The 72,089-nt window shown below is 43.8% G+C and overlaps 1 protein-coding gene across 1 annotated transcript; it reads left to right on the top strand.

Moving 5' to 3' along the window:
* The first annotated feature begins 16,328 nt into the window (after positions 1 to 16,328).
* Positions 16,329 to 68,664, top strand: tgfbr1b (transforming growth factor, beta receptor 1 b). The gene is made up of 9 exons (XM_079259404.1): positions 16,329 to 16,393; positions 39,775 to 40,026; positions 43,634 to 43,894; positions 47,835 to 48,065; positions 50,610 to 50,777; positions 58,230 to 58,386; positions 61,226 to 61,350; positions 61,868 to 61,998; positions 67,895 to 68,664. The coding sequence occupies exons 1-9, from the start codon at positions 16,330 to 16,332 to the stop codon at positions 68,018 to 68,020; spliced, it is 1,515 nt and encodes a 504-aa protein (XP_079115530.1). The 5' UTR covers position 16,329; the 3' UTR covers positions 68,021 to 68,664.
* Positions 68,665 to 72,089: the final 3,425 nt, after the last annotated feature.

Genomic DNA, 72,089 nt, shown 5'->3' with positions numbered 1-72,089 from the left:
CATCCTGGACAGCTCACCAGTCCATCGCAGGGCCACACAGAGACGAACAACCACTCACGCTCACACTCACTCCTATGGGCAATTTAGAGTAACCAATTAACCTAACATGCATGTCTTTGGATGGTGGGAGGAAGCCGGAGTAGAACCCATGCATACACGGTCAGAACATGCAAACTCCACACAGAAAGACCACCGTCCAAGCCCCTCCCCAGCCAAGGATCAAACCAGTAACCTTCTTGCTGTGAGACTACAGTGCTAACCACTGTGCCACCATGCAGCCCAGAACAATCCAGAACACCCAGAATATATCAGGGTCTGCAATATGAAAACTACTGGTCACATGCTGGGTTAAAAAGGCAGAAAGTCCAACAGTCTGTCTACATAATGTCTGAAATGAGCCAACCATGGATATAAGGCATTTCCCTGCATGTCTCTATCACCTTTCTAGTGGGAAAACATCCATTTTTCACTAAATCTGGACTCACACACACCAACAGCTTCATCAGCTCCACCTTTCTATTCCTGTTAACGCAGTGATCTAACCAGCCAATCACATGGCAGCATGTAGTCACGCTCACATGATCAAGACGAGGAGGTCAAACTGAGCATCGGGATGAAGAAGAAAGGAGATCTAGGTGACTTTGAACATGGCATGTTGCTGGTCTGAGTTTACTGGGATGTTTCACATAAAACCATCTCTAGTGTTTCCAGAGAGGTCTGAAGCAGGAGTGTCCACCTCCGGTTCAGGTTTTCCATGTATCCCTGCTCCAACACACCTGACTCAAACTAATCAGTCATTGTGCAGAAATTCATAGGCTGTTGGACTGATTTAATGGCAGCCAGGTGTGTTGGAGCAGGGAAAACCAGCAGGACAGCGGGTCTCCAGGACCGACTTTGGGTACCCCTGGTCAGTCTCTGTGTCCCATTTCAGGGTAGACATACTTCTATGTGCAGATCCATCAGCTACATGCATCGTGCTGGCTTGCCAAGCGCTCCCACATGGCGGCTCTGAATCCACCCTACAAACCCGCACGTCATTGGCATGAAGCAAAGACGGCTAGCAATGGGTCCTGCTTTTCTCCCAGAACTCTTTTTGCACAAGATGGCAGGGAATGAGCAGCATTCATGAGCCATGAGCTAGTTATATGAACCTGCTGCATCCAGAACACGGTATGATGGCAGCATGGCTGTGTTTTCATTACCAGACTTTGGGTCATTTCTTTGAGATCAGGTTTTAGTTCAGTTCCATTCGCCTCCATGGACAGATGAGCTGGGACGGCAGTAGCATCGGCTTGTGGTCGACTTCATGACCATTTATTGCAGCGTCTCACCAGCATTAGTTTTCACTGAGGTTAACGTTACCCGGACAGGGTGTGCTATCAGCCTGGACTGTCAGGACGCCTCATGTTTTTCATTTGAACCCACAAGTAGATTAAAACAGGACGACATGGTGGAGAAGCGGTCAGCACTGCAGGCTCACAGCTAGAAGGTTGTTGATTTCACGTCTTGGGTGGGGGAGGTTTGAACAGCAGCCTGTGTGGAGTTTGCATGTCCTCTCTGGCTTCATGTTGACATGCATGTTTGGTAAGTCATCACTTCTCACACGTAGGCTGCTTTGGATAAAAACATCTGAATGACTGTAGAATAATATTTCCAGCTCCATTTTCTTTCAGTTTTTATACTTTGGTGTGTTTCATGGGAGGAATGGAAACACTTTAAAGAGCTAATTGCATCTACAGTTGCTAGGCAACGGGAGACTAAAGCACTACGGGTAGTTGTCGTACACTAGGTAGGTTGTCATTTCACTAACGGTAGGGAGGGTGCAGACCCTGAAATGTGACACAGATAACCAAGGCTGGATTATCCAATGGGCATTATGAGGAAGGGCCCAGGGGTCTGCACCCACTTGGGGCCCATGTGGGGTCAACGTAGAGCATACACCAGCAGTTTGGACATGAAACAAAACACTCTGAGCCCAGGGGCCTGTGCACTTTTAATCTAGTCCTGCAGATAATGCAGATAAACCAAAATGCCAGAAATCTAAATAATCATATTGATCCGATGTATTCTTCCTTGTTTGCTGTAAATATTAGCCAACAGAAATGTTACCATGTCACAACCTACAACCAGGAATTATAGAACCAAGACTTGCTGGACAAGTGGACCAGTGTATTACAGGTGTACTGGTGAGCTTGTAGATGAGAACGAGCTCCTCTTCCTCCTCACATCTACAACCCTTCTTAACTACCTGACTTTCTTCAAGGTTGAAAGTTAAGCTTTTGTTCATTCAGATGTCTTGGGGAGTATATTTATCAGGACAGTCCAGAGGGGACACAGAGAATTTCTGAAAAAGTTCTTCCTTTTGTTTGTGTTCAAACTGGACTTACATCGGTCAGACCAGACCTCCTGGAGTAATGAGGGATCCTTGAGGACCTGGAAGTTCAGCCCTACAAACAAAGCAATGGCGGTCTTAGTAAAGGAAGGTTTGAACGGGGAGGTTCAGGGAAAGATGGGGTCCAGTCCAGCAGGGTGGGATGGTTGGCTCCTGAAAAGTTTTAAGAATTCTGAATCCAAAGTTGTCGCAGTTAGATAGGCACCTTTGTCATAACAAGGGGCAGAGATCAGCGACTTTTCCAGCTGGAGAAGGCGAGAATCTGGTCGTTTGGACCAGGGGTCCAAGTCCAGGTAAGACCAGATAAATCAAGGAACCAGACAGAAAGGAATCTGGAGATGAGACTGAACACTGGGTACCAACAAAAGAAGCTCTCCTGACCATCTGGGAGGGAAACTGCGACAGGAGGGGGGTTCAGAGTAGGAAGCAGGTGAAGATGAGGAGCAACCAGGGAGCTCAGGTGGGAAAGATGAGCTTGATGAGATAGTGAAACGTCCAGCAGAGAAGCGATTATGACACCTGCATTTTGTCAGACTTAAAACACCTGCCTGCTACTGGTGGGTCACAGATTCTCTGGTCCATGATCAAAGAACAGCTGGAACCAGGACGGTGGAGGATTTCTGGTTCATGCTGCGATCTCCCATCACATGAATAAAGCTCCCCAGTAGCAAGATGAGAGACGACAGGCAGGTGCTCCACTGGTTAGTGTATTATCTGTTATTTAAAAAAACTATCTTAAGATCCAGCTCTGTTTGAATTGAACCTCTATGTATATTTACTGTGTTGTTTTTTTGTTTTGATTGTAAAACGATGAGAAAAACGACATGAATCACGTCGGATAAAAGAACTAATAAAGAAAAGTCATGTGATGAAGGCGGGACGAGGTGGACTGGCTACTGATGTGTTAACGTGCAGGTCAGGTCATGGTTTATACATACACAGGTTGGGTTTGGTCATCGTACCGTGTTCGGGTGGGTAAAACTGGACCGATGCAGGACTCTGGTCTTGATGGAACATCTGTTTTCTGAACACATGTTGTTGCTTCATTTTTCCTCCCAAACAATCTTCATCACTTCCTTTTTCTTCTTCTTCATGCTTTTTTGCGGTTGGCAGACGGATAGTCTGCTGATGAACCAAGACCCCAGGCTTCCAAGTGGACCAGAGACCAGTTCTTTGGTCCATATCAGAATGCTGTGTTCATACTGCACCAAATGAAGCATAGCTACCATCCCTGGAAGCGGACCATGGTCCGGTTCAAGTGGACCAAAGAGTTGCTTTAAATCCCCTTTATAAAAATTGATCATTTGTTTTAGTGGAGAGTTTTGGTTTCATGTTGGTGGAAGATGTTTTCCTGGACTGTGTCTGACCTCCTGTCCTACAACGTGTTCTGATCACCAACGGGGTTGTTACAGGGGACAGTAGTCTGGTGAGTGTGGTTGGTGTACGTCGTCCTGTGACCGTAGCACAGCTACTCTGACGTCCAGGACAAACTTCTGCTCAGAGACAATACAGTCATCGTGAGTGTGAAACTGGAGGAAAACTGCTGGACACAGATCAATACAAAACAAATAGCACATAAATACTTGTGTGTTTGGACGTTTTCTTTGCAGAATCTGTGTTATTTATTGTTAGTAAGGCGATTGTTTGTTGTATTTATGGAGATCTCAGTTAGTGCTGTTGCACTGCTGGATGTCGGTTCATCATCCGTTTTTGCTTTTGTGGTTTTTAATGGACCTGAATGTGAAGTTGTTGAGTCGCACTAATTTTCTTCCTGACAAACGACATTCGGTTTACAGAGACAAGCAACAACTTTTTTTTTTATCGTCATGGTAACGTAATGAGCACACAGCGTTCTCAAAGGAAGGTGAGTTTGTGTTCAAATAAATGGGGAAAAGCAACGTTTCAGAGATTCCAGACAGCAGAATTAGACATCTGTCTGGATCCGGCAGGAGCTCATCTGACATTATGTCTGATTTTATTACACATGAACAAAATGAACAGGTTGTCTGAAACAAAGAATTAAACTGTAAATGTACATTTGACTTTTGACGGGATCCTCCAGGAGTCATGACCTTACCGGATCAGAACCGTGTCATTATTAATGCTTTTGGAGACAATGAAAGAAGCAAACGATCTGGACTGAGACGGAGAGGTTGGAGAAACGACTGTAGGCTGACATATACTTCCAACCACAGCAGAAATGACTCAACAGACTGTTAGGGGCTCAACACACGGGGGCTGGAGGGGATGCTCAACTACGGTCGCTGTCGCGTGGCCCAACAACCAATCAGAGAGGGTTTCATTGACTGATCAAGTAAAACATGAATTTTTATGGATCAGCCTTGAGATCTGATATGAAATGATGCTATCCACCCAGAAGTTAACTTGTCTTTAAAATAGTTTTTTTTTTTCTTGTGTAGACTTGACATCAAGATTTCTGTTGGTTTGTCTCGTCATTCTTCATGATTCGTTTGTCACGTACTGCAGTGAAAATGTCAAAATTCCTTCCAGTATCAGGACCAATCGTATTTCTTGGAGACCAGCAATCTGCTGTTTGTCACATCAAGTGTGTTTGGTTTCACTTGAGTGAGGGTGAATTTCACCTGTTGCTGCCATCTGTCGCCCTCGTGTTGACCCCATAAGAAGGCCAATGCTAGCAATGTTTTCACAGCTGATTAACAACAAGTAGCCTGGAGATGACATGTTTCCAGCTCTGAATCAGACTCTGAGGTGGCTGATACAGCAGACATTCTCATTAACCCCCCCGGCTGCAGCCTGGAGAATGGGGCGGGGCAGGATATTGGGCAGAGTTGGATGCCAAATGGGCGTGGTTATTTAGATGTCAATAAATAGCAAACACCACCATCTTCTGGGCAAATGGAAAAACTACCGTGGATTTGGCATCTAAGTCAAAAAAGAAGTGATCAGTATGGTTAGGGTTAATCCAATCAAAATGTTGAGGGGGTGGGGTTGGACATCCAGTCCTGTCCAATATCCAGCCCCGCCCCATTTCCAGTCTGCAGCCAAGACCTTCTCGACATTCATGCTCCTTTACGTACGTAATGCAGACATCTGCCACTAAGGGGCATTGCTGAGTTCAGACTTCACCACACAGCCACATTTTGACACCAGCTGGTGGAGGTAATGCACCGCTATAAAGTTGTTTCTATCTGTCTAAAAAGAGAAGATCAAAAAGATAGAAAAGTTTTAGCTGCTTTTAAATTCTTCTGCCCTGTAAGGTGTTTTTTTTTATTTGACGGTTTTCTGCCTCATTTCTTCTTGTTCTTTCTCTTCTTTTCTGGTTTCTTCCTTTTGCTGGCTGCATGTCAGCTGTACAGCTCAACACTGCGTCCTTGGTTTCCAGTGGCATTGCTTCATTTTTAGCATCAAGTGACAGAAATGTCAGCACTTTGAAAACTAAACAAATTATGCAGATAATCATTGTGTGAAACCATCCATCTGCATATCTGTCTTTTGTGTCAAACATAAGGCTTGGCCAAGAATGCTCCAATCATCCTTAAAACAAACATCAAGTACAGAATCCAACAAAGATGTGGTGGTTTCTGTTTTGACCACTTTGCATAACAAACGTGTGCAAGTGTAAGTGTAGATCACAGATAAATGTTGAGATACGACCACCAAGTTATGACTTTAAGTGTAACCTTGATGGAACCTGTTGTTTTTGGACAAAACAGACGAGTGAGAAACTTCACCTGCGAGTTAAAGAAGCTATGAGGTTTTAGATTTGAAGACAACAAATGGTGCTGGTTGCATGTCGTACCCTACAGAGCCTCACAGAGCTTCTCATGGATCTGACACCAGTCTGGTGTGGATGTGAACGGACTTACAGATGCAACGGATTTTATGTTGCAGACTGATTCATCCTGATGAAAGCCATCCATCGCCACAATGGATGGACTTTGGTCTAAATGTCGGCATGGTAACTAGATTTTCCATACGCTACATGCACCTGTGTTTAGGTGTAACATGCAAGGGATTAAATGTGTAGCCTGATTCAGGAGTGTGCATGCATACCCAGTGAGTTTGCAAGAAAACCAACGTCTCTGAGAGAGTTGGACCAGTAGAAGCAACCAGATAACCACAGTCCCTGTTGTAGTCTGATCTGATGCCTTGGCGCCATATTTAGGTGGTTGGATAAGTAACAGCATGCTGTTTTATGCAGGTATTTCTATCTTTGTTAGTCCTCAGCTGGGTTCTTCATATAATAATTATGCAAACACACTGATCAGAACCTTTATCCACCATTTTGAGGATGTTTATGGTACAGTACAAATTGTTTATAATGTGTGTCTTTCAGTCCACCTGTCAGCAGACACTCAGCTTTATGGCTGTTTTGACTCAAGCTCCTGTTTTCAATTTGAAAACTTTCTGCATAAGCTGAAGAAGTTTGAGGGGAAGATAGAATTTCTTCTTGCATGGTTAATAATGAGGCAAAGTGAGGAAGCAGGAATGTGTAACTGAGTTTCCACATAGAAATCTAAGACTGCATCGTCATGTTGGACCTGCTAGTCAGCAACAGCAGAGCGAAAACTGGTTAAAGGTTCCACAGGAGAGCCTGTTTTTGTTGACAGACATGCATTTACATGCTGTCTTTCAGTCTGGAGATGACAAATATTTAGAGATGCGAACTTTTTCAGTGAGTCAATGAGCTCTGACTTCCTCCTGTATTATCTCAGATTTCAGGGCCTCAAGGTGGCAAAGCCTCACAAATGATTTCATCTGAACAGTAATGCACAGATTTTCTCCTAAGCAGGAGGCCTTGATCAAGCGATGTTTGCTCTGCGTTCCCTTTATTTTCACTGGAAAGTGTTAAAGTAGACACAGCATTCATTCATTTGCAGATTTATAGATGAATGTTGACCGTCTCTGGTTTGCTGCCAGCTGGAGACAGAGTGGTTTTCTATCGAAAGTTTTTCTATTGAAAGACATTTCAATAAAGTATGAAACTGCTTTATTAATTATAAAACAAAGATTAATAAATAAATGGTGAAAAACAGCCCAAACACTAGGCAGCATTGACAGTAAACTCATGTTTCTGTAAGCTTTGCATTAATAATGCAGAAACAGTTCTGGGAAAATGTCCAGAACACTGTGGAACCTTTAATGCTGCACAAAACTTCCCATCCTCTCTGCTGTATATGCAAGTATTTTGAATTATATTCATCAATTGTTATTATTGTTATTGTCGATGTCCTAAATGAACTAAAGATGGTCAAAAAGATGAAAAACAAAACAGCCCAAAAGCTTAGTATTTACAAATTAATACAAAGTATGTACAAATTGTACACAAGGTGAACAAAGGGCTCTAAACTGCATCAGGATATGACTTCTGGTAGATTTAGTCATGAGGAGGTGGTGGTGTGGACCCAAATGCAGGACGGGTGGAAGGAATGCAGAATGAAGACATATTTAATGTCCAAAAAACTCAAATACAAACACATGAAGCCAACAAAAGAACAATGAACCAGTGACTGAGAAAATAAAACAAGGGGTATGAATACATGGAGGGAGTAACTACAAACAGGTGAAATGAATCAGAAAATGAAACCAGGTGAGCTGATGAACAAGAAACTAAAGATGAGGGACTAAACATGGAAAACTACAAAATGAAACATGAACCCGGAACAAAAAAAAGACACAAGAAATCCAAACTATGACTATGATTTTTACAAAAATGTGAAAAAAATTACCGTGGCGTAGAAGTTGGCACTGTGGCCTCACAGCTTGCTGGTTCGATCCTAAGCTGGGGGAAGTTCAAACGGTGGTCTCTATGTGTAGAGTTTGCATGTTCTTCCTGTGTAGGTATGCGTGGGTTCACCGGTTTCCTCCCATCCTCTAAACACAAGTATGTTAGGCTAACTGGTTACTTTGCATCATGATGAGGTGGAACGGGAGATTCTCATCATGATGAGGTGGAACGGGAGATTCTCATCATGATGAGGTGGAATGGGAGATTCTTATCATGATCTGGTGGAACGGGAGATTCTCATCATGATGAGGTGGAACGGGAGATTTTCATCATGATGTGGTGGAACGGGAGATTCTCATCATGATGTAGTGGAACGGGAGATTCTCATCATGATGAGGTGGAACGGGAGATTCTCATGGTGATAAGGTGGAACGGGGGATTCTCATGGTGATGAGGTGGAACGGGAGATTCTCATGGTGATAAGGTGGAACGGGGGATTCTCATGGTGATGAGGTGGAACGGAAGATTCTCATCATGATGAGGTGGAACGGGAGATTCTCATCATGATGAGGTGGAACGGGAGATTCTCATCATGATGAGGTGGAACGGGAGATTCTCATCGTGATGAGGTGGAACGGGAGATTCTCATGGTGATGAGGTGGAACGGGAGATTCTCATCATGATGAGGTGGAACGGTAGATTCTCATCATGATGAGGTGGAACGGGAGATTCTCATGGTGATGTGGTGGAACGGGAGATTCTCATCATGATGAGGTGGAACGGGAGATTCTCATGGTGATGAGGTGGAACGGGAGATTCTTATCATGATGAGGTGGAACGGGAGCTTCTCATCATGATGAGGTGGAACGGTAGATTCTCATCATGATGAGGTGGAACGGGAGATTCTCATGGTGATGTGGTGGAACGGGAGATTCTCATCATGATGAGGTGGAACGGGAGATTCTCATCATGATGAGGTGGAACGGGAGATTCTTATCATGATGAGGTGGAATGGGAGATTCTCATCATGATGAGGTGGAACAGGAGATTCTCATGGTGATGAGGTGGAACGGGAGATTCTCATGGTGATGTGGTGGAACGGGAGATTCTCATCATGATGAGGTGGAACAGGAGATTCTCATCATGATGAGGTGGAATGGGAGATTCTCATCATGATATGGTGGAACGGGAGATTCTCATCATGATGTGGTGGAACGGGAGATTCTCATCATGATGAGGTGGAATGGGAGATTCTCATCATGATGTGGTGGAACGGGAGATTCTCATCATGATGAGGTGGAATGGGAGATTCTCATCATGATGAGGTGGAACGGGAGATTCTCATCGTGATGAGGTGGAACGGGAGATTCTCATCGTGATGCAGTGGAACGGGAGATTCTCATCGTGATGAGGTGGAACGGGAGATTCTCATCGTGATGAGGTGGAACGGGAGATTCTCATCATGATGAGGTGGAACGGGAGATTCTCATGGTGATGAGATGGAACGGAAGATTCTCATGGTGATGAGGTGGAACGGGAGATTCTCATCATGATGAGGTGGAACGGGAGATTCTCATCATGATGAGGTGGAACAGGAGATTCTCATCATGATGAGGTGGAATGGGAGATTCTCATCATGATATGGTGGAACGGGAGATTCTCATCATGATGTGGTGGAACGGGAGATTCTCATCATGATGAGGTGGAATGGGAGATTCTCATCATGATGTGGTGGAACGGGAGATTCTCATCATGATGAGGTGGAATGGGAGATTCTCATCATGATGAGGTGGAACGGGAGATTCTCATCGTGATGAGGTGGAACGGGAGATTCTCATCGTGATGCAGTGGAACGGGAGATTCTCATCGTGATGAGGTGGAACGGGAGATTCTCATCGTGATGAGGTGGAACGGGAGATTCTCATCATGATGAGGTGGAACGGGAGATTCTCATGGTGATGAGATGGAACGGAAGATTCTCATGGTGATGAGGTGGAACGGGAGATTCTCATCATGATGAGGTGGAACGGGAGATTCTCATCATGATGAGGTGGAACGGGAGATTCTCATCGTGATGAGGTGGAACGGGAGATTCTCATCGTGATGAGGTGGAACGGGAGATTCTCATCATGATGAGGTGGAACGGGAGATTCTCATGGTGATGAGATGGAACGGGAGATTCTCATCATGATGAGGTGGAACGGGAGATTCTCATCATGATGAGGTGGAACGGGAGATTCTCATGGTGATGAGGTGGAACGGGAGATTCTCATCATGATGAGGTGGAACGGGAGATTCTCATCATGATGAGGTGGAACGGGAGATTCTCATCATGATGAGGTGGAACGGGAGATTCTCATGGTGATGTGGTGGAACGGGAGATTCTCATGATGAGGTGGAACGGGAGATTCTCATCATGATGTGGTGGAACGGGAGATTCTCATCGTGATGAGGTGGAACGGGAGATTCTCATCGTGATGAGGTGGAACGGGAGATTCTCATCATGATGAGGTGGAACGGGAGATTCTCATGGTGATGAGATGGAACGGGAGATTCTCATGGTGATGAGGTGGAACGGGAGATTCTCATCATGATGAGGTGGAACGGGAGATTCTCATCATGATGAGGTGGAACGGGAGATTCTCATGGTGATGTGGTGGAACGGGAGATTCTCATGATGAGGTGGAACGGGAGATTCTCATCATGATGTGGTGGAACGGGAGATTCTCATGGTGATTTGCAGCAACTGTGTGATGCTTCATTTCAACACAGAGCAAAATGTTTTCATATTTTTGGTCAGGACATCAAATGACACCAAGAATTTAAGAGGGTTCCGACCCGGTTCTAGAGGACAGCTGATGAACAGTACGTGTGCTTCTCCATTTTTCCTAACGTCAGCAGACGTCATACAGTCAAAGTAATTAAATTTCAACACTGTAAAAAATTCTATCCTGAAAGCTTTTCTTGCTTTTAATTAACTTTCATTTCCCAGCTCCAGTGAATACTGTGGGATATTAGAATTTGCTGATTCCTCCACTGTAAATGGACTCTTCCGAAGTTCAACACCTTGAGTAAAATCACTTCCTTCAGCTTGCCTGTAACCTCCAAAGGGAATCCTTGGTGGGCCATTTAGTAGAGTTTCACTAGCCAGTGGACTTCGGGCGTTTTTACAGCTTCCACCTCCAAGTGAGGCTATGAGTCATGGGAAGAAACATGGAAGGTGATTCCATATACCAGTTACTCTTCAAAGCAAGCAGCAGCTCAGGCAGCACAGGCGGAACATGATCTGATCAGCAGAGCTTTGCCAGGGAATTAATGCCCAGCCATAAAAAGGTGTTAATGCCTCGCCTGAAGTCTACTTTGGTTCAGGAACTCTTTGCTGCCTGATAAAGTTTTACACACCTCCATCCATGTAAATATGTCTAGAGCTACTGGTCTTTTCTGTGTTTATATATCTATTTTTCTGTTTCCATTGTGATAGAGGCAAGACTCGTAAAGAGTGAATAAGCTTCAGGAATGACTTGAAAAGTTTTCATTAAGTTATTATTAAACTGGAGCTTGATCCATGGAGGCTCCAATAGAACATCAATTCATGACCTGATGTCCCGAACAGTCAGAACCGCACAGGACATAGACCAATACCATAGGGTATGGTTACAGGATGTATTTTAATTTGGAATTAAATAATTCCACATCACAATGAGAATCTTCCATTCCACCACATCATGATGAGAATATCCTATTCCACCTCATCACCATGAGAATCTCCCATTCCATCTTATCATGATGAGAATCTCCAGTTCCATCTTATCATGATGAGAATCTCCCGTTCCACCACATCACAATGAGAATCTCCCGTTCCACCACATCATGATGAGAATATCCTATTCCACCTCATCACCACGAGAATCTCCCATTCCACCTTATCATGATGAGAATCTTCCATTCCACCACATCATGATGAGAATATCCTATTCCACCTCATCACCATGAGAATCTCCCATTCCATCTTATCATGATGAGAATCTCCAGTTCCATCTTATCATGATGAGAATCTCCCGTTCCACCACATCACAATGAGAATCTCCCGTTCCACCACATCATGATGAGAATATCCTATTCCACCTCATCACCACGAGAATCTCCCATTCCACCTTATCATGATGAGAATCTCCAGTTCCATCTTATCATGATGAGAATCTCCTGTTCCACCTCATCACCATGAGAATCTCCCGTTCCACCACATCATGATGAGAATCTCCCGTTCCATCTTATGATGTGAATCTCCCGTTCCACCTCATCACCACGAGAATCTCCCGTTCCATCTTATCATGATGAGAATCTCCAGTTCCATCTTATCATGATGAGAATCTCCCGTTCCACCACATCACCATGAGAATCTCCCGTTCCATCTTATGATGATGAGAATTTCCCATTCCACCTCATCGCCATGAGAATCTCCCGTTCCACCACATCACCATGAGAATCTCCCGTTCCATCTTATCATGATGAGAATCTCCCATTCCACCTCATCACCATGAGAATCTCCCGTTCCACCACATGATGATGAGAATCTCCCGTTCCACCACATCATGATGAGAATCTCCCGTTTCACCACATCATGATGAGAATCTCCCGTTCTACCTCATCACCACGAGAATCTCCCGTTCCATCTTATCATGATGAGAATCTCCCGTTCCACCACATCACCATGAGAATCTCCCGTTCCATCTTATCATGATGAGAATCTCCCGTTCCACCTCATCACCATGAGAATCTCCCGTTCCACTACATCATGATGAGAATCTCCCGTTCCATCTTATGATGTGAATTTCCCATTCCACCTCATCACCATGAGAATCTCTCGTTCCACCTCATCACCACGAGAATCTCCCGTTCCATCTTATCATAATGAGAATCTCCAGTTCCATCTTATCATGATGAGAATCTCCCGTTCCACCACATCACCATGAGAATCTCCCGTTCCACCACATCACCATGAGAATCTCCCGTTCCACCACATCATGATGAGAATCTCCCGTTCCACCTCATCATGATGAGAATCTCCCGTTCCACCTCATCATGATGAGAATCTCCCGTTCCACCTCATCATGATGAGAATCTCCAGTTCCACCTCATCACCATGAGAATCTCCCATTCCACCTCATCACCATGAGAATCTCCCGTTGCACCACCTCATCACCATGAGAATCTCCCATTCCACCTCATCACCATGAGAATCTCCCGTTCCACCACATCACCATGAGAATCTCCCGTTCCACCACATCATGATGAGAATCTCCCGTTCCACCTCATCATGATGAGAATCTCCCGTTCCACCTCATCACCATGAGAATCTCCCGTTCCACCTCATCACCATGAGAATCTCCCGTTGCACCACCTCATCACCATGAGAATCTCCCATTCCACCTCATCACCATGAGAATCACCCGTTCCACCTCATCACCATGAGAATCTCCCGTTCCACCACATCATAATGAGAATCTCCCGTTCCACCTCATCACCATGAGAATCTCCCGTTCCACAACATCACAATGAGAATCTCCCGTTCCACCTCATCACCACGAGAATATCCTATTCCACCTCATCACCACGAGAATCTCCCATTCCATCTTATCATGATGAGAATGTCCAGTTCCATCTTATCATGATGAGAATCTCCCATCCCACCACATCACCATGAGAATCTCCCGTTCCACCTCATCATGATGAGAATCTACCGTTCCATCTTATCATGATGAGAATCTCCCGTTCCACCTCATCACCATGAGAATCTCCCGTTCCACCTCATCATCATGAGAATCACTCGTTCCACCTCATCACCATGAGAATCACTCGTTCCACCTCATCACCATGAGAATCTCCTGTTCCACCTCATCACCATGAGAATCTCCTGTTCCACCTCATCATGATGAGAATCTCCCATTCCACCTCATCACCATGAGAATCTCCCGTTCCACCTCATCACCATGAGAATCACTCATTCCACCTCATCACCATGAGAATCACTCATTCCACCTCATCACCATGAGAATCTCCTGTTCCACCTCATCATGATGAGAATCTCCCATTCCACCTCATCACCATGAGAATCTCCCGTTCCACCACATCACCATGAGAATCTCCCATTCCACCTCATCACCATGAGAATCTCCTGTTCCACCTCATCATGATGAGAATCTCCAGTTCCATCTTATCATGATGAGAATCTCCCATTCCACCTCATCACCATGAGAATCTCCTGAAGCTGCTTTGCTGGATGTAGATCTGGTGACTGTGGAGGCCGTTGGAGGACAGTGAACTCATCGTCATGGTGATGTGAGCTTTGTGACATGGTGCATCATCCTGCTGGAAGTTTCCATCAGAAAATGCTACACTGTGCTCAGAAAGAGATGGACATGGTCAGCAGCAGGACTCAGGTAGGCTGTGGAGGTTAAACTATGTCATGTTGGTGCTAAGGGAACCAAAGTTGACGTCTTATGTTCATAACAGTATCACTGCACTGGTTTTTATGTCATCTACTTGCATTTTTGTGATTATAAATCTGTATCAGTGAAGTTTATGTGAATTTTAAAGACACATGATGGGTGTAGGCGCTAAATCTTCAGCAGGATTCGATTACTGCGAAGAGCAGGTGGTGCCTTTGTGTGCATCAGGGAATGGGGGTGTCAGAGGAACCTCTAGATTTAATGACATCTGTTCTAAATAATTTAACATTTCATTTCTTCATCTCCACAGATTTCGGTGTTTTATAAGATGTTCTGTTACATTGACAATCAATGTAATTCTCCGGATCTGTGTGTTTGTGATAAATATGCATTGCTTTGACTAGCCTTCAAGAGTGAAAGCGTATGCAGGGCAGGGCTCAGTGGAACATTAAATAATAGGCTGTCGTCAATCTCTGTCACAGCCTCCAGGGACTGGGCGAGGATAGGGGGAGTAAAATAGAGCTGGCACACTTGAAGGAGAGGAAACCAGATTAAATGCCTGCATGTATGTTTTCCTCCAAGGTGAAAGCAGTTCAAAATAAGGAAAGTTGAATGTCAGCAGTTGTGATTGTACTACCCCAAATCCACTAAGCTAAGACGCTCTGAAATGTTAATAAAATCTGAATAAAATTATTTGTAACTCATATTATCATGTCATACCTCCTTCCCAATAAACATATCTTACCATTTCTATGAAAATATGAGCTCACTGAAATGTTCCTTCTATACCCGGTCATACTGACCTGTTGATAATAAATCTGACTAGTTGTCAAATAGTTTATTTTTCTTTTACTTTTCCAGCATTTTGTTGGTCCTGCTCCAACATTTTACAGATGTGTTGATACATCAGACTCACAATCGGCTCATATTTTCCATCACATGATAACATTTCTCTGTTTCATCATTTAAAACATTTTTTATCTTCTGGGAATATGATATATCCTGATAAGATTAATCAAAACATCCTGTGTTTATTTTCACAGACTCTTGACTTTTTTGTAGTTTCAGATGGTATGTGTGTGTGTTTGCAGAAAAACTAACATGAGGTATGGATTCAGCCACAGGATGATATTGGATATTTGTTCAGAGGGAAAGAGTAACAGCAAAGTTAGATGTTTATGTCATTATTATTATTATTATTATTTATTATTATTATTATTATTATTATTATTATTATTATTATTATTATTATTATGTGTGGCCTTTATCTGAGTTACTGTGGTATGCTGAAGAGCAAGTTTAAAATCATCTCTCTCATTTACTTTTTCATAGTTAGGATTACAGTATTAGTGAATGTTTAGGTCACAACCTAAACTGCAGATATAATTTGTGAAAATTGGTCCTTTAGCCTTTTAAAAAAAACAAAGAAGAGTTTGTAACAGCTGCATTTGCTGATAACATATATGATTGATAGAATAAGTGTATTGTGCTGTAGAATATGGTCGTACACATCTGTAAATTTAAAATGTTATTAGATATTATAATATATTTTTTGTTATTATATTGTCACTATAGTGAAGGACGAGTGTTTGTTTACAGGGGTGGTGAACTGCTCCAGCGGGGCGGGGTGTGGCACGTCCATCCACCAATCAGCGTCGGCTTTATCTCCTGTAGACGCTGGATAGGCGGGACTTGAAGCGCTGTCAGCCAATCAGCGCCTTGCTGTCTGTGTGCTTTTAGAAGTTAGCCGTCAGGAGCCAGTCTGCTCCGTAGCCACGATGGATGCAACAGCATGCCTTCTGCTCGTCCTCTTGTTCTGGACACGGCTACAAGAAAACACCGGTAAGCTCCTTCCTCTGTAGGACGTGCAGGCGGTTAGGATCCGGGCATTTGTTTGTCGGGGGTTCCGCTCTCCGGTTCGGGGGGCTTGGTTAGAAAAGCTCTTTGTTGCAGGAGCCGTAAAAGAGTAACTAAGATGGCGCAGGGTCTGCGGCCAGCTTTCTCCTGCATGTCTGTCTGTCTGAGGAATGTTTATTGTCTGGCTTCAGACAAAGATCCAGCTGCGAGCTGGAAGCCACCTTTACAGCTGTCTGCATGTCAGCTCAGCCCCAGACCAGGTTTTAGTCCGAGCTTTTTGGGACAAAAAGGTCCGTCTTTAGGGGACAATCCTCCGTTAGAAAACACAAAGTTGTCAGTCTGACTCAGTTCGTGTTTGTTCGGCTCCAACAGGACTTGTTCACTTACCTGGTGGACAGGGAGGACGCAAACACCCACATGGAGACACTTATTAGTCCTGCTAGTGTGGATTTTCGTAAATGCTGTGATGAGGAGTTTGTTTAGGAGAAGATGCGTTCAGGATCTCCGTAAATTTCCCTTTTCTCGGTCTGATAACTTCATTTAGCTTTTAATACAACATTTTCAACTAATTTTGATAACCAGTTAACTTATTAGTTAGGTCTAACTGTGACATTAGTTTTATTTTCCCTCTGTTTGTTGGTTTAAGTTGGTTTTTCCTGGAAATAAAAGGCTAAAACATTTGGGCTGGGGAAATCTAATCGAAAGTCAGGATTTTTTGCTTCGCAATTTTAAAATCGATTTGTTTTCAAATAAATGAAAACAATCCAACATCAAATTTTTGTCATTTTTTAAAATCATTTTCATTGATCTTTTTACTTGTCTTCTTGGGCATTATAGCAGCAGAATGATGGCTGGATACCGAGTTGTTTTTTTCCTTATTGAAATCAAGAAAAATGACGAGCAAAACAAAAGTTTTATACATTTGTTTTGTTTTTAATCTACAAAAATCCGCAATATCGAAGATTTGTAAGAATCGCAATATAAATCAAATTGGCACCCAAAAAAATCGGAATCGAATCGGGATAAAAGCATATTGTCACAGCCCTAATATATATATATATTAGGGCTGTGACAATTGTAGATTAAAAACAAAAATAATGTATAAAACTTTTGTTTTGCTCATCCTTTTTGTTGATTTCAGTGAGGAAAAAAACAACCCAGTTGCCAGATCATCATTCTGCTGCTATAATGCTCTAGAAGACAAGTAAAAAGATCAATAATATTATTTTTATTTACTAAAAAAAAAAAAAAATCCATTTTAAGAGGTGAGAGAAACAGTCAGAATACTGTTTATTCATGCAGGCTTGGACTAGAGTTGTGTGTAATGGGTTGAGTTTCTGCATATTGCAGCTCATTAGAGGCTCTGCTGCTATTAGCCATGCATACTTTACATCTCCATCTTTAGGTTATATCCATAATCCTTCAGATGATCGGCGACTCAGAGGGCTCCATATATGTGCAAACAGCAGATATTGTTATTTTTTTCCTCCTGATTCGCAGACTCTCGCGTTTCCTTTGTGTGACATTCCTTTGTGTGGAGAGAGAGAGGGAAAAAGAGAGAGTGAGCCTGACGGTGAATGGAGAAGCATGATTTTCAAACGGCATGCTTAAAGATCTCATCAGAAACCCCCCAGTCCCATCCCAAAAAGCATGGCTGTCCTCATATACCCCCTGCTCCTCCTTGCTGGATATTAAATTGATATGTTGGCTCGGGGACACACGTGACAGGAGGGAATTCCGCTTTCTTTGTCCGGCAATGGGATTGTCATGGCAGGGGTCCATGCTTGGAGCCGGATCATTTACATGTGAAAGGAATCCAATAATCAAGATGCAGATAATCTCACCCGTACGCCGGACAAGAGAAGAACCAATGCTTCCACATTTTAGCTGTAGTGTTAGTCAGATTTTCCAGATAGCTGTTGAGCATCTTCTACATGTCACATTTCTATTCAGCACCACACCCCTGCAGCTTCAGCAGCATCCCGGCTGGGAGAGCTGGTGGCACTGCTGCTCATCCCTCCACCACGATGGGATCTGGCCATTTCAGCAGGTTTTCTTACTACAACGGGCTCCATATATGTATTTTGCTTGTATTTATTCAGATATTTTTATGCCAACATGTATGTAAGAAGGTAAATTCTGTCTAAATATTCTCTGCTGTTTGCAGAATAAACAAACATGTAATCAGGGGATTTCTCTGAGAAAACAGATGAAGCAGGACCTCTACCTGGACCTTAGTGACTTCCTTCTGGACACTACATTTAAAAATACTTTTGAACATTTCTTTAAAAAGCAGCCGTCCGCAACAGGATGAATACTGTCTGGCAGCTGCTGTTAAATAATCCCGGAACAGTGGAAGTAAAGAAACATGACCATGAACCTGGAACTACATTCCTCAGAACATCAGACCGCACGCCCTGTCAGTCATGCTGGAACAGGAATACTATTCATATAAAGTTTTTCCTCCTGCCCGTTATGTAGTGTTCAGTAAATGCTGGTTAGCAAGTCATGTTTCTGGAAGTCCGTCTGAGTTGCGTGCAGCTACAAAATTCCACAACACAATATTTATGCCCTATTTCCACATAAAACCCCAAACTGCAGGTGGAAAATGCAAACAGGCTGCAGACTGGAGAATGAGGCGGGGATGGATGTCCAATCTCGCCTCCGCGACATTTTGATTGGTGGTCATTGCTAACCCCCAACATGCATTGCGAGGGAGTTATTGAACAGGACTGGAAGTGATGCAGTGTGCATGCCAGGCCTGCGGGGGCGATGGCACTTTACAACTACACATACCATACGTAGGGCTGGGCGATTAATCGGATTTTAATCTCAGTTACAATCTGGGTTTTCAACGATGATAAAAATAAAAGGGTGTGATTATTTTTCTCTCTGCAGTTACCTCTCCTGCTGTCTTCAGCTGCTAATCGAGCGTCTCTGGCGTTGCAGCGCTGTGCTGTAAACTCCTCCCACAGCCGCTTTGCTTTCATTCAGACACGGTTGCCAACTTGGCGACTTTCTCACTAAATCTGGTGACTTTTTTTTGTTAAAAGCGACAAATCTAACAACTTTTACTGGAGTTATTAGAGACTTTTCTGGTGTTTTGGCGACTGACTTGAAGGCACATATTGTTCTGCAGTTACTGTAAGGAAGGAGCAGCGGGAGCCTCTCCCGTCCTAAAGCACTCCCAGGCGGCCAGTCTCAGTCGGCTCCGGCTGCAGGTCAATGTAGAATAACTGCAGTAGGTTGTGGAAGTTCACCTAAACATAGTTTATACCATTGTCAGTGACAACTGGCTGCATTATTTTCCTATACATAGTTCGGCCAGATAAACACTGTAATATCCCTCCGTTACGGGGCGTTACCATAGCAACGCGTTAACCTGCTGGTTCAGATCAGCCGTCTTTTAACAGGTGAATGAGAGAAACGCGCTGCAGCCTTACAGCGGTTGTTTGGAATAAAACGTACATCCAGGCCAACGTAAAATAGTTCCTATATAAGCGCTAAAAGCGGATTAAACAACTCGGAACCGTGCATTAGACGGTTATAATGCACGACACAGAGTCTAAAACACCACGACGCGCAGCGTTGTTTAAAAATACTGGATAATTGTGTTCAATAATCGAGATCTCAGTTTCAGTCAAAATAATTGTGATTATAATTTTTGTCATAATCGAGCAGCCCTACCCATACGTGAGGCAGATCTTCATCAGGACCAGAATGATGCAATAAAGCAGTCGGCTTGTAAAGAGTTGTGTTGATCATGTGCTGCATGTAATGACGGCCTAAATGTTACATCAGAAGCAGGTTTTACCGAATGAGACCAAATCATTTAAAAAGATCCAGCAGCACCAACAAAACAGAGGATTTCCTCTAAACAAAAGCTTTTAGTGTCTCGGCATCGTGGCGTGAACTGAACCTTAACGTCAGTGTTATAACGGTCGGATAGGGGGGCGTAAATGTTGCAGATACGAGGTGTGAGTGCGGCAGACGGGGTGTAAATGCAACAGTGTTTTAGGATTCTTCAAACTAGAGGTAGACCTTCTTAGATACCTCAACAATCAATTTTATTATGATTCAAAGTCTTTGATTCAATTTTTAAATGATTTTCATGGTTTCTTCATCTTTTTTCACCATTCAGGGTTTTTGTTCTCACTTTCCTGCCGACTTCATACAACTTTCCGCTCCATTCAGTGTCCAATAATAAACGTAACAGATCAGATTTACCTCCAGTGTCTTTTATTCATGTTGAACTCAGAACAAATCCGACACATATCCGACATATTGTTCATAATTTACCATCGGACACTTTGAGGAAACTTTTTTATCGATAGTTTGTGGCTTTTCCTCTTCTAACCTGGGGAGGGAACACGTTTGTTGTATTAGTGTTACATTTTATTTAGACTTTAAACAACTTTCAGATCAGTCCGCACCCTAAACCGCTTGGTGGGTACATGTGACTTTTATGTTCCCGTCTCACTTTGCTCTGTCGATATTGAATCTGTGTGAGCCACATCGTGGTGATTCGCTCAGATGGTGGATCAACTCCCCAGATCTGTATTTTGATCTGGAAGCTCTGTGGTTGTTCGCTTTGTGACTTCTCCCGTTTGGTCTTCATGATACTTCGAGTTAAGAGACTTTTCAGCTGATTTTATTATATTTCCTTTGTTAAACTCCTGTGTCCAGTTCGTCATCATATGTGTACATGAAGTGTTGTTCCTTCACCATCTGACGCTAGGGCTGGGCGATAAGACCTTTTAGTAATATCCCGATATTTTTATGCCATGTCACGATATACGATATAAATCTCGATATTTACCTTAGCCTTGAATTAATGCTTTGGTGCAGACAATCACATCAGTAAGATGATTTTGTGTCTCCATTAAAACATAATTGCTCATACTGCATTAAGATATGCTGATTTTAAACATTTATGCCAAAAGGATGAAATTGTAACGAAGCAAACTGATCAAAACGGTATTTATTGAACAGTTAAAGCAGCGGCAGAAACATGTCATTTTAAAACAAAATAAAGTGACTTTGCATGATGTAATAAATGCAACGTATGAAAATAGGTGCTCTAGGGGGGACTTTTCAAATGATGAACTATTATAAGGCTTTGCTTTATGGAGACGTTTTTTGAGTTGTGTATTTTTTTTAATCGCAGAGTTTAGCGTAGAAATCAGTCTTATAATCCAGGCAGAATGTCCTCGTATCGTCTCCAATAAACGGCTTCAGCCAGTTTTTAATTCAGGGTTTGATTCCCACTGCTTTCTGTACTTTCTAGAGACATGATGAGCTAGATAAATATGCTTGTGTCACACACAGTGGATGAGGTGAGGAAGTGACAGAGGCTGTGAATGTAATCAAATAGAATTAATTATTTTTGCGTGACGTGAAAAACTTTGTAATTTACGTCCCACTCTGTAATCCAGAGCGGGATCAGTGGCGGATTTGGCTGTTCATTGTGACTTTACAATATGTGCTTTAAAGTCAGTCGCCAAAACACCAGGAAAGTCTCCAATAACTCCAGTAAAAGTCGCTAGATCTGTCGCTAGTCGCTTTTCACAAAAAGTCGCCAAATTTAGTGAGAAAGCTGCTACACGCTGCCTCTCATGACGTAGCACGTAGCTCACGTTATGTACGTAACTAGGTGCGCTTGCTTTAACTCTCTGTGCAAAGCGGTGCAGAGTCGAGGAGAAGGGAGGAAACCCCGCCCACAGCTAAAAACACCTGCGTGACAACAGGATACTCGAATATGACGAATATAGACATTTTCTGTATTCGCACAGGAGACTAATACGATATATCGAGTATATTCGATATATCGCCCAGCCCTATCTGACGCTGTAAATAAACAGCTGAGTGGCTGATATTAGGGACGATCTTTGTGTCAGCAGGACGAGGTGATAGCAGGCTGCTGTCAAAGGAGACTACACGTCATTCCTGATCTTCCAACAGAAGATGTGGGAATCAGATCAGGATTATCTTTCCCGCCTCCTCTTTCCACTGTGTTGACATCGGAAATCTCCTGGGAACTGTGCAGTATTTCTGCTCAGACTAAAGAGGAAGTAATGATTCATGACTTGCGGGAAATAACAGGAAGTTGACAGAAATCCAGTGTGATTGTTTAGTTTCTTTTTTTCACATTATCATGTCCAGGATCATGCCAGCGGAAGAACGTGTTGTCCTGAATGAATTTATTTTACTGAGTTTAGTGGGTTTAATCCTCCCTCAGAAGGATTTTTCTTTAACTTTTACTTGAATTATATCTAGATATCAGACCTGAAAGAGAAATAAAATGAGAGAAAAGAAAAAACTTATGGAAAACATCAGCTAATGTAAAAAAAAACAGAAAACATCCTGCAGAAAACCAAGCAGACAATGATCAGGAGCACCTACAGGGAGAAAAACAGCATCAGCAGCATATATCAATGATTAGTCTACTGTAAATCCAACCGCACGCCACATTTATGCCCCTTTATGTACGTAAATATCTGTGTTCACAGTAGCGACGTTGCGTGGTCAAATGTTCCTTCTGTCTGACTGAAATCTGCGTGGACCTGCGTGGTCGATGTTTACTGGATTTACAGATTAAATACGATCATCCTGATATACCCGATGCCGACTAGTCCATGTTCGCCATGTTTCACATCTTCCCGGTAACTCATCACGTCACATGACCGCGACGTGGTTCAGGCATGCTCAACATCAACCTTAGCAACCATCGTGATGAGAAGACACAGGTTTACACGACACTCTCCGTCGGGTTGACGGTTCTCTTCTGCTGAGGCTGATGGGAACAGCTGACATGTTTACATCCCTCGTTTTGTTCTGATTGGATGCTGGATCGGATCAGAAGAGCTCCATGGAAACTAGGGGTGGGAAATCTAATCGAAAAATAAAAAATCGGGATTTTTTTTTTTGCTTCACAGTTTTTAATTTTTTTTTTTTTAAATAATTTTTTTTATTAATTATTAATAATAATTTTTATTGTTTTTATTGATCTTTTTACTTGTCTTCTTGGGCGTTTTAGCAGCAGAATGATGGTCTGGCTGCTGTGTTGTTTTTTTCCTCATTGAAATGAAGAAAAAGGACGAGAAAAAGTTTTATACATTCTTTTCGTTTTTAATCTACAAAAATCAGCAATATCAAAGAATTGTGAGACTTGCAATTTTCAATTGAATCGGCACCCAAAAATTGGAATCGAATCGAACCAGGACAAAAGCATATCGTCACATCCCCAATGGAAACGCGTCTGCCCTCATAAAGTGTCCTTTACGTTGACGTCAGATTCAGATGTCGTGTATCTCTACTGCAGTGGAACAACTCCACTGTGTAATACACTTTCTCATTTTATTCATGACAACCAATGAAGAAGAGAACTGGTTAATCTACAGGTTAAAGCAGGACAGCTTGTGTTTCCATCAGCATCAGATCCTGGCGGGCTGGTTGCCGTCTTCCACGCCTGAGGGCGACACATTTCTTCCCCTAAACATGCAGGATGGTTTGGTTGTGTTTACCCACGATGCCCTGCGTTGTAGTCCCCTTCCTGTGTTCTGTTCGCCTGGAGTCGACCTCAAAGCAGTGTTTGTTGACGGAGCAGGTTTGCTCCTTTGGTCCACATCAGAGTTTGTTTCTCTGTTAGTAAATCCCCAAACTGGCAGGACCTTCCCATCAAACAAAGCTGCTGAGGCCCAGTATCTCCACTGGTTTATCTTGATTATTAAAGACATTCTCACATACCTGTTTTTATAAAACACAGGATAAATGACCATAAAAATCAGATATCAGGGAGTAATTACTGTGATAGTCTGATCTGATCTACAAGATCCATTTTAAGAAATTCCTTGTTCCGATGGATTTTATAGTACCTATATGTGTGGTGACATTACTTCCTGTTTGATACCATTTAGCCGCGTTGATGAGGAAACCCTGGAGGTTACGGAAGTCTCCGTCCATATTATGGAGCATAAATGAGACTTTAGGGGTCCTGTGGTCCCAGATAAGTGGTACTGGTGAGCGTGGACCCCAGGAAAACTCAGACGACAGCACACCCAACCTTTAAAATTCTTCACAGATGGTTTAAACTGGAATATTTAGCATAAAGCTCAACATTTTCTCGAGGCATTTACAATGTTTTGTTGGTTTAATGGGTTTTTAATGCTCCCACTTGTCCCAGTATCAGACTTGTTCCTGGTTATACATCCTGAGAGGAATGTTTCAGTTCTCGCCAGTCTGCCAGCAGACATGCCGTCACATGACTACGGAGAAAATCTGAATGGTGTTTTCTTCATCTCAGATGAGGAGATGCTGCAGTGCTGCATTGCTACAGGAGTCCATGAGGGACAAACTTGCTGCTGATGGTTTTCTAGTGGCTTTGCCCGGTTTCTAACACACTAGAGGATGACCCTGCTGCTTATGGTTTTCTACTGCAGCTACAACCAAACTGGTTGCAACCTGTGGCTTTCAGAGCTACGTAAACTGGGATTAAATGGATGTTTCTTCAAAAGGCAAAAGTCTTGTGGTTTTTCTTCCAGACCACGGTGGCGCTGGACTTCCTCTGAAACGGTAAAAACCCTCAGATGCCTCATGTTCTCTCGTCATGTTTGCATCTGTTGCCTGGTGTGGATCTTTGTTTTTCTGGGTGCCGTCTGTACAAGCGGTGGAAGAATGCCAGGCATGCAGATGACCCTGGATGTCTGTTGTCCCGGTGCAGGGAGCCATATCTAATTGGAGAACCAGTGACCACTGGAACCAGAGTGTTAATGAAAACGGCGTTCGGCCAGGGAAACATCTCCTCTAGAAGCTGATTCTTTTCCTTTGACGACTAACTGGCAGCGCTTTCAGAACAACATGGACGTCTTGGGGGAAAACCCCGAAGCCTAACTGATAATCATTGCTGAACGCTGCTGTGTAATTATGCAGGAAAAACTGTCATTTTACCTGGGATATGAATGAAAACACGGCTTCGTAAAAAAAACTAAGCATGAACAGGTGTCATTCTCAAACTGCCTCTCACCAGTGGTGCTTGTAGAGAAACCCAGTAACAAACTGCAGGAGTGGTTTCTACTGGAGTTATGCGGACGTAGAAGTGGTGTTCTGTAATAACTGAGTGTGTTGGGGATGTAGGACAAGGGGCCAGGCAGCACAGCAGCCAATCAGACAGTCGTCTGACATAGTCTGAGCTGTGAGTCATCAAACATCGCTCCCCTCTCTGGCCTCCAGTAAAAAAAACCCTGCCGCCTCTCTTATCCACGATTAACTCATTTGGAAGCAAATCCGGCGTTTTATCATTTCATAAATAATGCTGTTCCATCAGAAAGCCCATCAGTAGCGTAACATTGGATGTTTGTTTCTTCCTACATCCCAGATTCAGTGTATTTAAACCCACACTCGCGTAGGAGTCTCGTTGTGTTAGTGTCTTCAGACAGAGGCTTTTCCAGCTGTTATTACCGTGAATAATGACTCTTCTGTTTTCATTTTTCTATTTGTTTGTTTTTAATCATTAATCAATCATTTATACAGCAAAACATACATAAAAGTATGGCTGGGCGATATGACGATATGTATCGTTTGGACGATAGAAATGTCCATCGTTTCATATGAGGCTCTATCGTTTACGCCACCATAAGCTGCTTTACTGCAGTATTTTACGTCAAGATGCGCTTTACGGCAATATGTAAACAAACATGGAGGAAGACTGTAGCAGACATGTTTTAGAGGATAATTCTCTAAAAGATGAGCAGCCAACCCAAACTGATGAACTTGTTCCTAAAAGAGGGAAATTTCTGTCTGGATGCGGTTTGGATATGAGAAGACTGACGTGGAACCAACAACAGACTAGCTCACAATCCCAACAACGGACTCAGACACAACTAACTCATTTTATCACCTGCAGGAATCAGGATAAAGAATACAGAATAAAGAATAGAGTCAATGAGTAAAAGCAGCGTCAAGTGGAGTGAAAGCTCATGATAAACTCCAGACCAAACGCTGCAGCAGGTATTTATTTACCTGTGGAACGTCATACGGCCATAGTTCCCCCAGATGGAAGGAGATCACTGCTGCTGTTGCCTAGCAACATCTGATACAAAACTGATGACTGACACAACATTTTATATGGTTATGTATATCGTTATGGGGATATAAAATGAGCTATATTGTGATATAAGATGTTGGTATATCGCCCAGCCAGACATAAAAGTATTACTTTATTACGCTTCGCTGTTGGATTATCCCTTAATTAGGCGGCATAGTGGTTAGCACACAGCTTTACAGCAAGAGAAGGTTTCTGGTTCGAGCCCCGACTCGGGGGAGGTTTGTTCCATGGTCTTTTTGTGAGGAGTTTGCATTTTTTTGTGCGTGCATGGGTTCTCTCCGGGTTCTCTGGCTTCCCCCCACCTTCCAAAGACATGAATGTTAGGATAACTTCGTTGATCAAAGAAGGTTGTGTTGCCCTGCGACGGACTGGCGACCTCTCCAGGGTGTACCCTTGCTAAGATAGGCTCCAGCTTCGACATGACCTTGAGTTGGATAAAGCAGTAAATAAGTGAATAAAATCGCCTTAAAGACACGTGTTTTGGACATCTCCCTCATGAAAGATAAAAGTCACGTTTGCTTTGCACATGTGCAGATGTAAATAGCCTGAATGAATCACATATCCGGGTCTGAATGCTTGGAGATGACCATGGTGTTGGGAAAATGTGTTTCCGTTTGACTTGTATGATATACTTCTATACCGTCACCTCGACTTTGTAGCGATATTTGAGACGTTTTTTTTAAATGTAGGTGTTTCCATTAGGGGTTTTTAGTGCGACATATGTTTTTGTGCAGGTCGAGCTGTGATGAAAACACGACCTGTGAAGTCTAAACCGTAAAGAGCACGTTTGGACGTAGATGGCGGTGATTATTGAGTCAGAGTTTATACTGGGAGGCTGTTGGGTTGTTTGTGTATGTAAAGTGTGTCTGAGTCGAAGCAGCTGGCAGTCTGTCCTTTAGATGAAGCTACTACATATTTATAAGAGCAGACAGATGCAGCCCTTCCTCCTCCTCCTCCTCCTCCTCCTCCTCCTCAGTCTGTCTGGCCATTCATGCTTTCCTCTGCTGTGTGGGAGGAAGACGCTGAGGCATCAACAAATAGTTTTTTTGCCATTGTGACGTAGAATTTGGCAAATATTCAGGAGGCTTTGTTTTCTCCCTGAAAGCCCGGAGCTAATGTGGGAGGACGTGGCGCGCTGCTTTACTACCCTCTGCAGCTTTATTACTCTGCCTCCCAGTAAGAGTTCCCAACCAAACTCATGTTTGATCTCCAGTTTGGAGAGCTAGGACCGAAGACCAGAGCTGGTCTGAGTCCTGGTGCCGAGCTTTGTTTCCAGCTGGACCTGCAGTGGGAAACAGTTCAGAAGGGCAAATAGCAGCCCCTCTAGAAGGGGGGGAGGAAGGGTTTCCCAACACACACACACACACACACACACACCACATCTGGTGTGGACAAAGGGTTGGCCATAAAGGAGCTGACTAGGTGGATGGGGGTTGGATGGACTGGGGGAAGGGGGGGTCGTGACCTATGGAAATAATGGGGGGCTCAAAGGTAGCAGGAGGGGAAATTAACTTGCTCTCACACACATAAAAAGGTCTTAGAAGTGGAGTGGGGGCAGGGTAGCGTCAACATGTGCAGTTTATTTTTATGAATAATCATTATTTATGTGTAATCTGTTCCGGTTGCTCTTCTTGAGAATAAAACTCTTTCTATACAACTTGATTAAAAAAAAAGTTTAGCTGTTGATGAAAATGTCCGATAATGAGTCCAAACCTTTATGTCACTTAAAACATACATATACATTTGTTTCCGTGTAATTTGACAGCACCAGCATGTCTTTAGAAGTTGGGATGGGGGCAATTAAGGTCTGGAAAAGTAAGTGTTACTCAAAAGAAAATGTTAATTATGTAAAATTTTTAAGGAGTCAGCACCAAAACTTGGATCATTTACCTGATTTCTGGACTTCTCAGATCGTCTAAGTGCACTTTCTTTATCAGATAACAACTCGATTTCTCACCAGTAGTCTGATGTCTTTGTGCATGCAGACTTGTATGTCAGATTCATTCAGCTTTTTTTTATCTCGCACAAAAGCAGCACCATCACAATGTGAGCAGAAGACAAAATAAAGAATGGCGTGTAGCAGCGGTGAGAACTGATGGTATCAGCAAAGCAAAACATTCACATGTAGTTTATGCAGCAGCTTATTTCCTCCCACATCTGCAGTGAACGTTACCACCTCGGGCTTCCACATGAGCAGCGTGGCGAAGGCTGAAATCCACACAATAAAGCTCCATCATGTGTGAAGAGGATCCAGAAACACGCCGTCTTCTCTGGACCAAAGCTCATTTAAAATGTTCTGAGTGGAAACCTGGATGAAGATGTGGAATAGTTTGTGGACAGCATGGACGGCGTGTCCTGCAGACTAAAGAGGAGAGGGAGCATCCAGCTTGTTATCAGCCTGCATCTCTGATGGGATGGGGTTGCATTAGTGCCGATGGCGTGGGCAGCTTCCACATCTGGGAAGCTCCATCAATGCTGAAACATCTGCTCCCATCCAGACAACGTCTCTTTCAGGGAAGACCTTGCAGGTTCCACCATGCTGGACCACATCCTGATGGTGGAACAGGAGAACTGGTCTGCTGCTGGAGTTGCCTCGGCCAGGCTCCGTAATCAGCTCCCACGTTCCACGAAAGTATGTTGGGAGTAAAATATTAGTTTATGCATTGACAGATTATGGCGTCATCTTTGTTTTTTTTAAAAACTTTCCCAGTATTTTTGTTTCCCAGAGCCGTGACTAATAATTACTTTCCTCTTAATGCATCATTGTTTTTGAGCCAATGATGTTGAAATCTGCCTGGAGCCAGTTGCTTAGAAATGGCTGCAGATTTATTTCTGGTTCTGGCACCATTAATATCAGCTCCTGTTGTCAGGCGCTGGCTTCCCGGCCTGCTTCCTGCGCTGGGTTGTGTTCCAGTTTGCACGTAAACAGTACTCTGCACAGCCGAGCAGCTGTGGCCCAGGTAGTGGGCTAGTCGTCCTCCAAGAGGAAAGTCAGTAATGTGATACTAACACGTACATGCTCCGAAGTGTCCTTTAACAAGACCGTGAATTCCATTCGTCCTGATGTGAGCGTGTATAATGAATAGGAAGTACATGTCGGTCCAGAAAAATCTCCTGTTTCTCTACAGCAGCTGAAAAACCAACATGGTCGTGTGGTATTTAACAGCCCTTTCAGCTGGAAATTATACCCAACAAGTCATAACACGAGTCATTACGAAGGACAATACGTGAATAGATTCTTAAAATTTCACATAACAAAGAATCAAGTACTTCAAAGTTTCTGTAACATTGACTGGATTCAGCTTTTCAGAAAAGCTGCTTCTGCTTCCTGCTTTGGATACAAAGGGGATCCGTGCAGGTAAAGCAGAGAATAAGGTCTCATCTGTTGCCGTGGCAACAACTTTGTGCTCCTTAAGTGCTTATCACAACTTAAAGTGTTTATGAAAGTAAGTATTTCTTTGGTAAAGCTTTGGAAGATACATAATTAAAGCAGGTGTAGAAATTAATGATTGAATTAGATGAATGTCGTTACCTTCGCCTTTAGCCTTTCAGCCTAAAGTCAGAATGGCGACGGTTATATGATGTTTTTTAATTCAGTTTTTATAAGTCAGAATTAACGTATTCTCCTACGATTTTGTATGGAAATAATGAATGTTTACATGAAACGCGTACTTACTTACTTCCTCTTTATAGCGGCGGGTTGGGAAGGGTCCTGATTGGACAGAGGGAGCACGTGACGTATGACGTATACTGAAAGTAAACAAAGTTGGCTCCCTGCTTCTCGTCTTTTCAGTCGTAACTTGTAAAAACTACATAATAAGAACCAGTTTCACCGCTATTTTTATTATAAATGTGAAGTAGCAGCTCAACACGAGCATACTACTTCACTTTCTGCAGCAACTGAGAAGAAGAAGAAAGATAGACCACCGAACACGGGAGGCAAAACAACGCGCGTCATCGGGACAGGACAAGGTAACGAGCATGCTCAGAACGACCAGAATGAACTTAGAGCGGAATGAAGGTTTACATGACAGAGGAATTAAATAGTTCGGGATTAAAATGCGAATAAACCAGACACTTACATCGGAATTAAGTTTAATTCCCAATCAACATTTGCATTAGGAATTATGTGTTTACATGGTCATTTTTCATCAGTTTAAAGTGGAATTAACTTTTATTCGGAATTAAAACTCCCATGTTAATGTAGCAAATATAACCATTTCTTTACCTCCACCTGGTCCTTGTTGCACGCTGGAAAATCACATCCACCTTACATGTAACCCCACCTTAACAGAGACGGGTTTGTCATTTTTTTAACCCCTAAAACTCCAGCCGGTCTCTCCGAGCGTTGTCACTTACATCATCAGTGGGTCAGGAACGGTAGTGTGAACCTCTAAGTTGTGATAGTTATCTTAATACTGAGGTGAGTTACAGTAGCTGCCGAGGCATTTATTTCCTTTCCAGGTTTACAGTCCCATCTAAAAATGTAGATTTCATTCAGAGCACATTCACATCAGCCTTTTTGATCCGAATCCGAGTCCGTTTGCTTGGAAAGCCCGCTTCGTTTGGGGAAATGTGAACGCACCAAACAAATTTTGATTCGGACCAAAGGAGCGGACCCGGTCCAGTCTCTGTCTGTTTTAGCCGTACCAAATACAGGAAGCGGACCACAAAAAAAGTTCCTTCCTGCATTTGACTTAGCATTGCATTGTGGGTAAATACATAGCGATGGCGTCAAGGGTCCTCTGCCTCGTCTGGTGTTCATACTGCGTCCATTGTTGCAGTGGATTTCTGCAGGATACTGGCATAAGACACAATAAAAACCCAAAACAGCCATAGTTTCATGCTTTGTTTAATTTGCAACTTCTTCACGTGGGTCTTGTCCTCTCTTCTGCTAAATACTACTGCAGCGCCACCTCTGGTGGGAATGGGGGTATATTATTCTAATGGTTTGGTTTGTTTGACCAACGTGCAGCATGAACACGATCTCGGTCCGCATGGATACACCCCCCTACAACTGAGCCGAGTCCCCAATCGGACCGAGTCTAGCGGACTGTCCTGATGTGAATGCAGCCTTAGAGGCGTGAGACGGGGATCTGCACTCGACTCACTTCTCTTTTTTTCTTCTTTTCAGAGTATATTGTTAACAAAAAGTGTAAATATGTAAATAGTTTCTGTTGTGTGTTTGTTTCAATGCCAATGTTTTTTATCCCGAAGGCAGGACTTATAATAATGTGCAGATGAGAAAAGGCTTAGTCACTGTTGGTGTTATTTCTACAAAGTACTGTTGGTAATAAAAATCAGATTTCTCCTTCTGGTTGCTCTGTATGCTGCTGGATCCGTTGTTACATTCATTTTACATTATTTTAGCCTCATATTCTGACAGCTGAGGCTGGAAAGAATAATGTCTGACGGCTGACTGGGAATAAAAAGATCTGCTGGTTTATATTTTAGAAAAAAAGACAGTTTGTCTTTTTCTTTTTCTTAGTAATTCTGTCTTGAGCACATTTGAATCAGATGGTTGTAGCTGATATGTAAAGCAGGTATTGATTCGAGCCTTGTCCTGCCCTCTGCGCCGAGTCGATGCATTAGATTAGCCGTTATAGCATCTTTTCATTTGCGCTGCCTCTGGGGACTTCCTGTCAGAGCCAATCACAGCAATGAATCGCTCATTTCCTTCACTCTTTCAAACCCACTCTTCTTTTTCCAAACAGCATTAAAGGAGTGACCCTTTGGGCCCTGATCGGGTTATCCAGAAAGGAAGAGGAATTACAGATGTTCAGTGGTGACATATCTACAGATATCATCTGCAGCGCTCCGGCCCGACATGCGAGCTTTCGTCAGGGCATCAGGTTTAGTGGGATTATGAATAAAAGAGAGTTTTAATGTATGGCGCGGGTTTTATATACTGGTACAATCCACCCACACACTTCCCCCTTTCAAGGTGGAGTATGTAAGATTTTCAATATTTTCAAAATAAATTAACTAATAAAATAACTACAATCATAATTAGATAGTTTTTTGAAATGGAGGTTTCAGTCTGTTCATATTTGATGTGTTATTAAATTACAAGTTTATTTAATGACAAAAAGCAATTTTTTTTTTTACTGGTAGGCAAACATTTAAGAAGGGTCTTTGTCATTAATTAAACTTGTAATTTAATAACACATCAAATATGGACAGACTGGAACCTACATGTTTAAAAAACTATCTAATTATGATTAGTTATTTTTTAGTTAATTTATTTTGAAAATATTGAAAATCTTACATAATCCACCTTTAACGTTCTCAACGCACACAAGCATACAAGTATGCCTTTTTAAAAATAGAGCAGGAGCAAAACTGAGTTTGGTTGTGCTTTATTTAAGTATTGATTACAAAGTACTAACATTTTTAAATCATCAATCAATCATCAATAGGCGCGGGCATGGTAAAACACACGGATAAAACAAGCATACAAGTGTGCGTTTTTAAAAATAGACCGGGACCAAAACTGAGTTTGGTCCTTACATTTGTTTTTTACCGTTAATCGTCATCAATCCCACCCATCAAAGTCCTCATCCTCTGTTTCTGAGTGGAACAGCTGTGCTAAATCTCCAGCAATCTCCAGCTGATGGCCTTCAGTTTAAACTGTGCGTCATAGGCGTGTCTTTTTGCCATTTTCAGGGTTGTTAAAACAAAGATGTTCAGCATAACGCACATACCCGTTATTTTATATACAATCAATGCCCACTCTTCCCCCTTTAACGTTGTCATGGTGATCTCTACTACGTCCGATAACAACAACAACACACACACACACAGGGCGTGCTGCACATTTTGAAGAAAATCTAAGACTTTTATGTGTGCCTTATGGTCGTGGAAATATGGTAGTTTATTTCCAACAAATGAAATAAGAAATGAAAAATATATGTACATACCTATACATACATATGTACATACACAGATATATACATACTAATGAAGAAAATAATAATATTATTAATATTAATAACAATAATAATGTTTCCTTATCAATTCAATAATTAAATAAACTTGTGTGATAAAAGGAGTGGGAAGAAGTGTACACTTATTTAGTATTCCCACTCCTTTCTACGCATCTAGTTTTTTATTCTGTTGCGTCACAACATACTTATTCAATTTACTATTTATATTTACATTCACATATTCACACACACACATTTCCATTTACCTCCATTCAGATAAACACATCCACACAGATAGACTACATACATACATGTACTTACAGCCATATTTATAAAATATTACATAAATATCCATCTACTTAGAATATTCTTTATATAATTTTTTTTCATTTTTATTCCTCATCCATGTACTTTTCCAAAATTAAGTTTTTGTACCACTTTTTGCATATATTTATGTTTCTGCTTTGCTTTAACTCTTCATCCAGCTTGTTCCACAAAGTCCCCCCATAGCTTGATATGCATACTTCTCATTGTTTTTTTTGTTTTCTAAACTATAGCTTTCCCCTTAGATTATAATTATAATTTCCTTCTGTTTCTGTGAACATTCTCTGAATATTACATGCGTTAACGACAACGTAAGGAGTGAACTCAGCTTGTTGCCCCTGCAGCTGCACGTGAAGATGTTCCTGCCCAGAAACAACGTCTATTCTTGTCCTTTTGCTTTGCAGCGACCAGCTTCTTGCTTTCCAGCCTGGAAGCGATTCAGAACAGGTTGGGATTGAAAGTTTTACAATGTCTTTTTATAATGAAATGATTACTCAGTCTGGCATATTTTTGCATAATTACACTCTGCCTAATTGCACCTCATCCAGCTGAAAATGTCAGTCTGCATTAAATATATGAGATAAATAGTGAAGTTCATTATTTGCTGGAGTGCTGATGTATCCAGGAAACAGATGAATAATTCACAGCTGCTTGTCAAATAAAGATGAAAACATCATGACTAGAGTTCCACAAATCCCTTTATTTCCCATCATCCTCAGCCGATTGCTGAGACAGGCTGCTGCTTTTATTATTTTACTTCTTCCTCGTCTTCTTTTTTTATTATCGTTCTTCTCCTTTGTCTTGTTCCTTTGTCTCCTCCCACGTCTGCGTCACCTTCCTCTTCTTTTTCTGTTCTTTCTTCTTCTTGTTTATAGCGATCCGTCTTGCGACGCTTCCTGTCAGCTGACTGAGATGGTCGACACCGTTTTTAACAACACCTTCCGGATCCATCTGTGGTTTTAATGATGTAAAGCGACGCCAGACTGGTTGAGTAAAGGCAGAAACCTGTTCAGACTGGTCAGATTTCGTGATGAACCTGGCCTGAGCGGCTCATGGCTCAGTTTGTCTGACTGTTGATCCATGCTGTGTTTGTTTTGACTGACTGTCTGCCATCTTTCTCAGAAGCAGCGTGCATGAATCACCCACTTCCTGTTTCACCACGCTGTCATATCACACACTTTGTAGCAGCTGACGAGTCCAACAATCTGATCTACATGTGCTTTTTTCAGACTTGTGAACCAACAATTGTCTTTTTTTCTGAGCTAAACCAGGCTGCAGAAGACTTTTTAATCCCAGTTTCCTGAACAGACTCACTAATTGCATCTTAAGTAAAATAATGCAACAATAGCAACATAAAGACCAACCACTACAGGTACACAGCAGAAACTATTTACATATTTACATTTCCAGTTTTAGGGTCCGATAAAATCCATTTTATTTTTTTTTCCCAAATTCCATTTTATTTTTTCCTAAATTATGTTTTTTCCATTTTAATTTTTGGGAATTCCATTTTTTCCATTATATTTTTTGGGAATCCCCCTTTGTTTTTGTTTTTTTAATTTTTATTACTTTTTACTCCTTTTTTACTTTCAAAAACATTGTTTGTTTTTTATTTGAATACCTATAATGTACACAAATTAAATAAAAATGTACTTTAAATTTATTGAGGTGACAGACAAGACAAGTCCTCAACACAGTATATTAAAGTGCATCAAAAACACACACTAAGTTATGGAGTTTTATGGTTTGAGAAACTGTTGAGCAGCTGCTCAGTCAGTGGAAGCGGCTTGTTGTGCCACCAGATTTCTTTGCCTCCATGCAGTTTTCTCCAGACAACTCTGTGAATGCGGAAAGTACAGGGCCTTATTTTATGCTGTTTTTATCTACTATTCTGACCAAACCAACTCCAGCTCAGCTGCTTTTTGCCACCATTTACATCAAAGACATCTCGTCTTTGTTCCATCCACACAGGATTCTTCTTTTTCTTTTCTCTTGCTGATCTTTGGTGGCTTCTGATTGGACTTTTTTCACCAGAAGTGGCTTCATCTTCATTTTCAGGTCTTAATAGAGGTTTCTTAGCAACACAGTTGTAATTCTGATCTGTTTCTGATGAAATTGTGATAAATAATGGTGTTATCATGGATCACTGTGGATTTACCACATAGTCTAAAAAAAAACAAAAAACAAACGCTGCATTTTTTGGCTCGATCGTAAACTTCCTGAACGGGAAATAAATGTCTGGAAAACTTCCTCAGATCACCTAAAGGGTCAGATATCCATCACAATTTAATAGGGCTGTGACGATACGCTTTTGTCCCAATTCAATTCGATTCTGATTTTTTTTGGTGCCGATTCTCACAATTCTTCGATATTGCTGTAAATAATAATAAATAAAATAAATGTATAAAACTTTTTTTTTTGTTTGATTTCAATGAGGAAAAAACCACACAGTAGCCAGACCATCATTCTGCTGCGATAACGCCCAATAAGACAAGTTAAAGGATCAATAAAAATGACAAAAATTTTATAATGGACTATTTTTATATAGTTGGGAAAAAAATCTATTTTAAAATTGTGAAGCCAAAAAATCCTGATTTTTTTCCACCCCTACAAGTCACACACACGCTCTCCTGAGACACTGGTGGTGATGGAAGAGATGGAACTCGGGTGGGATCTGCTGGAGGTGAAAGGTTAAACAACTAAACTAGTTTTCTCTACTGGGTCAGCAGCAACGTATTCTCTTTTCCCAGTATAAAAAGCAACACATTATCTTTTGTTCAATTTAAATCCAGTGGATGTCCTTAAATCCCGGCTGGTGGAGCGCCTCATTTATTTTCCCAGACATGTGAGACATGGCGGGTTACAAGCGAGCGGCGTATTTGTGTGTTTGGCCAACAGACAGAAGTTATGTGAATGATCCAGTCGGGACTGAGTCAGAGCAGACTGGTGTCAGCTGGTTTTTATTTAGCCATGTCTGCTCTGTGGCTGTTTGATGTTTTTATCATAGCAACACGCTTAGACTGTAGCTGCTTTAATTCTACCTCCCTCAGGTAGTCTGCTGTTTGACTTTTTACTGCATCTCTGAAGAAATGGGACGTTGATGCCGTTTTTTCTTCACCGTTCATGAAGCATGACCGTAACATAAGGAAAGTGCTGCTCTGGTGTCCATTTCCTCTCCTGAAAGCTTCTGTGTTTGTTATGCTCAGACCTTCACTACTGTCGCTCCTGAACTCTCAATAATTCAGAGGTCTTACCTTGAGGTGCGTTATGTTGACTTGGCCAGCTACACATGATGTGTTTCTGAGCTGCATATGATACCAGAGACTGGTTGTCTGAGCGCCCTGCGCTGGGGGCAAGGACGCTGTTCAGAGAGAGGAGCCTGGACCTGTTTTATTCATAACTCCATAACAACGCCGCAGGGAATGCGAAGTACACCTCCTTCCATTAAACACATTCCTGACTGCTGCTGTCTGATCTGCTGGCTGCAGGTGATTACAGATGTCCTGACCTCCACTTTGTTTCTCACACTGAATAACAGGTGTAGACGCTTCATTTATATGAGGTTAGCCCTTCGCAGACAGCGTTGCTTGTTCCGTATACGAGGTTAGCCCAACTGGCAACCTCTGGCGGTTAAAAGTGAAGCGGATACGGAAGAGCATAAAACTGCAGTTCCCCCTTCATCCACTAGGGGCTCCAAAACAGAGCAAATCCCCATAGACTCTCATGTTAAAAAGACCAACTTCACGGCAGAAATAAACATGTTTACAGCCTGGTTCAAAAATCCATTTTAGGTTTAATAGGTCAGGTTTACTTTCATGATAACTGTGGGAGGAGTGAATTTTTTTCTAAGTCGCCTATTCAAAGTAATTTAATCTCAAAGTTGGGCATATTTAGGGGTGTGTCCTTTTGATTGACAGGTATCCTGCTTCAAGTATGAAGATTGTAGAACAACCATGGTTTTTAGCCGGTTAACAACGTGACTTAGCTTTAGCCCACTTACCTCCTTTAGCTGGTTAGCTCCTGTTATCTCCGGGTTAGCTTTTAGCTACAGAAAGCTCGGAGTTTGCTCGATGTCAATCATCCACCATGACGCTCACAGCCCCCCTCTCAGCTCCATCTCTTTGCCCATATTTGTATTTTCCTGGCGAGACGACACGCATGCCTCTGCCAAGATGGCGATGGTAGGAACCGCCCACCGAGCTTCAATTCAGCTCTTCAGAAACCTATGGGTGATGTCACAGAGGCTCCGCCCATCTCTTTATATACAGTCTATGGGTTAGCCCTTCGCAGACAGCGTTGCGTGTCGTCCTCAAAGACATAGGCTAGTTCTTAGATACTTTGGACATGTTTACAAGTCAGTCCTTCTTTCTACGTGAATTCTTCTTTTAAATCTTTTCAAAGGCAGAAATTCGCGATCGGTTGAGAATTTTTTTCTCCACACATTGAGCACGTGCACAAACACGTTGGCTGCACCAATGTATCACATTTTCCTCATGCATTAGGTAGTAACAATACATGCAACAGCTTCACAAATACAAATTTGTAGATTTACTTTGGTTGAGATTCTAGTATTTGTTTTACAAATTATAATAAAAGAAATATAATCGTTAGAGTACTTGATTACTCGTAAAAATAATCGACAGAGTACCCAATTCCAAAAGTACTCGCTAGTTGCAGCTCTAGTTGCATGTTACGTATACGAGGTTACCATTTGTAGACAACGTTGCATGTTCCGTATACGACGTTAACCATTCGCAGACAACACTTGCAACAAAATATTCATCATAGTCGACAAAACTACCAACAATAGAGGCTGCATGTTTAAAAAAAAAAATAGAAAGACGGTAAAGACTCAACTTTCAGACCTTAAAACTCGACGTCCTGGACTTGTTTGACACAGTGGCATCTATCATGTGTATTTCTGGAGCCGCTAATGCCCAGCAGCGTCCAGAGACTTAGAAACCAACACTATACAACTTTTACATCCGCGACGTCGCGTGATGACACAGCTTCACGCTAGAAAACACATTAAGCACGCATCATCGCGATTCAGCAAAGGATTGCAAGAAGATTATAAGAGAGAAATACACAAAACGAGTCATTGTACGATCGTCTTTTACTAGCTGAGAGAGCTAACAGGTCAGGTAGGATGCAAGATGGAGGCTGAATTAGCTGTCGATAGGGGGGCGTGTGATGGGGAGAATGGCGTAGTGTGGCTTTAATGGTTGAATATCCATAAACATGCCATGTATTTAACATGAACCCATTCCTGAACCAGTCACACCTGTAACCGTGTGACTGGTTCAGGGAAGGGCTAGCCATTCTGCGCGGTCTGTAATATCGCTCTAAAAGCCTCCACACAGGCGTCACAAATTTCTTCCTGGCTGACTTGATTCCTCAATGAAATGCATGGTTTAAACGTCTGCTGCGTAGATAATAACAAACTGTGTCTCTGACAAACAAACTCGTTTATTCAAGAGTTTATATTTAATCTCAGTAAATCACATTAACAGCAGTCCATCATCTTTCCTTTTTCTTCGTCATAATCAGCATCACAAGCAGAATAACTTCATTTATCAGTGATTCTCTTAAACCAACATCTCAGTGCTGCGCTGCTGTCAGAGCCTAATTGAATGAAGAAGGTAATCAGATTACAGGCTGCTGCTGAGACTTAACTCCAACAGCCTGAAATCTTCCTCATATTCAGTGTCTGTAGTCGTCTTCATGATGAAGAGGCTGAAATCATCAGCTGGTGCCCGTCTGTCCGTCAAACAGAGGAGCTAATCTGAATGATCAGCTGTTCTGGCTTCTCATCTTTTCTGCAACTGTGTGAAAACGGGGCTGGAAATGACTCAGCACTCGTGTAAAGTACGACTGGAGTGATGTGTCATGTTTCCTGCTTGTTTCTGCTCTGCTTTAACTGTTGCTGTGTGTCTCTCCGGCAGGTTTAAGCGTTTGTGTCAAGTAAAAGTATAAAGAGTTTCAGATCTAACCCTCTCCTCCTCTTCCTCCAGCCCTCCAGTGTCACTGTGACCAGTGCCAAGGCAACTCCAGCTGCACCACAGATGGCGTCTGCATCATTGTGGTCCAGAAGACGCGTAGCCAGCTGATCACCACGCAACGCCAGTGCGTACGAGACAGTTCCCTGATTCCCCGAGACAGACCCTTCATCTGTGCCTCTTCTACCAAAGCTGGGGAGGGCCTCCATCCTTTCTGTTGCTCTGAGGACTTCTGCAACGAAAATGTAGACCCCACCGCCATACCAGGTAACCCCACCCCCCAACTGATACACACACACTTTTCACTTCGCCCCAGCCGAGAATCTACCAGCAACCACAATGCTAACCACTATTCCACCAGCCTGATTTGTCATTTTAATGCAAATTTAAAATATTGATTTTGTTTCATCCATTAAACGCAAGATATCACTTGATTAGGACTACCCTCGAGTACAGAGTCATCATCTTCATCAGCTCCAACTTCTAGTGCCAAGTTGTCTTCTTCCCGTTCCACCTCATCACCATGAGAATCTCCCGTTGCACCTCATCACCATGAGAATCTCCCGTTCCACCTCATCATGATGAGAATCTCCCGTTCCACCTCATCATGATGAGAAACTCCCGTTCCACCTCATCATGATGAGAATCTCCCGTTCCACCTCATCATGATGAGAATCTCCCGTTCCACCTCATCATGATGAGAAACTCCCGTTCCACCTCATCATGATGAGAAACTCCCGTTCCACCTCATCACCATGAGAATCTCCCGTTCCACCTCATCACCATGAGAATCTCCCGTTCCACCTCATCATGATGAGAATCTCCCGTTCCACCACATCATGATGAGAATCTCCCGTTCCACCTCATTATGATGAGAATCTCCCGTTGCACCTCATCATGATGAGAATCACCCGTTCCACCTCATCACCATGAGAATCTTCCGTTCCACCACATCATGATGAGAATCTCCCGTTCCACCTCATCATGATGAGAAACTCCCGTTCCACCTCATCATGATGAGAAACTCGCGTTCCACCTCATCACCATGAGAATCTCCCGTTCCACCACATCATGATGAGAATCTCCCGTTCCACCTCATCACCATGAGAATCTCCCGTTCCACCACATCATGATGAGAATCTCCCGTTCCACCTCATTATGATGAGAATCTCCCGTTGCACCTCATCACCATGAGAATCTCCCGTTCCACCACATCATGATGAGAATCTCCCGTTCCACCTCATCACCATGAGAATCTCCCGTTCCACCTCATTATGATGAGAATCTCCCGTTGCACCTCATCATGATGAGAATCTCCCGTTCCACCTCATCATGATGAGAATCTCCCGTTTAACCTCATCATGATGAGAAACTCCCGTTCCACCTCATCATTGTGAGAATCTCTCGTTCCACCTCATCATGATGAGAAACTCCCGTTCCACCTCATCATGATGAGAATCTCCCGTTCCACCTCATCATGATGAGAAACTCCTGTTCCACCTCATGCTGAGAATCTCCTGTTCCACCTCATCATTATGAGAATCTCTCGTTCCACCTCATCATTATGAGAATCTCTCGTTCCACCTCATCATGATGAGAATCTCCCGTTCCACCTCATCATGATGAGAAACTCCCGTTCCACCTCATGATGAGAATCTCCCGTTCCACCTCATGATGAGAATCTCCCGTTCCACCTCATCATTATGAGAGTCTCTCGTTCCACCTCATCATGATGAGAATCTCCCGTTCCACCTCATCACCATGAGAATCTCCCGTTCCACCTCATCACCATGAGAATCTCCCGTTCCACCACATCACCATGAGAATCCCCCGTTCCACCTTATCACCATGAGAATCCCCCGTTCCACCTTATCACCATGAGAATCCCCCGTTCCACCTTATCACCTTGAGAATCCCCCGTTCCACCACATCACCATGAGAATCTCCCGTTCCACCTCATCACCATGAGAATCTCCCGTTCCACCTCATTATGATGAGAATCTCCCGTTCCACCTCATTATGATGAGAATCTCTCATTCCACCTCATCAACATGAGAATCTCCCGTTTCACCTCATCACCATGAGAATCCCCCGTTCCACCTCATCACCATGGGAATCCCCCGTTCCACCTCATCATGATGAGAATCTCCCGTTTCACCACATCATGATGAGAATCTCCCGTTCCACTTCATCATGATGAGAATCTCTCGTTCCACCTCATGATGATGAGAATCTCCCGTTCCACCTCATGATGATGAGAATCTCCCGTTCCACCTCATCATGATGAGAATCTCCCGTTCCACCTCATGATGATGAGAATCTCTCGTTCCACCTCATCATGATGAAAATCTCCCGTTCCACCTCATCATGATGGAAATCTCCCGTTGCACCTCATCATGATGAGAATCTCCCGTTCCACCTCATCATGATGAGAATCTCCCGTTCCACCTCATGATGATGAGAATCTCCCGTTCCACCTCATCATGATGAGAATCTCCCGTTCCACCTCATCATGATGAGAATCTTCCGTTCCACCTCATCATGATGAAAATCTCCCGTTGCACCTCATCACCATGAGAATCTCCCGTTGCACCTCATCACCATGAGAATCTCCCGTTCCACCACATCATGATGAGAATCTCCCGTTCCACCTCATCACCATGAGAATCTCCCGTTTAACCTCATCATGAGAAACTCCTGTTCCACCTCATCATTATGAGAATCTCTCGTTCCACCTCATCATGATGAGAATCTCCCGTTCCACCTCATCATTATGAGAATCTCTCGTTCCACCACATCATGAAGAGAATCTCCCGTTCCACCACATCATGATGAGAATCTCCCGTTCCACCTCATCATGATGAGAATGTCCCGTTCCACCTCATCATGATGAGAATCTCTCGTTCCACCTCATCATGATGAGAATCTCCCGTTCCACCTCATCATGATGAGAATCTCCCGTTCCACCTCATCATTATGAGAATCTCTCATTCCACCACATCATGATGAGAATCTCCCGTTCCACCACATCATGATGAGAATCTCCCGTTCCACCTCATCATGATGAGAATCTACCATTCCACCTCATCACCATGAGAATGTCCCGTTCCACCTCATCATGATGAGAATGTCCCGTTCCACCTCATCATTATGAGAATCTCCCGTTCCACTTCATCATTATGAGAATCTCTCGTTCCACCACATCATGAAGAGAATCTCCAGTTCCACCACATCCCAAAGCCTCAGCTGACCAGACACCTGACCCTGGGTAGGAAAACTGGAGCACCCTCCTGGATCCTGGTCTGGGGGAGGTATTCACCACCCTGGGGTTAGGTGCCATTTGAACTGGATGGTGGAGGTGAAGGTTGGAGCCTTGATGGTTTGTTGAAATTACCTCTGATTTCCTGTTAATTTCCAAACTTTTCAAGTTTAACTTTAACTTTGCCATTGAAGGATTGTGGGAAGTTTCCAGTAATTCGTGCCTGCTGTATGCATCTTGCCCTGCAGTATGTCCTGCCCGCTAGAGTTCATGCTGGAGTTGCTGCAGGCAACGCAACGTGCTGAACGGCCATCAACCTGCAGACTCCAGGTCATTCCTCTCCTGGGCCTGTGATGTAATGGATCGGAGTCTGCCACCAAACCTATTTTATGTTTTCTGTTTATAAACACTGCATTGTCTCACATTAATGAATCCATTTGGCAGCTAAAGAACAGTTTATCTTGTTTCCATAATAATGAAGAAAAATTTGCATCTTCGTGACTAGAAGCAGAAAACGTTCAGACCTGTCCCGGTTCTCTTCCCCTACCCTCCAGCTCTTCACAAACATGTAACAGTGTGTGGTTTATAATCAGCTCTTTCCTCTATGTCTTGCAGACCCCCCACCAAACCCTCCTCTCCTGGGGCCCGTAGCCCTCGCCGCCGTCATTGCTTGCCCAGTATGCGTGCTCTGCCTGTTGCTGGTTTTGGCCTTCTACATTTGCCACAACCACAGAGGACTGGCAGCTGGGGGTGCTGGAGCCCACCACCACCGTGTGCCCAACGAGGAGGACCCCTCCATGGACCACCCTTTTATTACTGTTGGAACAACCCTAAAGGACCTCATCTACGACATGACCACCTCAGGATCTGGATCAGGTACGCTTTCCAGTGGTTGTTCATGAAATAATGTTAATAATTAATGTTGATCCTTCACACCTTATGAAACCAGAAGAAACTGGTTTAGTTTTGGGGGAGGGGCTTGTGTCAGTCATCGTGATTTTATTATAGATTATTGATGCGTCTTTTTTTCCCATGTGATCTCTTGGCTACGACTACTTTCTGAGCGGAAACAGTCTTTTTCATAATTATTTCTGACAACCAACGAAGAAGAAAACTGGTTCATCTATTGGTTAATGCAGGACACATGCATATGTGTGTTTGGTCTGGGGTTAATCTGATTTCTATCTGAACTCTTACTGAGTTCTTCTACGTCCAACTTCAGGTTGTTTCTCTCTGCTGTCGTCCTAAACCCAGGTACGTTTACATGGTTACCCACATTTCCCACATGGTTTTCTCCACTTCCTGTCTCTGGTCTCATTGAAGCTAACCGAGCGCTACGTTTGTTGATGGACCAGAGTTCACTGGCTTCCCACCTCCTCAAAACCAGCTGGTTTATTCCAGCAAATGAATCCGTCCACAGAAGCTGCAGTTCTTCCACATGCTGGTTTATAATGCACAGCATACTGGTCAGATTTCCTACAAGCGAGTTAACATGTAGACATTGATGCAGTTGTTTACCAGCTTTACCAGTGAAAACCACCCCCACCACGCTGTTGGCACCTCCAAACCTCGGTGGGTACTATGACATCCAGACTGTTCCAGACTCTGCGCTCAGATTGCTCTTTGCTTTTACTCATCATGGAGGTTTGTTGTGTGAGTCAGCTGATATGAGGTTGCGCTGACAGGGGGAGGGTGAGGCTCTGTTTACACCACAACACTGAGACAGAAGAACAGAAAAGTTTTGTTGCATTCTGGCCTCTTGTTTACACGGGTAAGTTTGAATGTTTCAAAATAAATTAGTCGTGAGCTGTTAAGCATAAACTTAATATTCAACTGGTTCAGGAGTCACTCTTTTGCCTTACTAAAGGACATTATGTTGGGACTGACTGGGAATCGGGGACATTTATATGATGCAGATGAAGACAGTGGGGTAAAACATACTGGAACCAGTAAAAAGAGCTACGTCAACTGGAAGCACAGATGGTGGGCGGGACAGAAATAATCCTGACTAATCGACAAAATTATTTACAGATTGGTTGACTATTAAAATAATTGTTAGTTTCAGCCCTAAAGTTCACGATGATCCATAATAACACCTTTACTGATCACTTTGTCCTCATACAAAAGATCACTATTACCACGACCCCTGCTCAGACCTGGAAATGATGATGAAGCTGCTTCCTGTCAAGCTTTCCACCAATCAGAGAGCTTAAATTGACGTTCGTGTCTAAACAGGAGCCGCCAACGGGCAACAAGTGAGCAGAAAGTTCTGTTTGGAGTTGGTATGGTCCAGATGGACCAGTTTCCTGTTCTTACTGACAGGAGGGAACCCGGAGTGTCTTCTGCTGCTGGAGACCATCTGCTTCCAGGCTGGATGTGTTGTGTGTTCAGAGATGATGTTCTGGTTGAAACCAGTGCTTACTGGGCTTCCTGTTGTCTTTCTATCATCTCCAACCAGTCTGTCCATCTCCTCTGACCTCTGTTTCACGCTGAAGGTCCATCTGGTCATACTGCCCTGCGATCAGATGGATCTTTAAATAAAACCACATTAAAGCGCCGTGCAGGTCACCGAGTCAGATTCTGCTTTTAGAGCCGAGAAGAAGAGTTTGGTTTCCTCCAGGATGTCCATCTTTCCTGGCGCCCGACACCACGCTGAAAGCTGAGGCTGTACGAGCAGCCGTGAGGACGGATGGCTCAGCTTCTCACCCTCCTCTTCCTCCTCTGTTCCTCCTCGTCAGTCTGTTCTGCAGCAGATGCTGTGGCGGGAAGGTCCATTTCCAGCAGACATGAAAACCTGGTGAGACTGTTGGTGTAGGCATCTCTCCTTCACCCCCCCACAGGAAGGAGGCTTTCCCTGCAGCTCTGCAGCTGCTGCCCTGCTTGCTTCTTCCTGCCTGGAGGTCTGTTAACGTGCCTCTGATCAGGGTATTTAGACTTCACAGATGTGTGATAATGACCTCCTCTCTCACAGGAGGTGGAGTGGAGCCTCAGGAGTCCTTTTAGGAGACACTTTGAAATGTTTGTCCTTCTCACATCTTCTCCCTGACATTCCTCCATGTGGCGGCCGAGTCCTTCCGCTGGCGTTTTAGTGGCGCTGGTCATCGGTACCTTATTAGTGGTAATTCTGCAGGGCAGGAATGTTTCACGATGAACCACGATGGCTGTCAGCTGGGGATGTTACAATATGCTTTGTCCCGATGCGATTCGATTCAGATTGTTTGGCTGCTGATTCGATTTAGATTGCGATTCTCAAAATTCTTCAATACTGATCATTTTTGTCGATTAAAAACAACAAAGAAATTTATAAAACTTCTTTTTACTTGATTTCCGTTTGGAGAAAACAACACAGTAGCCAGACCATCATTCTGCTGCTATAATGCCCAGGAAAACAAGTAAAAAGATCAATAAAACCAATAAAAATGACAAAAATTTTATAGTGGATTAATTTTATTTGATTGGAAAAAATTTTTTTTTTTAAAAAAATTTGTAAAACAAAAAAATCCAGATTTGCGATTTCTCAGTTCGATTTTCCCGACGCTACTGTCAGCTTTACACACAGAGGATTCAGTCTGAAAGATGTTGTAATGAAGTATTTCTACTTTTCCTTTAATAAAAACCGTTATTACAGGTCATGTCAGGGTTATTGATCATTAATCCTAACCCTCCCCTCCACCCTGCTGTTACATCACTTCTTCACTGGTCCAGGTTAAAGATCTATTGATCGGCTCCAGACTATGTAGAAGGGATTGACAAAGCTCTTCGCGTTGACTCTCAGCGGGCTTTAAATCTCAGGCGCTTCCACACCGGTGCTGTTTGGTCCGCTTTAAACCAGCCATGAACCGGGAGGTCGGGTGAGGTTTTAGGCTGGAATAACGAGGAGTGGGATGGATACCCCTTTACTGTGGTGTTTGATGACCTGGTCCAGGTTCCTGCTGTGGGATAGTAACAACAACGCTCCATCACATGGTGCAGAACCACCAGCAGGATCTTTGGTTGCTATGGTCCACCTCCTGGTGGACCATCATCATCCCGCCTGACCTCAACCCTGCTGAGAACCCTACAAGGAGGGTGGGGGGGCCAGTAGACCTCCAAACAGCAACTTTAAGAGGAGATTCTGGTCTCTTCAGTGATTGTCAGAAACTATCCCTGAACTTCCTGGTTTAATGATGAGAGAGTTGTTATGGCGATGTCAGTCAAGGTTTCCATGGTAACAATGAACTGTATCTGGAAACGTAATGATTCCCAGAGTAATAAGACATCATTTACGTACGTTCGTGTATGCAGAATGATCAGGAAGGGATTGGAAAAACATTCTGTTTTCATATTTGATTGTTTTATTCAGTAAAATAAAAATTAGTCAATAGAAAAATTTAAACAAATGATAAAAGATGGGATAATTAAAAGTTATGAGGCAAATATTGATTGAAATGAATGTATATTGTGTATTATGATTTATTGTGTGCATTACCTCTATTTATTGTTTAAGTTTTATTGTAATGTAATATTACTTTTCAGAGATCCAGTATAATGTAGGGGGATTATTTATGAGGGGGGTTTGGACTAGATTAGTGTTTAACTTCTTCCAAGACCCTTTTCGAACTCAAGAAGCTTGTTTTGTTTGTTGTAATTACTATTTGTTCTGTTTTAAAGTTTGGTTTTTTTAATTCAAAATAAATTCTGAAAAAAATCATTCTTACAAGTTAACAATTAGAATAAATAAAAACCGAAACGGATTCATTTGGATCTCAGGTAGCTTGAGCTGTTGTTTTAGGGACTCTTCTTCACTGCTGTTCACCTTCCGTGTTTTTTCCTTCAGGTCTGCCGCTGCTGGTCCAGAGGACCATCGCCAGAACCATCATCCTGCAGGAGAGCATCGGGAAGGGCCGCTTCGGTGAGGTGTGGCGAGGAAAATGGCGTGGTGAGGAAGTGGCCGTGAAGATCTTCTCCTCCCGAGAGGAGCGCTCCTGGTTCAGAGAGGCTGAGATCTACCAGACCGTGATGCTGAGGCACGAGAACATCCTGGGCTTCATTGCTGCTGACAATAAAGGTGAGACAGAACCAGACGGATCCTCCTACGAACAAATGTCTGCCAGCATCTGAATATGTAAGGCTGCAGATGCTGCTGTGAATGTCTGTTTATCTCCGAGTGAAGCTGGTGAAAGTGTTGGACCACAGAGAGCTTGTAGACGATGAGGGGGAGGTAGAGTGTACAAAGACCAGACATTATCACCTAGATCTGCAGCAGACGCATGCATGCACACAGATACAGCAGCTGTGTGTGTGTGTGAGGCCAAGCAGAGGAAGGTGTCTTATACAGGTTGATATATATTTATATCATTGCTATATCTTTGTAACATGAAAGGCCTCTTACAGGAGGAGCAGCTTCTCTGCTCTCTATCTCCAAGCTCCTCTCAAAGCACCAGTTTATTTAGTCACAGAAGCTCAAGTACAGACGAGACAGCAGCAACAACCCGAAGCTGCTGCAGGGAGCTTTAAGATGTTCCTGGATGTAAAACTGCACCTCAGCTACGTTCAGACGGCAGACCAGTGTGGCCCAAATCAACTCTTTTTGCCCTTAAGTGATGAGATTCTTGCGTGACGGTGTGAACAAGTCCGGTCCTGGAGATCTACCATCCTGCTGTTTTTAGGTGCAACCCTGAATCTAATAAGTGGCTCGTTAGCAGGCCTCTGCAGAGCTGAATGACATGCAGAAGAGGAATTCAGCTCTTTCACTCAGCTGGACAGGGGTTGCATCTAAAGGTTGCAGGATGGTAGATCTCCAGAACTGGACTTGGGCACCCCTGGGCTAAGGCATCTGATGTTTTAAAGTCTGGACCACGTTTGCATGTGGTTTTAAATCCGATGCAGGTCTGACTTTTTTTAGAACGTGACAACGACCTGACCAGCCGCACGATCCATATCGTAATTCATACAATGATGACGTCACTCTGTATTAAAACAGCAACAGGTAAAATAGTAAAAGTAGGCGGAGATTTACTATGTATAGAGAACAGGGTAGATGGGGGTGAACGGTGGAGGGACAACAAAGGTTTAGGCCTCCACGTTTAGGCTGAATGTGGTGTGGCTTCTTCCTCATTTTCAATGCATGTGGGTCATTTCAGGGCCAAAAAAACATCATATCTGACCAAAAACATCCGACGTGATCAACAACACTTTCTATGTGAACGTAACCTTGGTGTCTGACTGACATGTACCTGTGCAGATGTGGGAAAAGGAAATATCTTACAGGGTAGTCAACTTTATCACCACGTTTAGTGATCCTGTCCTGGCTTATATCAATGTCTTTTCATGTAGACGGTATACCAGGACCAGGTCCTGCCGTTATGTGGTGCAAGAGTTTACCAGCTGCAACAACTCTGCAAGAAATACCTGAGACTAAATCTGTTTTTAAACCTTAGTAAAACTTAGCAAAATACAGTATTCAGTATCTCACTGGAAATATATTCATTATGTTAGTAAATTCACACTGCATTACACATTAAAATGTGTAAAAGCCATGTTAGCTCAAGGCTAATGTCTAAAGAAAATACCATTGACAAGCTAGCGGTTAGCATGGACGGACAATACAAGAGATCAAAACAACTTTGTACATCAACAAATGTTTACTTCAACAGTGTTCGATTAAAGATTGACCAGAAAATTTACTGGCAAATGTTTTCTGGCCATAAAAAACATGAAAAACATCTTTCAGATTCTTCTGAGGTGACTATGGAAAGAACTTAACAACAGAACGTCACAACATCGTAATAATGTTTCTTTATAGAACAATAAAGCTTCGTAATGAAGTTGAAACTAGCATCAGTGTTTACATGATTATGATGTTTTCTGATATCAGAACTTTCAGTTTGATTTCCATAATGATAGTAAATAAACAGTTCATAATTATCTGACTGCTTGTATTCATTGATTAATAACGTAGCCGTGTGTAGTGATCATAAATATTGAGGATGCAACACATAATGACACATGGAATCAAACTGAATCATTGACAAGATAATTGATTTGTGACGCCAGTGAAGATGCTCAGCACTAATATGAGGTCCCACCCGTCCTGCTGCTGTTGGAGCCTCTCTGAGGCTCCGATGGAAGGAATCATGTTTGTTTCGTCCAATATGAATTCAACAGAGCCAGCTCTATGTTTAAATAAACCGAGGACTTAGGCATCAGATTCACAGAAGAAGAGTGAAAAAGACAAAAGGGCCTGGTTCAGTTCCAGGTTTTACAGAGAGGTTCCCCAGGAGTTGAACGTTGGTGTGATCAGATGCTTCACAGTGCAGTTTAAGCTTTTCTCCCAGATCCTTTCACACATATTTTAAAATCGTATCTGGAATCTTTAGAAAAGAAACAGCTGCTCCAGAAAGTGCGGCTGATTCACATCTAAACAATGAGAAATTCTTACCTCAACATCTTTGATGGCACGCCGTCGTCGTCTGCTTGATTGGACGTCAGATAAGACCCCGCCCATTTCCCAATGGCTTCGAACTGTTGCCTATTTTCTGAAAGTACATTGGAACAAAAGGTGTATTTTATCAGGTCAAAGTAAGTCCGCCTTCTTCTTGTCTGTGTGCAGATAACGGGACGTGGACCCAGCTGTGGTTGGTGTCGGATTACCACGAACACGGCTCCCTGTTCGACTACCTGAACCGCTACACCGTCACCGTGGAGGGCATGATCAAACTGTCTCTGTCCACGGCCAGCGGCCTCGCCCACCTCCACATGGAGATCGTAGGCACACAAGGTGAGACGCAAGCCAACACATGGCCCCGTAGATACGTCATATATTACTTCATTTTTTTTTTTTTTTTTTTTTTTTTTTTTTGTCTTGTCCAGCATTTAAGCAAGCAGACTGATGTTCTGGATGCTGTGTTCTGCTGAGCAAATTTATTTTGCCAAGGGGAACTTTTGTAGATGTAATGATCCCCTTGTATTTCTTGATTCTTATTTTATTTTTCAATTTGTTTTGGATAATAGCTTGTATTACAGAGTTTATGCTACTGGACCCGACCGGAAAGGACAGGAAAGGGGCAGAAAGAGAACAGAAAAGAGAACATAAAAAAAACAAAAAAAAAAAACAAAAGAAAGAGATCAATGCATACATGTATATGCACATACATACCCACCTACATATATATGTATATACACTCGCACATACATTATATATATACATATATACATACATACATACATATACACATACATACACATGCATACACACACATGTACACATACATGCATACATAAAGATAGATATACATACATACATATACACATACATACACACACATATATATATATATATATATATACATATATACACATATACATACTCACATACATACACATACACTCACACATATGCATACATATATACATATCCATACACATACATACATACACATACACATACACATAAGTACACACACATACCCACCCACACACATAAATATATACACCCACACAAGCCAACTCTAGATTCGTGGAGAACAAAACCGTTGACAATCATGAAGACCAGAAACTAGCAAGTTAAGTCAAAAAGACAGAAAGAGAGGTACCTGCTGTTAGTGAATAAACTTGCTGGATGACTCAGTGACTGTGACACATGCAGAACATTCATGCAGAACATTCAGAGTGGAACGTGTTTAGAGAAGAGTGATCATGCCAATGTGACCCCGCCCGCCTACAGCTAGAGGAAGGCCAGGAGAACCCAGAGACCCGGGTAACCGACAGTCACCCCCAGGTACAGATCCCAACCCCCCCACTCCAGAGCCAGCCATGCATCTGCCCAGGAGGTGGCGAAGGAGGTGCCCAACCAGAGTCCCCCGCAGTCAGGGGGAACAGGCCCCAGCAGGCCCAGGCCGGCAAGGGCCGATCCCGCCGGGCACCGGCCACCTAGGGCAGACAGAGCGCAGGCCCCAGGGCCCCAAGAGCCCGTGAGCAGCCCCCCGCCCCCGCAGGCAGAGGGCACAGCCCACACCGACGGAGGACCAGGATCCCCAGACCGCCACCCAGCGGCAGCCAGGTCGCACCCCAGCGCACCAGCTGCGCCCCCGGGTACAGGACACCACCCCCCCACCACCAAACCACACACACATATACATGCATACCCCGCCCCCCCCCCCCAACACGCACTCCCCTCACACATATACATGCATACCCCCCCCCCCCCCCAAACACGCACTCCCCTCTCAACCCCCATCCACACAACCCTCTGCAATCCATGCACATCATCCATAACATATACAACCCCACCCCACCTCTACTCACTCACCCATACCAAGTCACACGAACCCCAATCGCCCCCGCCCCCACACACGCTCACCCCCCCCCACACACACACACACGCTCACACCCCGCCACCCCATCCCTCTACTTCTACCCAACCACACATGCCCCACCAAACACCCCTCCACCACCCATAGCCCCCCTCCAAACTTCACCCTCACTCACACATCCCATTCCGCATATACACCCCCCCCCTACACACACACACACACACACACACACACACACATACCCTCACTCCTCCAACACAGGCACAACCCAATACAACCCACGCGCCAACATACCCCTCCACACACACATCTACTCATCCTCACACATCCCTATCCCCTACCCACCTATATCCCCAACCCTAATCCCCCCCCAGCCATCCCACCATCCATCTGTAACCCCATACACCCACTCCCACACATCCTCACCTCACCCCTCCATCATGTCCCATGTGAGATGCCTCAGAGGGGGCAGAGGACATGATGGCCCCGATCAGGGCCCCCATTACCGCCCACCACTCCCAGCGTCCCCCCCACCACCCCACAGATGCAGCTGACCCAGCACCCCCCCAGGGCCGGCGACAACCCTCCTACAGCCAGGCCAGCCCAGACTTAGGCCTAATGGACGGCACTCTTCCCCCACCCGTACCCCCCCCCAGTAAAGCCCCGAGAGCAGGGGCATGAGAAGACCCTATCGTCCCTGCCTCCCCCCCGCTTATGACTGATTGTGAAGTATGTATTAGTTGCAATTAAAACTGAGGGAAGTGCCACGCGGTGTTGGGAGAGGGACCACCTAAGCAGCCCCGCCCACCATACACCGCATGCTCTTCCCCCTAATCATGTGAGTCGTCAGTGTTTTGGTGTTTGGTGTCTAAGTGTAATTAAAACTGGGAGGTGAGCCGAGGCTGGGTGCAGCGATCAAGACCACCTTGATGGCCTTTCTCACCACCCAGCGCCACGTGCACACCTCCCAATACCCTGCCTGTGTGTGATGGGGAGCGGGGAGGAAGAGGGGTTGAGGGATTTAAGTCTGGAGGAAAGTGAGCTTTCCTCCAGAAGGTGAGCCGCCCGCAGCACTGGGCATGCCCCCTACTCCCAGGGCCCCCCAAGGACCAGGACAAGCCGGGGACAGCCATCCCCATAACCAGAGCCTTCGGCGACTCTAACCAGAGAGTCATCACCGACCCAAGAGGGGACCAACTCACCACATGCAGAAGGGGGGCACGAGGACAAAGAGGAGGCGGGGCGGCAGAAGGGGAATCCCAGACCGATTGTCCACCGCCCCCTCACTCACAGAGGACACCCCCACCTGGGGACATGAAGTCCCCACCTTGTCCACACATCGGCACCTCACACTGTCTCAGCACAAACCTACAGCCACACACACACACACACACACTTCCGGACACATTCAGGTCCACCCAGCCACCCGTTCAGCCCACCTTTAAAACCATCCTCCTGACCCCCACGTCACATCCAAATCTCCCCCACTCCCATCCATCATATCTACACTTATCCACCAACCTACCACACACATGCACCACCCACTCCCCCATACATACACCCCTGCCCCCCCCCACACACACACAGACAGCACGCCCCCCCTCCCCCCTCCTCCCCCCCCATACACACACCCGTATACATGCACCACCGCCACTCCCCACATACACGCATCACCCCACTCCCCTACACACACGGCACTACCCCCCCCACAGACACCACGACACCCCCCCCACACACGCATCATCACACTTCCCCACCCACACACATCCACATACCTATGTACCGCCACCAGTCCTCAACGCACACCCCCTACACACATCCCTCCACACACACTCACATCCCATCCACACTATCAAACACCCCCCACTCAACAAGTCCCAGGGTCGCAACCAGGCACCAGAGCACGTACCTGCCCGCCGCCGCAGCGGCAGGTACAGGTCAGCCCAGCCCCCCCCCGGCACAAGCCGACCCCCCACCCCCAAGAGACAGGGGACAACCCCGGGCACCGGAGCCCGGGACCCCGCCCAGCCCACCCCACGGCGGCACAGGCGCCCGTTACGGAGTCACGCCCGCCAACCCATCCCCCGCCAGCGACCTCGCCCCGCCGCTGCGCGGCAACTCCAGCCGCTGGCCCATCCAGGTCCACAGTAGGGCTAGAAACCTAGCCACTCCAGCAATGGAGCAGTCAAAATCCCCCCCCCAGGAGCCCACCACAGACCCACAGCCCCCAGAGAACCCCAACCGGCCACCAACCCCGAGCGCAATAAGGTCACATTCTCCCCCCATACTAAGTGATGGAGCTGATCACAGGGGACCAGAGGGAATAAAGTTCAGCTGACTGATCTCTTGAGGAGGCAGACATCATCTCGACACTGATGTGATCTAATAAGAGATTTCTGAACTGCTGGATACACAGACTTTGTTTGCTTTTCCAGTTTAGAAGGATAGTTTTCTTTGCGATACATAAACTGGTGAGGATTAAGTTTGCAGAATTAAATTCTATGTTAATTTCACCCAAGTAACCCAGTAGGCCCAGTTTGGGGTTTGTAGGGATGTTACATTTGAAGCAATTTGACAGATCTTTACATACCTGAAACCAGAATTCCTGGACAGGTGGGCAAGACCACAAAGCATGGTAGTAGCTGTCAATTGTGTTGCCAGTGCAGTGTGGACAGATGTTTGATTGTGACAGACCCATCCTGAACATCCTGTGTCCTGTATAATGAGTTCTATGCAGAATTTTAAATTGTATTAGTTGCATGTTTGAATTCTTAGTCATTGTAAATGTATTTGAACAGATTTGTGACCATTCATTTTGGTCAAAGTTACTGGATAAGTCTGCTTCCCATTTAGAAGTTGGGAGACATATGGAATCGTCTAGCTTTGATAGTAATCTATATATTTTGGATAACAGTTTCGGGGCATTGAGATTTAAGAATTCTGCAGCCCTGATAGGTAGCTGCAAGTTTAATTGATCAGGGGTGTATTTCTTACCTATAATAGATTTAAGTTGGTGGTATTCTAAGAATTTTGTGCTGCTGATTTCATATCGTGAAGTAATTGTATCAAAAGGGAGAAAGTTCCCATTTTCTATTAAATGTTCTAACTGTTTTATTCCTTTATTCTTCCACTGAGGGAAGTTTATCATTTTCCGGTTTTGCTGGATGTCGGGATTGTTCCAAATAGGTGTAAGTTTGCATGGAATAAGCAAGGATTTGGTTAGTTTAAGAAATTCCCACCAGGCCATTAGTGAGGAGCTGATATTAATGCTTTTAAAGCATTTTTGGCGTTTGACAGCTGTGCTGATAAATGGCAGGTCTGAAATTGCCATATCCTCACACATAGCTTCTTCTATATTAAGCCATGGTTCATCTAGATAGCTAGGTTTAAGCCATTTAGAGATGTATTGTAGTCTATTGCTTATAAAGTAATTTTGGAAATTAGGCAAGTCTAAGCCACCGCTATCTTTAGTCTTCTGGAGTGTTTTTAGACTAATCCGTGGTGGTTTGTCTTTCCAGAGAAATCTAGTAACATTAGAGTCCAGTGATTTAAACCAGGTGGAGGGAGGTTTAATGGGGATCATTGAAAACAGATAATTGATTTTAGGTAGAATCATCATTTTTATAGTTGCAACTCTTCCCATTAGTGATATGGGTAAAGATTTCCACCGTGTGAGATCGTCCTCAATTGTTTTTAGTAGAGGGACATAATTTAGCTTTATAAGGTCTGACAGTCTGGGTGAGATGTTTATTCCCAAGTATCTAATATCTCCTGACTGTAAAGCAGTGTCAGGAGTATTATGGAAGGAACAGTTGATGGGTAGAACGGTGGTTTTAGACCAATTAATGGAATATTCAGAAATTGATGAGAATTTATTGATGAGTGCGATTGTCTGACAGATGGATGATTGTGAATTTTGAAGGAAAAGTAATACATCATCAGCATAAAGACTGGTCTTATGCTCCATATTTCTACAGTTAATGCCTTTAATGTCTTTGTTTTGTCTAATGCTAGCTGCTAAGGGTTCAATAAAGATTGCAAAAAGTGAGGGGGAGAGTGGACAGCCTTGTCTGGTGCCTCTCTGCAATCTGAAGCTGTGAGAAGTTTGATCATTTGTCCTGACGCATGCATTTGGATTGCTATACAGTATCTTTATCCAGTCGATAAACGATGAGCCAAACCCGAATTTTCTTAATGTTGCAAATAAGAATTTCCAGTTCACCCTGTCAAATGAAGGAATCTAAAATATTACTTCATTTTAGATTCCTCCTTTTTATTCTTCCAGATGGAAATAAATGGATTTTAGTCTTCATGTTTTTGGACTGTTTGAATTTCACACCAGCCTGATAAACGATCGCTCAGCTTTTATTTGATTGTGCAGCAGTCGTATCCAACATGCGGTCCGGCGCCCAAGGAGTTCCCTAAAGAGCACAGGGAGTTCCTGACGGCCGTTGTTAATAATATCCACATCGTTGCTACGTTTACATGGAAGTTTTAATTCCTGTTTAATTCCAAATAAAAGTTAATTCCACTTTAAACTGATGAAAAATGACCATGTAAACACTTAATACTAATTTCTATTGAGAATTAAACTTAATTCCGATGTAAGTGGCTGGTTTATTTGCATTTTAATCCCGTATTATTTAATTCCCCTGTGATGTAAACCTTCATTCCGCTCTAAGTTCATTCCGGTCGTTCTGAGCATGCTCGTTACTTTGTCCTGTCCCGATGACGTTGTTTTGCCTCCCATGTTCGGTGGTCTATCGTTCTTCTGCGAAACTGGAACTTATTATGTAGTTTTTACAAGTTACGACTGAAAAGACGAGAAGCAGGGAGCCAGCTTTGTTTATTTCCGGTATACGTCATACGTCACGTGCACCCTCTGTCCAATCAGAACCCTTCCCAACCCGCCGCTCTGAAGAGGAATTAAGTGAGGACGCGTTTCATGTAAACATTCATTATTTTCATGTAAACTCTTAAGGGAAAACTTCATTCTGAATATTTAATACAGAATTAAAAAACATCATATAACCGTCGCCATTCCAACTTTAAGCAGAAAGGCTAAAGGCGAAGGTAGCGACATTCATCTAATTCAATCATTCATTTCTACACCTGCTTTTGTATCTTCCACGGCTTTACCATAGAAATACTTACTTTCATAAACAGTTGTGATAAGCACGTAAGGAGCACAGAGTTGTTGCCACGGCAACAGATGAGACCTTATTCTCCGCAGCAGAGTCCTGCTGTGAACTGGTCAACAGCAGGACTCTGGACCAGTTCATCAAACACCACATAAGTGCGCCTTATGGTGGTGAAAATACGGTTGTGTTATGTAGACACGAGGCTTCCAGGTCCAGCAATACGTTCATTTTACTGAAGCAGCAGCCGCTGGAGCCTTCCTAAAAAAGACTCAGCAAACTGCTTAGGATGGAAAACTGCGGGTTTGATACCCAGCCCCGTAGAACGGCTCAGGCAACCCGGCTGGTGGAGAGAAACCCCCGGTTAACCCCGCCTCCTGTGTCACATCGCTGCTTGTTGTTTACTGGTGTGTATGAGTGTGTTACTCCAGCTTGTTTCTGATGGCTTGGATGGCATCCAGCAGACAGAAAGTCTGAATCAGAACATTTTTAATCAAACATTATTCATGAGTTTAAGTAGTCTGAAGACATTTATGAGATGCAAGTCGCAGACTCGACTCTCCACCCCTGCTGCTTTAGTAAAGTGTGTTATACTGGTGTAGACGTTTCCAAAGCAGACACCGAACCCTTCACCGATTTAACTGCTGGAACAAACGTGTGGATTGTCTTTACATGACGCAGGAAGATGAAACTGTGGACAGATTGTGTAACCAGATCTGTCCTGATATCAGCGCTCGTACACAGAACCATCCGGTTGAAGGTTTGACTCTGTGTCTGCAGGGAAGCCGGCCATCGCACACAGAGACCTGAAGTCCAAGAACATCCTGGTGAAGAAGAACGGGACCTGCTGCATCGCGGATCTGGGTCTGGCTGTCCGCCACGACTCCGCTACCGACACCATCGACATCGCTCCAAACCACAGAGTAGGAACCAAACGGTGAGTGGATGTGGATTCTTACCCTGTCAGGCTGCTTCTCATCGTCAGCCTGGATAAAGTCCTCTCTGCTGAGATGAATAAAGAGGAAGGTTGTTCAGTTTGAGCAGGGTGCTGCCTGTCAATCATCTCGCAGATAAAATAACGGCCTTGTGTCCAGCGCAGAATCTCCGAGACCTTGAAGCGGTTCTCTCCTGACTTTCCAAACACAATCCGGAGAAACTGGACTTGCTTGATCCACCAGTAACTCCGCAACACCAAACATTTTAATTAAACCTCTGAGAAACGTCTCCAGGTAAAAAGTTTGTGCATTCAGATCATTGATTCAAACAAGCGCTCTGCAACACTGGTTCCTAGTGTTGAGTAACTCTCATGACTTATTGCTTTTCTATGGAACGGCTCAGTACGTCCTGAAGAACGAGCTCAGTGCGGTTTTTATTAAACTGGAGGAAGATTAATCTGCAGTTGTTGCCTCACATGATCAATAACATGGTGTAATTTAATAGTAATGAAGGAACTTCATACTGAGTTATATTACTGGATTCAGATCTTAATTATTCACTGGGCCTTTATTTTACGCACCAGTCCAAACATCTTTTGTCCCACCGTGTGGACGAGCCTCAGGGCTGGATGACGACCTCGGCTTCCCTCGTATCCCAGTGCAGCTTCATCCCGCTCTGGTTGCTCCTATATCCTATATAAGAAGACTAAACCAGGTCTCACCAGGTCTTCCTGGGAATCCCAAGGCATCCAGACAGGAAACAGAATAATCCCTCCTGAATGTCTGCCGTCTCTCTGTTGAACAAACCCCGACTACATCTACAGGTTTCCCTCTTAATCCATTTCCATCGTTTATTTAACCTCTTTTTTCCTGCCAAATGTCTGAAACAACATACCTGAAATACATGAACATCTTCACAACCACAAAGACTGTATGTGCAGTTCTAGCCTCTAAAGAAAGCTGAGACATGTGAGAATACTACAGATGTGTCCCAATCAATACATGTATGATGGTGTCAGAGGAATTTCAGATTAAATGCACTCCTCAGTAGGAATGAAGTAGTCCTAAGAAAGAGTAATCGTAGGAATGAGTAAAAGTAATCCTAGAAATGGGTACAGTAATCCTAGGAGTGAGTAAAGTAATCCTAGGTACCAGTAAAGTAATCTTAGGAGTGAGTCAAGGAATCCGAGGTGTGAGTAGAGTAATCCTAGAAATGAGTAAAGTAATCCTAGGTGTGAGAAAAGTAATCCTAGGTGTGAGAAAAGTATTCCTAGGAATGAGTAAAGTAATCCTAGGTGTGAATAAATAATCCTAGGAATGAGTAAAGGAATCCTAGGTGTGAGTAAAGTTATCCTAGGAGTAAGTAAAGTAATCCAACGAACGAGTAGAGTAATCCAAGAAATGTGTAAAGTAATCCTAGAAGTGAGTAAAATAATCCGTGGAATGAGTAAAATAATCCTAGGAACGAGTAAAGTAATCCTAGGAGTGAGTTAATAATCCTTGGAATGAGTAAAATAATCCTAGGAACGAGTAAAGTAATCCTAGGAGTGAGTAAATAATCCTTGGAATAAGTAAACAAATCCTAGGTGTGAGTAAACAAATCCTAAGAATGAGTAAAGGAATCCTAGGTGTGAGTAAAGTAATCCTAGGAAGGAGTAAAGTACTCCCAGTAATAATAACAATAAACCAGTTTGGTTGTGTAGTGTGAAAGCTGTGTGAGACCCAGGGAGTCGCTGAGAGACTAACTGGTGTTCTATGTTTTGTTTATGGTGTAGAAAACATTTTTATTCTGGATTCATGATAATTAGATCAGAAGCTGAGCTGAGTTTAATCAGTGTCTTCATCCCATCTCTTCTCTGAGACCTGTCCAGCCAGTAAAAGTCCGTCCTTTTCTCTCTTTTCCTCTCTGCTCTGATAATGTCCTCAGCTTCAGGTGATGCTTTAGGCTGGAAAAGAAGGAGTTGTGACGTGTGGTTTCCCAGCCTCGGGATGTGTTGCATGGCAACCACGGCTCCAGGACGCTACATAATGAATGTTGCTGTCATGGAAAGGAGTCAGAAACAGAGAAGCTTGGAAGGTTATGTAGTTCTTTAGCATGACAGAAAGTTTCCTAACAGATCCAAACGTGTTGTCTGGATCGTTTTTTTTCTGTGTTTAATGTATTAAAGTAAATTAAGCGGATCCAACTGTCTCCAGATAGCTCCAGTGTTTTCTCTCTGTGTGTCGCTGACAGTACTTTGTTGGGGATTTAAAACATCTTGAAGACATGAGATTTGCTCAGCCTGAAATCCTTCATCCTGCAGTGACTCTCTGGTTCAGGCCTTATTTAGTCGTTTTAGGTAAAACGTTCGCTCTTTTCAATAAATGCTAACCTTGGTTGCAACTAAAGCATCATAATAAAAATGACTAAAGGCTTTTCAGTGAGCTGGACTGAATAAATTAGGTCTCTGTAAATAAACGTTACTGCCTGGACTCCAACCATCCGCCTGCTGCAACACAACCATCATATCTGCACATAACATGGCATCAAGACTGAAGCAAATAAAACAAGGGCTTTAAGATGCACCAAAATGATGGAGAAATCCTCCTGCTTATTCATTTCCCACCTCTCTGTGACGTTCATGTTCACCTGATTGTCACCGGGTTCTGCTTCCTCACACACCAACTCCTGTCTGAAGGTTAACTCTTAGTTCAAGACCCTGCCCAAGTACACACCGTGTCTTACTGTTACAAATCAGTCCATATGCACTTTAACCAGTCCACTACGGTACCTTGAGGATCCGCACTGGCAGCTACGTTACCACTGAAAACTAAAGCTGAGTCCATGTCGTTCCCTCTCAGGTACATGGCTCCAGAGGTCCTGGATGACTCCATAAACATGAAACACTTTGAGTCGTTCAAGCGAGCCGACATCTACGCCATGGGCTTGGTGTTCTGGGAGATCGCCAGCCGCTGCTCAATGGGAGGTGAGTCTCAGACTGGAAGTCAGATGTGATGCCTGTTGGTAGAAATGAATGGACCTTTCCAACCAAGGCCAGATTATCCATTATGGGCATCCATATAGGGCATTATGGGCACAGGCCCAGGGGCCCATGCCCACTTGGAGCCCATGTGGGGCAAACACCAGCAGTTTGGACATGAAACAAAATGAAACATAAAAGCCAGATAGTTACACCACAGTGTCTAGAGTATTGCTATTGGTACCATTGGTATTGTATTGGTAATGTATTGCTATTGGTACCATTGGTATTGTATTGTATTGGTAATGTATTGCTATTGGTATCATTGGGTGAGAGATGTTAGAAATGTCGTTTCAGTGTATCATTCACAATTTTCACGATGTTGCGGTGGGGAATGGGGCCCCTGGAACACTCTGGGCCCAGGGACCTCTGCACTTTTAATCCGGCCCCGTTTCCAACACACCAGTAACTATCCCAAACCAGCTACACAGACCAGTTAATCAGGTCTTTTTCTTTCTGTCAGGCATTCATGAGGACTACCAGCTGCCTTACTACGACCTGGTTCAGTCGGATCCATCAGTGGAGGAGATGAGGAAGGTGGTTTGTGAGCAGAAACTTCGGCCCAACATTCCCAACCGCTGGCAGGGCTGTGAGGTAGGACGGACCTCCGCATCCCAGTCACACCAAACCGGCAGTGTTATCTGAACTTTAACCTTCAGCACACTGTCGGCACATTCATGCGCCTGATTTGTACAAGCGCTCGACCGCTGCCGGCGCATGAATGATTTTAATTATGATTTTAGTTATTTTTTTAGTTAATTTATTTTGAAAATATTGAAAATCTTACATTCTCTACCTTTATAGGTAGAATGGACCCCTGATCTTCACCAGTAAAAAGTTCCCCAAAAAAAAACTGTAAATAATTTTTTTTTTTTTTTTTTTTTTTTTTTAATATATGCAAAAGACAATGAAAAAGACACTACAAAAATATTTTTTTTATTCTTTATTGCAACAATAAACAAGAAAGATTTGTGCTTTTGAAACAGGCAGGCATGATTTTTTTCTGTTTGTGAAAAGAATTCAATTTTATCAGGAAAAAACATTTTTTTATGCAGTGTGATGAAGGTTAAACAAAACTTTGTCAAAGTGGGAACTGGTCCAAAAATCTGTATTTTCCCACCAAGGACACCACCTGGCAATCCCACCAGGAACACTCTCACCTGCCAGGTGGGGCTCTCTCTGAGTGGGTGTGTCCATACAACCAGTCCATACTGGAGACATAAAACACCAACTGGGACTTTAACCTGGGCGAAGTGATTAACTGACTAACGGATTTTCTAGCTTTGCTTCCACACACACGGCTCGCTTTGCACAAACACAGTATTTAATTAAAGGAAAAATAAAGCTTTTCTTGTGTGACCTCCATGGAGCTGCAGCCTCGCATCTGTCTGTGAGAATGAATTGGTGTAATTATTCAGCGCACGGCATCAGGTCACGTCTTGAAAGGGCCTGAAGTGAACCCTGTGCATGCGCCGTCACCACGCCCAGACACCAAACCCTCCAGGATGAGATTTCACTGTTTTGTCTGGAGATAAACAAAGGAATGTCTGCATGAATCACACGCTCAGAAAGAGCGGCTCACGGTCACGTTTCAGTGACGTTATGTAGCAGGAGGCGCTGATACAGACGAGTTCAGCTGGTTGGAACATTGATGTAGATGCAGACCGAAGGACTCCTCGTCGTCTGTTTCTGCTGCACAACGAACATAATGTCACTTAATACCCAATAATGTCTGCAGCCTGTAAAGCTGTTACAAAGAAACTATTTATTCTAGCCGGCAGGCGTTTGGAAGAAACTTTTTCATTATCTGACACAGTTAAACGGCCTCTGGAGGGAAAATTGGTTTTTTTTCCATCTAGTTTTTTGGATCATTGCAACTTTAAATACCTGAACACATTTTATTTTATTCTTTTATTCATATATTTATTTTCCTATTTTTGATGAAAAAGTGCAATAGCTTTGCTTATTTTCTTTTCTTTTAATTAAATTAAATTAATTTTATTTTATTCACGTACCTATTTAGTTTGACTTTTTTTATTCGTTTACTTATTTTATTTAATTTTATATTTGTAGGAATTGTAGGAATATTAAAATAGGTTTATTTTATTTTATTTTTATAATGGCAGTAGGAGGTTAAAAAAAAACTGTAAAAGCTCCTAAAATTTCTTTGAAAGTTAAACTTTTAATCTAATATTTCCCTCCTCATTGTTTACTGCTGTGCAAGTTACTCGTCACATATCTTGTGGGAGCAGGAGGGGTAAAAGGAGGAGTCTGGTTTTATCCATTGGCTGAGTATTGATCTATAAATCAGTGTCAGGAAGGTCTTACGTACAGAATCGTTGTTATTGATGTGTGAGAAGTCCGAGTGTCTCTGAATCACCTGATGGATTACAAGCTGCAGGAAGTTGACAGATTTCATCTCACCAGACATATGGACTCATTCATACCAGATGCTGTTTACAGCTTGCCACAGCAGACAGGAAACAACTGGTCTGGACTCTTTACCCCTTTTCAGCAAATATTTGTAAAGTCTAGAAGGAAGCTCAGATTTCCAAGACACGTTGCTTGTTTCATCACATTGCGTGACATCACAGTGGTGAAAGCCTGCTGAACATGTATGTTTGGTGAAGAGATGTCTGCTGCATCAGAACTGTGTGCTGGTTCATAAAAATGACTCCGTTTGATCCACTCAGATCAATAAAAGTCAAAGGCAGCCAGCAGCTAGATTAGATGTACACCAATCAGCCTCCAGTCCAGACCAGTATGAAGACAGAAATGTCTGCAGAAAACGCTACTCTAGTTGGTAGACGTCATGGTGAACAGCATGTCCTCTGGCTACCTAGCTGACGGCTGTAAAGACGTTACAAAGACCTTTTTCTACAAGTTCCTCCACTGTCCAGACACTCCATTCCAATTACAGGGTTGCAGAAACTATCGTCACCATCCCACCACCGAGATGACTGGTGGGATGTTTAGCTATCTGTTAGCGTAGCTATTCCAACAGAACCGACATTAAGGCTGACATTTTCCATCCCTTTGGATTTATACCACTTTTTATTTACATTTCCCCACTTTCCTGAAAAAAACTCTGCCCACAGCTTCAACTCAACTCCACAAATCTTATATCAAAACGTCTCGACTGGAACTGGTATCATGTGGCTTTTTCAGTTAAAAAGTCCTACAGATACCATATCTACCTATACAGGTAGATATTTCTCAGTAAACTGCCATTTTGGGTCCCGTTGAGGTGAAATCAAGCGGCAACCTCCAGCGTTTAAAAGTGAAGCTTATGCGGAAGTGGATAAAACTGCAGTTCCCCTTTCATCCACTAGGGGCTGCAAAACAGAGCAAATCCCCATAGACTCCCATGTTAAAAAGACCAACTTCACAGCAGTAATAAACATGTTTACAGCCTGGTTCAAAAATCCATTTTAGGTTTAATAGGTCAGGTTTACCTTCATGACAACTGTGGGGGGAGTGAATTTTTTTCTATCTCGCCCATTTTAAAGTATTTTAATGTCAAAGTTCTGCAAATTTAGGGGCGTGTCCTTTTGATTGACAGGTACCAATCTCTGGCTTCAAGTAAGAAGAACGTAGAACAACTGCGGTTTTTAGCCGGTTAACAACGTGACTTAGCTTTAACCCACTTACCTCCGTTAGCTGGTTAGCTCCCATTATCTCGGGGTTAGCTCGGTTAGCTCTTAGCTACAGAAAGCTCGGAGTTCGCTAGATGTCAATCATTCGCCATGACGCTCACGGCTACCCTCTCAGCTCCACCTCTTTGCCCATATTTGTATTTTCCGGGTGAGACGCATGACGCTGCCAAGATGGCGATGGTAGGAACCACCGAGCTTCAATTCAGCTCTTCAGAAACCTATGGATGACGTCACAGAGACTCCGTCCATCTCTTTATATACAGTCTATGGATGAAACCCAACCCACTTTGGAATCATACTGCTCAGGCCTAATTTCACTTGGAAACATCATTTAAAGTTTAAACGAGTCACAAAAAGAAAAATCTTTACTGACTGAAAGGACATTTTTGCGTCTGGTTATGACACAATCACAGGTTACATTTTAGCAAAAATCGGATAATTGTCCAAAATCCCTCCACGCTAATCTGGTCCAAACATGAGCGACAAGCGCGTCTCACACTCAGTTCTTCCTGTACATAAATGGATTATAAATCAAAACAGAGGAAATCAAATGAAGCTCTGATACAGAAGAGTTTGGAGTGAAAGATTATGAGCCACGTTGATCCAAGCACCAGTAAGCCTATTTTTCCTCCCATTAACCACCATTCAAACCAATTCTCATGTTTATTTAACTTGCAGCGGTTTAAATTCTGTTTACATGAGAGTAAAATAAGTCACACCCCAACTTTGCTCTAATCCTCCTGGCGCTCACCGTTCAACAATTACTTTCATTCAACTTTTCGTTAGAGAACAGCGCTTTGGTGTTCGAGTTGTTCTTCTAACCCTGACTCAGCTCTGTTTGGTAGCGAGTCAGCAGTCACAGAATCTTCCTGTTGCCATAGCAGGGATTTTGTCAAACAGGATGTTTTAACAAAAGGCTGAAGGCGATAAACAAAATAAAAAACTCACTCACATGTCGCTAAAATGTTTTTACACTCCCATGAGGTAATTTTCAGGTAGGGCTGCAACTAACGACTATTAATAGTCGACTAGTCACCGACTATCGAAACAATTAGTCGACTAATCGGATAGTTTTTTTTGTTTTTTTAATTTAACATGAGGTTGCTTTAATTATGTGGCAAATGATAATAAACAGAAGTAAGATGGTATTTCAATAAAAAAAACAAAACAAACTCTTTTAATCAACTTTGCTGCTGAAAGGCAGGTTTACAAAAAGTAAACAAAAATGTCCTGAATTAAAAAACCATCTGACAAGAACCATCCTCAGATATAAATCCATAAATATATAAATCTGTCTATTTTGTTCACTTTTTTTATGAATAAAAATAAAATCAAGTAAACATTTTTTTTATTTTATTTTTTTTACTCTAAACCAATTAGCAATTAGCCCGTTAGCAGCAGTAAAACAGTAAATAAAACAAAGAGCATTCTAGTAAAGTACAATCAGTGGTCAACTGCACAGTTTAGCAGGATAACTTTACAATCCCAACAGTCTGAAATCTAACAGATTTAATGACATGCAAATAAAATAAAATATTCAGAGTTTTGCAAACAAACTGAATGAAATGAGCGGCCTCATATCGCAGATCAGCATCATAAAGACTGAATCTGTGAGAGCGGTGGCCTGTTGCAGGGTCTGCTTCCTCTGCAGAAAGGCTCCATGGTGGCTTTCTTCTTCACACTGCATGCATTTAATGCATCAATCAGTCACTCAAACAATATGTTTTATTTTTTATGTCTCAGTCCGCTAGTTAGCAACCTTCGGTAACTTTACTGAAACGAGTCAGACTCAGTTTCATTTAAAAGCCCGACGTGTTTCCTCTTTAAATGCTCCTGCATCACCAACGTGCTGCCACGCTAAGCAACGTCTCCTTTGAAAACGTGTAGGAGATCTTTTTGTTTCCCTTGTCCAGGCTTTAATGTTCCCAAACATTGGATGTTTTGGTACAAGTTGTTGTTGTTTATGCGGCTATTACTGTGTAGATTATCGCCCAGCAGAGAGCTATCGTGCATGCGTGCGACTCTGCAGAGATTTTGATTAAGTAAGATGCCTCACTCTGTTGGAAAAAAATGGAATCCATTGTCGACCATTTTTCTTGTCGATTTATGTCGACAGCGTTGCAGCCCTACTTTCAGTCATGTAAATAAATATCAGAAAAGTAGGATGGAAGCCGTGTTTTCACATTTATGAGTCATTTATGATTCATTTCTACTGAAATGGAGCTGTGATAGAAATCTTTTACAGATGATTAAAAGAATAATATAACCTTGATAGCAAACGACAGCGAAATGCAGATTTTTACCAGGAATTACAAACAGAAACGAGGAAGAAAAGCATCCAGAAGTCGTGCAAAAGCCTCCACAGGAAGTCCAAAACCCTGAAACGACATGCTACCTGGCTAGGTCACCTGGTAAACAAACAGTTCTCGCTAAATCTCGTCTGACAGACGAGATCTTGTGAGAATTGCAGCTAATGTGCTGAACACCCTTCAGTGGAAACATTTGAAATTCTGGAAATATCACTTTTATTTTGCGATAAAACTGCTATGGAAACGCCAGGACCTTTTCTGTCTACAGCCACTCCTCTGGGCGCCGGCGCTAGCTGCATCGGCACCCATCAGCATTTCTTTAGAATCTCATTTTTAATTAATAAAAAACATCCAGTCCACTTTAGATGACATGCCAACAGTTCTAGTGGCTTGTTTCTATGGAAACGTTCCACGTGTTGGATATGCAGTGTGGCGCTCCTGTTCCGCCATGCTGCTGTGACGGAGGCAGGATGTGCTTCAGGGTCGTCTTGTCCTCATGTTGTCTTCATGTCGTCCTCTCTGCAGGCGCTGCGGGTGATGGCGAAGATCATGAGGGAGTGTTGGTACGCCAACGGAGCAGCGCGACTCACCGCCCTCCGGATCAAGAAGACGTTGTCTCAGCTCAGCCAACAGGAGGGAATCAAGATGTAGACACCAAACGCGCTGAGACGCTCACCTCTGACTGACATTTTCCTCATGATATCACCTTCATCATCCACATTACACTACATGGCGTGGCCCCCCCCCACCCCAATTGTTCCCCCTTTCATGTCCCGTTTCGCTGGTAACCCGATTACCGGTTCATGTCAGGGGATCTGTGCCTGAAGAGACGACGGGAGTCTCCATGGAAACCTCCTCTCCTTGTCACACAGCAGTGAGCTCAGATTCCTGTTGGGTCCACAGCATCATCATCATCATCATCATCATCATTTCCCGCCGTATGCAGTGAAGCTGCTCTTCAGTCGGGCTGCAGCCTGGATGCAGGGGATCAGAAACCTGTCAGGTCAAACCTGCAACTTCCTGGAAGATGTTGCTCAAAATCCTGACAGCTTTGCAACAATGCAGCTTCCCGATCACAACTTCTTTATCACGTCATTTAATCTGGTCTGCAGCTGCAGGATACGCCTCCCCCGCCGAGCGTTTAACCCTTAAAACTCCTCGCTATGTTAGAGACTTAGAATTACACTTTAACTTCAGGTCTCTTCAGGTTTGGCCAAAAATATTTTCTGTTTCATTTTAGTCCCAGTCAGCCTGAAGACGTGATGTTTCTATTCAGACATAACGTTTCCATGCAGACGTGATGTTTCCATGGCAACTTGATGTCTCCATGCAGACGTGATGTTTCCATGGCAACTTGATGTCTCCATGCAGACGTGATGTCTCCATGCAGACGTGATGTTTCCATGCAGACGTGATGTTTCCATGCAGACGTGATGTCTCCATGCAGACGTGATGTCTCCATGCAGACGTGATGTCTCCATGCAGACGTGATGTCTCCATGCAGACGTGATGTTTCCATGTAGACGTGATGTCTCCATGCAGACGTGATGTCTCCATGCAGACGTGATGTCTCCATGCAGACGTGATGTCTCCATGCAGACGTGATGTCTCCATGCAGACGTGATGTTTCCATGCAGACGTGATGTTTCCATGCAGACGTGATGTCTCCATGCAGACGTGATGTCTCCATGCAGACGTGATGTCTCCATGCAGACGTGATGTCTCCATGCAGACGTGATGTTTCCATGCAGGCGTGATGTCTCCATGCAGACGTGATGTCTCCATGCAGACGTGATGTCTCCATGCAGACGTGATGTCTCCATGCAGACGTGATGTCTCCATGCAGACGTGATGTCTCCATGCAGACGTGATGTCTCCATGCAGACGTGATGTCTCCATGCAGACGTGATGTCTCCATGCAGACGTGATGTTTCCATGCAGACGTGATGTCTCCATGCAGACGTGATGTCTCCATGCAGACGTGATGTTTCCATGCAGACGTGATGTTTCCATGCAGACGTGATGTCTCCATGCAGACGTGATGTCTCCATGCAGACGTGATGTCTCCATGCAGACGTGATGTCTCCATGCAGACGTGATGTCTCCATGCAGACGTGATGTCTCCATGCAGACGTGATGTCTCCATGCAGACGTGATGTCTCCATGCAGACGTGATGTCTCCATGCAGACGTGATGTCTCCATGCAGACGTGATGTTTCCATGCAGACGTGATGTTTCCATGCAGACGTGATGTTTCCATGCAGACGTGATGTTTCCATGTAGACGTGATGTCTCCATGTAGACGTGATGTTTCCATGTAGACGTGATGTTTCCATGAAGACGTGATGTTTCCATGCAGACGTGATGTCTCCATGCAGACGTGATGTCTCCATGTAGACGTGATGTTTCCATGCAGACGTGATGTCTCCATGCAGACGTGATGTCTCCATGCAGACGTGATGTCTCCATGCAGACGTGATGTCTCCATGCAGACGTGATGTCTCCATGCAGACGTGATGTCTCCATGCAGACGTGATGTTTCCATGCAGACGTGATGTCTCCATGCAGACGTGATGTCTCCATGCAGACGTGATGTCTCCATGCAGACGTGATGTTTCCATGCAGACGTGATGTCTCCATGCAGACGTGATGTTTCCATGTAGACATGATGTTTTCCGCCTCAGCTGTCAGATTCTGAGGCTAAATGGTGTAAAATGAATGTATAAACAGATAAAGCAGCATAAAGAGCAACCAGAAGAAGAAAACAGGATTTATTACTGACAGAAGTTCGTAGAAATAAGACACACACATCAGCAGTGACCAAGCCTTTCCTCATCTGCACATCGTTCTCTCACGTCTTAAACACACACTGTTTACACGTTTGCTGCGTAGTCCTGCTACTGCACCACCTCAGCTGCATTGGCAGTGTCTCCGTGGCGTTACTCCAGCTGCAGAGCAGCTTTACTTTTCTGCTTTTCACACACAGATCTTTCTGCATGCAGGTCTACAAGGCAAGCTTCCATCTCAGCTGTGCAGCGAGTTTTAAGGGTTAAAACGAGGCTTGAACGTTGCATTCCCCACCGCTCTGCTTGCAGCCCTACTGCTGGGTTTGGTTTCATGATGTGAAGACCTGGTCTTCTGGGACAGTTCAGGCTATCAGCAGAGTCTCTGGACCAGTTCTGGGTCCTCCTCCTGGTTCCCCACCGCGCCGTCAGGGAGCCGCCGCAGGTCATTTGTATTTATTGTGTTTTTCTTTCTGGTGGCAGGGGATTGTCCTGCTCGCCAACCAGGACACGGTGACCTCATTCATGCTGCAACATATGCAATATACAGTAGATAAACGTGTATTTTCTATACTCTGCTACACCACAATCAGCTGCCACCATGCCTTCCAAGCCGGCTGTTACCGGAAAGTGCCAGCGCTCCTCTCATGTCGGCTGCTGCTGCGTGTGCGTCTGCAGCGCGGTGTGTCAGGACAACCCTGCCGGGACGCTGCGGGCTCCTACTATGCACACCTCCGGACGTAGGGGACGGGTAACGCCAAGCAGCCTACGTCCCAGCACCCAGAAAGCAGCCGACCCTCTGGTGCCATTTTACCCCCCATCATCATCATCCTCCTCATGCCTCGACTCTCCCCGCGGCTTCCACGTGTCGCCGTGTTCCCAGACTTGTCTGCTTTTCTGTCGGGTAGCCGAGGTTCATCCACGTCAGCAGCAGACGAAGCCATAGGTCCTCCAGGTTTCTTCTTCTCTCCTTTCGCTCTTTTTCTACCAGAATGTACGTCTGAGATCGGCGCAAGATGGAAAAGCTTAGTTGAGCTTAGCAAGCCTTAAGGGACCAACGCGTAAGAGTCGCCATCTGCTCTTATTATTCTTATTGTTGTTTGTTTGTTGTTTTTATAGGAAAAAGATAAGAATCTATGAATATATATCTCTATGATTGCTGAGTATAAAGGTAATTCTATGTAAAGGATGAAGGGTTGGTCTATGTAGCACCTGATTTCGCTCAGGTTTGTCCTGTTGCCGAGCAACCACGCCTGTTTTTGTTTCCTCCCTTCTCACCGTCGGTGAAACCGGACGAGTCCGAATCATCTGGGAACATAAAGTCATGAATTGATCAGTAACGGAGATCTGTCCCCCGGATTGGACGCGCCGGGCGCCAGTTTGACCAGATAAACCCAGTTCCCTGATTGTTGAGCAATAAGTGCACTTCTGTTCCTCTGTGTCGCCATGGCGATCTGGATTATTGATCGGTTTCGTCTCCGTGGTTCTGAATGGAAACACGATGCAGTGAGGACGCAGATCCATCCGTCCTCGTCCTCGTGTGCGGTGGAGACGTCTGCAGACCAGGCGTCTCAAGCTGGACGTAGACCTGAACCAAGACTGGTCTGGAAGCAGGTTCCAGTCTGTTCCGCTCGACTGGTGGCGACGCACAACTGGTCAAAGCAGAGAAGGCGGACGTGCTGAGGGACGTCTAGACACGTCAACTTGTCCTTTCATGCTGCCGGTGCGACAAGCCGGACGGACCGAAGCAACCGCCACCTTGTCCCACCACCACCCTGTCCACCACCCTGTCCCACCGCCACCCTGTCCACCACCCTGTCCCACCGCCACCCTGTCCACCACCCTGTCCCACCGCCACCCTGTCCCACCGCCACCCTGTCCCACCGCCACCCTGTCCCACCGCCACCCTGTCCACCACCTTGTCCGCCACCCTGTCC

The sequence above is a fragment of the Telmatherina bonti genome, assembly GCF_933228915.1.
Source record: "Telmatherina bonti genome assembly, chromosome: 20".
Classification (NCBI taxonomy): Eukaryota; Metazoa; Chordata; class Actinopteri; order Atheriniformes; family Telmatherinidae; genus Telmatherina; species Telmatherina bonti.
Note: the sequence above shows the minus strand (reverse complement) of the source record. Positions and strands in the feature narration are given on the sequence as shown.

Excerpts from the sequence above, each read along its gene's own strand:
- tgfbr1b (XM_079259404.1), top strand. The coding sequence starts at position 16,330 with ATGGATGCAACAGCATGCCTTCTGCTCGTCCTCTTGTTCTGGACACGG. Across the intron at positions 50,778-58,229 it reads GGAGATCGTAGGCACACAAG|GGAAGCCGGCCATCGCACAC; the intron begins GTGAGACGCAAG and ends CTGTGTCTGCAG. Across the intron at positions 61,351-61,867 it reads CAGCCGCTGCTCAATGGGAG|GCATTCATGAGGACTACCAG; the intron begins GTGAGTCTCAGA and ends TCTTTCTGTCAG.